The 72089-nt window shown below is 36.9% G+C and overlaps 1 protein-coding gene across 1 annotated transcript; it reads right to left on the bottom strand.

The window, feature by feature from the left end:
• Positions 1-45714: 45714 nt before the first annotated feature.
• On the bottom strand, positions 45715-60090 carry GALR1 (galanin receptor 1). Its single transcript, XM_032991328.2, has 3 exons — positions 59258-60090; positions 52082-52147; positions 45715-48611 (listed from the first exon to the last, which is right to left on the bottom strand). The coding sequence occupies exons 1-3, from the start codon at positions 59957-59959 to the stop codon at positions 48294-48296; spliced, it is 1086 nt and encodes a 361-aa protein (XP_032847219.1). The 5' UTR covers positions 59960-60090; the 3' UTR covers positions 45715-48293.
• Between the last annotated feature and the right edge of the window lie 11999 nt (positions 60091-72089).

Genomic DNA, 72089 nt, shown 5'->3' with positions numbered 1-72089 from the left:
AGTTTCACAGTAACATTACACCAATTAGAATAAAAAGAGGGATTTTTTTTGGTTATTCGAATATGCAGCCACGAAGCTCTTACTTTAAATGTTGGTATTGTGATTAGTTTTATTTAAAACTGGAGTACTTTGCTTTCAGTTCCAGCTGCTCAATATGATGACCAAATATCTATATCACAAAACAGAAAGAATAATTCAGCTCACCATATTACTTAGAGAAAGTATCTCTGGCTAGCAATAAACAGTATAAATAATCCCCCAAAACTATTGCTAATAAAAATGCTATTAAATTTGTTTATTACAGAGAAAAGACATCTAATTTTTCTTTGTCATATGCTTTCGATGTAGCTTTTTGCTTCATGCTTTATAGTGATAAGACGTAACTTCTTCCAAATGATTAACGTCACAATAGTATCCCCAGGTATTAAATATAAAGTATTTCCTATGTCATGTAGGTAGGTCAGACTATCCAATTACCCATAAACATTGTTTTGGTTTCCATGGTTACTCAGGGGATGCTAGCATTTTTCTTCCACATCACTGGTTGCCAAGGCTACAACAAGTTGTTACAAAATACAGATTGCAGTTACAAATCCAGATTTCAGGGGTGTAGTCCTTCTGCATTTGGCAATTACTTGTAAGGAAATCTCACCTGATATCAGCATTTAAACCCTGAAGGCATTCTCAGCAGTATTATTCTTTGGGTTAACCAAGTGACTAAGTTTGATATAAAAGGAGAAAATGCTCACCAAAGCTATCAAACATACAAAGTATATGAGACTGGCATAGCTACATTGCCTGGAATTAAGCACTTGTATACCTCTGGCAAAAGACGGGAATGTGCTGATCCTAATTACATTATTCTCAAATAGAATCCTAACCCAAATTGATGGAAATTGAATCAGAGCAGAATGTCTTCTACTTTAGAGCCAATATTATCTTGCCAAAAGGAATAATCTCATGCAGTGTACAATAGCTACTTGTTAAAAAAAAAAATTGCAAATATTTCCAAATGTCTCCTGTATTATGTAAACTGACAAAATGAGACAAAACGTCCTGTAAACACAAGAAGGGATAAAAGAGGTTGTGCACTCAGCTAGGTTTATGTTTTCCAACCACATAACTCTAAAGGCAATTTTATGTGAATGTTTATATGTCTAAGTGTCTGAACTGCAGGCAGAAAACATAGCTGAAGTAACTGAACTGTGTACAGAAATGGAACTCAACGTTGTACATCAGATTGCACGTAAAAAACAGATGCTACTATTTTATAATAATTCACTTCAATATATTAAAAAATAAAATACTGTATTTTCATTAGAACAAGTGTTGTCTAAGATTTAAGATTTTCACTTATTTCAAATTGAAAGAATAAAAGAATTGCTGTACTTTTCAGAAACATGCAACCCCATACAAACAAACAACATGATGAAAATAAATAAATTCGTATTGTGTACAAACTAAAGAATTTCTGCAGTGTGTTGTAACACATGATATTGCACTAGTATAATATTTATTTTAGAAAGACAAAGCAAAATGTAATTAAAAACTACCCTCTGAATGGGTAGGAACATAATATACCCTTGTCCGAAATGACAGATCACATTTCTCAGGCATAATATGACTTTAAATAATCAAAAATAACTTGAAAAAATAATTCCTATGAAATAAAAGGTTTTATTTTTTTAATCAATCTTCATTTTTTTATGTTTACAAAAGTTATAGAAATGCTGAATATCAAGTATCTAAAATAAAATCCTGAGTTGTTTCTGTTCTGTCTTGACATTTTTTTGAACTGTGCTTGTCAATGGACGTCTCTTTATCTCCTTTATAAGGTACTTTACTTAAATCTGATCACACAGTCTTTACTTTTTTTTTTTTTTTTTTTTTTTAAACCCATACAGGAAATTACCAGTCATTTCTTCATGTTATTAGCAACGTATTATTGATAATAGCTTTTTTAATTCACAAAATGTACAGAATGATTACAAAGAATAGAAATAGCTTTCTTCATTTCTGAAACACACACTATTCGCCTAACTTCAGATACAGTTAGTTAATGTACAGTCTTACCATTGCTTAGGAATTTAATATGAAAATAATGTCCAGAGACTGAGAATTTGCCTTTTAAAATATTACATTGCAATTTTAAATGTTTGACCATTCTTATGCTAAGATATTATAGAATCTGAGAGGACTCTCATTATCTGCTTAGGGGTTTTAAATATGATTATGTCGAATTGCCTATTTTCTTTTTTTTTTTTTAAACTGATTTAATTGATCCACTACGGAGTTTGAATTTTCAGTTGATTAGCTGATTAAAAATGGCAGTAGCCAGGTGATAAAGCAACTGCATGAAGAAATCTGCAAATTTATAATCGCAATACTTTATTTAGAACTGAATTAAATTTCAATTTAAATTTAAGTAATAGTCATATTCTATTAACTGTAGCTGGGGATTGACTTAGGCTACCAGGGTAGCCTGTAAACCTAAAGCATTAAAATAACATCTGGAATTTGTTAGAAAGTTCAAGCTTTATGTGGGAGTTGGTCCCCAATAGACATTGAGACAATCAAAAAAAGTTCCGGTAACATTGTAGTGTTAATATAAAGTGTAAAGCTACATTTTCACTATCTTTAGGATTGTCCAGAACATGAAAATAGAATCTGGATGTTTAGATGTGTTAGGACTATGTTAGGATGTCTTTAAGTCCAGGATTTTGTTGTGACCCATTATTCAAGAGCTGTCTGAAACCAGCTGTATAGGAGACTTGCACTCTAATTCATGAAACATGTTTCTGTGCATCAGGAAATTGCTGCATAAACAATGCTGCTCATAATGTAACAGAGGCAATATACTGCAAAAATTCAGCAACATGGTAGAAAATTATATAAAGCAGGAAAAGGCTGCACAGCGCATAGTGCGAGTGTTTAGGAAATCAGACATTTCTAACACCTATTTTGAGTCATTTTTTTTGAAAATTCCACCTCTCGGTGCTATCAGCTACCAAGTTCCGTGAGTTTGAAGCTATCACGCTTTGTAGCTTCTTACTGATGGATGGTATGGAAACTAAGAGCTAACAGCTAGTCAAAAGGAACCTGTGTATTCATGGACTATGAATACGTAGACACCACAGTCGCCACATGAACCCTGGGCCAAATATGGCTCAGTGTCGGGTGAATATTAAGGATATAACATACACTTTTCCCTAGCCTGCTGCTTTTGACAGCTATATGGGACAGGATACTGCACCAGCTAAACTTTTATTTTGATTGCACTTACGTAAGAAATATTTGAAATTTAATTTTAGTAAGGAGCTCTCCAACATAAAAAAGGGTAAGAATGAGTTTTACATGAGAGATTCTGCTCAAGATAAAATTACACTGTGAGATATAAAACCACTTGAAGCTCTGCCTTGTTAATTGCAAATAGCTTGGATTTTCTGTTCTGGGCCCCCCATCACTTGCTATAACTATATACAGTACAATGATATGGTTATAAAAATGGATCCTGGTGAGACCGTTTCTTCTTTCAAATATCTCTACCTGCTTTAATATCCTTATTCCACTTGGTTATTTCTTTTTGCAAGGGTGGCCTAGCAAGGCGGTTTCTGGTAGAGTATCCATGCCTGCCTCCTTTAAGCCTGAACCAGAGCTCTCAGAGCCAGCTGAGAAACCAGGAAGGCAGAGGGGGGCTGTCATTTCACTGTAACTGAATACGTGTAAGCTACGACAATCTGTTTTATTCCTCCGTTTCCAGAGCTGACTTGTTTTCCGACTCGTTTTTAAGGAGTTTGCTGTTATTGCGGGCAACAGAGATGAACTTCCACAACGCGAGTGAAAGACCGCTGCAGGGATCAGCAGGGGAAGGAGCCCCCGGCCCAGCCCCAGCCAGCTCCGCATGCTCCCCCTGCCCCCAGCTGCCCTGTGGCCCCAACCCGGAGGGTGCTAGCGCCCTGTCCTGCCCCCCGCGGCAGCCAGCTGGCGGGTCGTGCAGGTCCCCACCACCTCCCCTGCCTTCCCCTGCACCGGCCGTCACGGCCAGGCTGGTGCCACGGTGCTCGGGGGGCCGTGCCGCTGGCGAAGCAACGGGCGCGCACGCCTCCTCTGTGGCATCTCGCCAGACTCGGGGCCCTGGCTGGCCGGGCCTGGCTGAGCAATGCGTTGAGGCCTCTGGGGCGCGGGCAGTCGGGGTGGGGGGCGGCCATCACGCTCATGGGACAGGTCGCCCGAGCCCTACAGGCGTGGGGCTGCGTGCCCCCGCTGGTTGTGAGGGGTGAGTGGAAATGAGGTCGCTAACAACATTCAGGTCTAGGAGAGGGTTAGTCAAAGCGAAGCAACCCTTGCTCTTAGGTCAGAAGCCCTGCTTCCCTCCTGGCCTCCACAAGCAGCTCAGGCATAAAGAAGCGCCACATGCAATCACAGCTTTTCATTATTTTTGGCTTTTTGAAGGGCCGCCATGATATGACAGCAGCTTAAAATATTGCCGTAATATTTTAAAGGAACTATTCTCAGCATGCCCAGAAAGCTCCTCAGAAGTAACACTGGGCTTAGAAACATCAGTGTGAACTCTCATGAAAGCTAAGCCAGAAAAGTTACCACTTGATTTATTCAGTCATGTTCCCAAATAACTGAAAGCTCATAAAATCTTGAGATACATATTGCTTTTTATGGAAAACTCTCAAAACATATCAGCAGGAGAGAGAGCATTTGGGATGGGTGCTTTTTAATTTTAAATTGTTTATATGTTTGCTTAGACTTGTAAGGGAAATAATGATGATAGAGAGAAGTGGAGTTTAACCTCTCTCATAGTTTCCCACTTTGCCATACTGGGTCTTTTTATTTATTTATTTTTTTAAACATGCTGGTATTTTATACAGTGGATCACACAGAGTATTAGTAGAAGTACTCCTTTGAGCTCTGCATGTTTTTACAAGGAGTGACTCTGATGTTAAATTCAATTATTCTCCCCATTTTAAGTGATTTGGAACATTTCAGTCTTGATTGGACTGAACCCTGTGGAAGGAACACTGTCTCCTTTGGTTTAGTTCAGCTGCTAACAAACACTAACTCTGTAAAAAACCTCTTAAAAATAAACTAGATGTGCCAATACTGACCCTATAGCTCCAAGTTTAGGAGTGATAGTGATGGGTTTCAAAACTTTAGCTTGTTGTAAAATTAAGCAGCAATACTTCTGAAATTGGAAATTCACACTTGCATCAACAGAACTCAGGTAAGAGTGTAAGTTCAAAACCTGAAGACAGTTTCCTTTCACTCTTTCTTCCCAAACTGCAGAAATTTCAAAAATGAGAAGACTTGGTTTAGTTTTATCTATATAAAGTAAATGAAGTAGGGGTATGCAGACTCCTATTTCATTTAAAGTAGTGACAAAGGATTGCATTTGTATCTCAATCTAAACATAACACAATTAGGTATTTTTGCTTAAAACAACAGAACTTTTTTTTAAAGTTTTCCCTTTTCCTCCTAATAAAATTATGCTGTAAGCACCTGACTTTCCCCATTATTATGAGCTCTGTACACTTCCAAGGATTAACTAAACAAATGTTTGTTATGTCTCAATCCAGTAATATTTGCAAAGTGCTGCTTCCAGGATAGATAGACAAACAATGATTTAATTGCAAAAATCACCACATTGACATGTCAAACATATAATTAATGAAAAACAAGCAGATAAAACATCAACATTATTCATTAATAACATACTGTTTGTTTAGTCCATTAACATCTTAATCCAGCAGAAGAAAAATGGATATTATGGTAGTAAAAACACAAAGGTAGTACCTACATAATAGCATTGACTTAGCATTGGTGAGAAAAAAGGGTTCTTGCACAGACAGTGAAAGATGGTGGCACTGCCAGGACAACACACTTTCTGGTTCTGACGCTATCTGAGTATTTGTGCAATGCTTTCTCTTACCTGATAAACATACAAACTTTATGTCCTTGCAGCTTTCAGAATAAGGGTATTTGATTCCTGGATTATCAGTTCTATAATATTTCACAGTTTTTAAAATATCTAATACCATTTTCCTCTTTTTCTTTCCACATATATTTATAACTTTGAAATATTTTTTTAAATGTTTGTTTAAGGCTTTCTGTTGCCTAATTTCAAATAGTTGGGCCTTCAGTTGTGAACATCTCAGGAAGATAGGTTTTCCTATAGTCGTATCAGAGGAGTAATGAATTTTGATGGACACTGTTTGATGGGTTTGTCTCTTCAAGGGACAAGCTTCTGAACAGCCAAAACCCTCCCACTTTTTTTCTTTGGGTTCTGTGAACATACAAGTTTCACTTTTTTTTGACATGTATGAGCATTACATGAAGTAAAAAAGGACTGCAACTTGGAATTACTGTGAGTATATAGTATAACAATTACAAGGAATCTTGAGATTTTAGATGGCTTTGCAGACATATAAAGCCAATTTATTATTGATTGTTTATGTGCTACTTTCCTTGTTATATATGCCACAAAACTTTCCAACTATAAATAGGTTATTTGAAAAGTTATTTCCAAATTCTGTAGAAAATATTTTATTTCTGCTTTGTTAAGCAAATCTGCATTCCTGGATGCATTCTGTACCTTTGTCTGATATTTATAACAAGACAAAGTAGCTGAGAATAGATTCCTTCACTGAGAGTTTCATACAACATTGAACAGAAGAAATGGAAAACATATTTACACATCAAAACACCTTTGTACTTTACAAATTAATTATTTTGCAGTCATACTTTCTTTCATAGTCTACTATAAAATAAATCATTTTCTTCTTAGCTACTTCCTTACTGTGTATGTTTCCTAAATTAATTATTTACTCCCAGAACAATTTCAGATCTGGCTTTATATAGCACAATAAACCTACAAGAAAAAAGGGAAATTACATTCTCTTGCACTTTTATTATAGCACATCATCTCTGCATATATAAGTATGTGAGTATTTCTGTATATGGTTAGAAAATATTGAACAATCCAAAATATCCAATGAACTTGTAGCTGTGTTTTCTTTTTAGATTTAGTCAATAAAATTAATCATAATAATGTACGGTACCAAAGGCTGGATCTCATACATTTCACACAGTCACACTTCCATTCACTTTTCACATTTTCATTCACATTTCTCTGTCATTTGCCAGTAATTTACCACTGGCCACTAATGATTGAAAAGTGATCATGTTGTTGTCCCAGATGCTATGACAGAGAAATGCTGATCTGTTTTGGTGTTCCATTAGTGGTTAGCTTTTGTAGTTACATGCAACTTGAATATTTCTTTGCCTGTGGCTCCGGCCACAGTCAGAGACACTACAGCAATTTTCCATGCTCAGAGTTACTGTAGTCACTGTTATAACTACCTGCTTGGGGTCTAAACTAAATTGTGCCTTTCTCATTCTTAATTTCTAAGTAAGTATGCAATGTGTCTATCTGACAAGAAGCCCTAATCTACCCTTATTTAAGTGGTCATATTCATTTGAATGGGAGTAAGATTGGATGGTGACACTTTTAAAATTTATTTGTGTGTTGGTGGCAAATACAGCAAATTACCCGTATGTCCTGTATTTACCTGCAAAATTTATTAATATTCTGTATGTTGAAAAAGACATCTGCTGATTTAGTTTGGCTGTATATATTGATTGCCCTGTAAGAAAAGGCAAGAACTTTCCAGCACACATTAATCTAACATTTGCAGTCTAATCCTATTAACATAAATTAATTACATACAGTTGTCCAGGAAGGCACAGTCAGAGAGTGCTGAATCTAATAAAGCCTTCCAATACTTTACTGCTGTGTACTGTGTTGCATTTCTGCATGAATGTGTCTGGTGTTAAAGAAACTTAGTACTGCAAATATCATTTTAGAAACAATTGTCTTCATGTTTGAGGCTCTAAAATGATCAGGTACGTATTTAGTGGACAAAGAATTTAAGAACCAGTGTGGATTCCTTCTTTCATTTCTCTTTATCTCTTACTCCATTTATATATATTTCTAAGATCTGCCTTACCTTCAATATTGCCTGTCTAAACGTTAATATACTTCTGATTAGATGCAGTATTTGTTTGCAACAGCAGCTAAGCAGCTTAGGTATTTATGTGCATTTAAGAAATACTATATAGAGAATTTTCCAGTATATAACTGGAAGGAGCACCATGGGTAAATCAAAAATGCATATTGCAACATATTTCTTCTTACTCTGGCTGACGTTTAGTTGCCTCAAGTTTTATGCAGTGCCTTTAAAACTATATTTATACCACATGATATATCTTGAATATGAAAACCAAAATTCTAATACTTTACCAGGAGATAACGGAAAGCATGAAGGAAGTTGGTTGGATAGACTGAAAAAGGCCATAAAAAATTAACTGTTTGGAACCCCACATACAAGAAGGTTGCCTCTGGATGAAATAGGGAGTGTTAAAGTCTTACAAGTGCCACATCAGTTTTCTTTCCACCTTTTCTCCGGAGATAGAAACTATAAAATTGGATATCGTAAATACAGTTCTGTCTCAAAGAACAAAAAGCTAAGTTGTAAGCTCAGTTCCTGAGACTTTTCAAAACAACAGTCCTCTGAGTTTTTTTCAGGACAGCTTTCAATTTTGCAACTGAGTCTTACCTCAAGAAAAAATAGCCAAAAAAACATGTGTGAAAGAGTGATGAAAGGGTTTTAAGGGTTTATGGCCATCAACATGAAGAAATAGAGGAATTTCAGGAAGGCTAGGAAGAAAACCACTTGAGTTTGTACAGTGTCCTTAAATTAAATTTGATGACAATTTTATTTTAGAAAACATTCATCTTTAATTCTGGCACTTGTGAGCATTGAAGGTACAATGTACAAGGCACTTCAATGAAGAGTTTACAATATTCAAGAAAGCAAACAGGAACAGCCATCTAATGACTTCCTAAAGCAAAGTCATGTCAATTCATCCCACACAGAAGACCCCAACTCCTAACCATATATCCATAGCCAGGAATTGTCTGTACTTCTACTAGAAGAGTGTTGGAAAATGAAGAAATATTTTCAGTTCTTCTTCTATTATCTGTCTCCAGGTTACACAGACTAAAAGCTGAAGTTTATTGCCACTGGCCATACCATCCTGCCCCAAAGTGGGGACAACATTAGTCCTCAGATAATGTGAACCACAGGCAAAAGGATGCGGCCTCTATCAGCATTCAATACAAAGGAGGCAATTAAGTTTAAAAGACAAGCCTTTACTGAACAAGGATCCACTTCTCTGGGTATTTTCTTTGAAGACAAAGAAATTAACTAAGCCTTTGACTCTCAGATAGGGCATTATAATTAACTTGTAGTCATCTTCTCTAGAGAAAAACTGAGCCGCTCTAAATGAAACAGCATCAAGGCCAAATTATTTAGGGCAAGGAAGAGTAAATTAGGAACCTGGTTTCTTCTTTTTCTCACATCCCACTTTCCCTTTCTGTGATCTTTTTAACCAGTAAAAGAATATAAGTTAAAGAGTATATTTAAATACTACTATTTCAGAAACATAATTTTCTTCTTATCCTAATAATGTTCAATAGAGGCTAAATGTGTAAACTGTCAACAAGAATACTTTAAATTATCAACAAGAATATTTTAAAGGAACCTAGGATAGAAAAACAAGCTACTGGTTCAACAGACCACCAATAATCTCTTTCTGTTTTACTCATCAGTTTTTGGAGATTATAAATGATATACGTCTCCGGTTCATCCGTTCTTCCATTAAAAAAAAATATAGCAAAAATATTCACTATCATCTGTATTTTCTCTAATATTGACTAGGTGTAGAAAATATTATCTAGGTCATTTAACCATTGTTTTTCTTATATTCCTTTAAAAGATTCCATGTATGTCAAATATCCATTCATGTACTGACTATTTTTCATGTGTTATACTTACTTACCACTACTTTGTATTTATTGCTTAAGCCATAGATCATCCTAGACATGTTATTTAACTTATTTTATCTTACCTCTGTAGCAGTATTTCCTTATTCAGTTTTTGTCAGATTTCAGCAAAACAGGATTTTCATGTGTAACAGACTGGCCTGTAGTGAGAGAGACTAATAAAAGTTAAATTGGTGTAGAGCCTCTCTCAGTGTTGGGAAACTTATGTTTGCCCTTGAACTCAAACCCATTTCAGAGACGTTCTAGGTCTAAGACATTCAGTCCCTAATCATACTCCATTTATCAATACTATCTTCTTCGTCAAGAAAATTTTGATTAACTCAAGAAGTTTTCCATATGAAGGGCTTGTAAGATAGACTACTTCGCCAAGCATCAGAAGACCAGGTCTTTCTTCACTTGCAATCTAATAGGTTAACTGATTTCAGAGAGAGAAGGATTCAGGACAATAACTAAACCCAAAGGTTTTTTAGAGGTTCTGCTGCTTCTGTTATCTATACTCTATTCATACTGTAACTGTAAAAATAAACATTTTTTCATCTGTCAGATCCAGACAACATTATTAGAATCATTACTAGTCATTTGCTGAACTTGGAGAGGAGAAACAAATTTGATTAATCCATTTTTCTGAACCACTGACCAGAGAGCTTAAATGTCAACAGATGGAAGCTTGCAATGTTACTTTTAAAAGGACCTTTTCAGGGGAATATCCATAATGAACTAATGAAGGAAGTATTCAGCAAGGCTAATAATCTGGAATATGTTTTCAGAAGCTAGAGTAGAAGTTTAGAATTTCCCCACATTTAGCTGAGTGGTATCAAAAAAGGGTTTCAGTAGAAAGACCTTTTCATAATTGGGTCAATAAGAATAGAATGTATATATTCAGACTTCACTTGAAGCAAGTTTTATTTCCTTCCATTGGAAATCTCCTAAAAAATGTGATGGCAAAACAAATACCACACAAAAATTTAGAAGACAAGACAAAGTGAAGGACAGTTTCTGGTAAACTAATCACACTATGTCTAAGCCTGCTTTTAAAATATTACTTCTGGGACAAATGTAAAATCCGCTGGTGTTGTTTTACCAGCCATTTATACCTCATCAGATAAGAACCACTTTAAATTACATTAAATCCTGGACTAAGACTTACTACATCTTTTTGCATGATAATTAACTTCACCTTGTTTGTTTAGCATAAGTGTAAAACTCACATGGACTTTGTCTTTCATGTTCTTTTATTGGTTTCCATGTGGCTTGTGAAACAAACCATCTACTTAAAATCTTAAGTTTTGCTTTTCAGGTATTTAGATTCTGTGGTGAATTTTAACTTAATAATTAATCTAATAAATTTAATGAATGAAATAATTAGATGAATAGTCCTTTTCATAGCCTTATTTCTGGAAACAGAGAAAGCAAGTTTCACTGGGTTATTTTAATATGCTCTCCCAAAAAGAGTCCAGGACTTTGCTGGCACATCTTTATTGACCCTGGTAGAATTAGATGCAATAGTACAAAGTGTGCAAAACAATGAGCATACTTCCAGTAATTTGGAAGATAAACATAATTTGAGAAGCAAATTACTTAGGTAATCCTGGGACATCGATTTATCTCTGTTGTGGTCTTTTACAGTAGTAAAATTAAACTTATTCCAAAAAGGTAGCAACAGTTATTTTCATAGTAATTTTGCACAAATAATTTTACTTATCACATTGTCACTCAGTTACTCTCCACATTAACTTTACTGATGTAAAAGTACTGCAAATATTCCCTTATATTGGCATAAAGGTGCAAAAATGTTTCAGTGATAGTTCTTTAGGAAATGCCTGATTGCAGTAGTGAGCACAACACTTAATTGAAACGTCTCAGCTTGAGCATATGAGAATAGAGGCATCAAAATCATGGCAATTTTACAAAAATTTAGACTACATATAAGGCAGTGTAAACAAAGTCATCAGACTTTTACATGGATTTTATTCAGTTCCTATTCAAGTAGAAGTAACAGTGTAGTAAAAAAGATTAGTTCATTTCTATTTTAAAAAAACTCCTTTTGAAACCAATGAATTAAAAATCATCGATACAGCCTCTGACTTTAGGTCCAAGATTTCAATCTGTGCATGAAATAGTTTATTTTAAAAAATTGCTGTGTAAGATATTTAAAAGTGATAAAAACCCCCTGTGATCAAATGCAAGACATTCTTTCAGTAAATAGTCGAACAAGGTATGAAATATACATCAGCAGTATGATGCCAACATTATAAGCAAGGATGCACCAGGATTTTTCTTCAGGTTATACTGGATCAGTTGATTTGTCAAAAAATATAGCTTCAGCAAAATATTTAAAGCAGAACAGCTTATAGCAGTTTGTGCTGTAATGATGACACTTGAAATGTATAAATTCCTTATATTTTGCAAATATTTAAGTAGTTGTGCCCTTTTTCAAATGTGTTCCTATCATGGACTATTAAATTTCTTCTATACCTATTGAAATGATTCATGGTGGGCTAGGAAAGAAATACAAAATTTCTTAGAAAATTCTGGAAGAGTCTACCACTGTTTTTAATTCTAATTTACTAGGGAAAAATATGAACAGTGATCATGTGACAATTACAGCAAAGAGAGCAGAATATATTTGTACAGGACTGGTACTTGCAATTACTCTAGGCTTCTGTGTAATTTGGGGGAAGGAAAATTTAAGCCATATCTTAAATTGTTGTTCAGAAAAAACTAATAGATTTTTTCAGCCTGAATAAATTGGTTTTAGTAAATATTTTATAACACTGTCTTGAAAAGCCATGAAATAAACAAAATTAATAAACTCTCTCAGTTAGCATGAACATTTTTTTTTGTGAAATCAAACCATAAATCTGAGTAGCCTCTTTCTTAACTGCACCCATTATTCTGAGAATAATTTGCATTATTTCATGTTTGAAAATTATCACGCTATTGATTGAATTAGTATTTAACAATCGTAACACCACTAACATTAAAAGTTTTCAATTCTTGGGGATAAAAAGGAAAAGAGATTTGGGCTAGATTCTTCTTGTTGTTAGCTTGCAGTATTTTTCCCCATGTCCAATGAAAGACAAAATATCTGGGAACAAAATCTTAGTTCCAGTTAAATACAATTTCCATCAATGTCTCGAAATGTCACTATATCATGAATTTATACAGAGGGGATAGTAAATAATAAATTTTATAATGCTTATTTATATGTGATACAGACACTATCTTATGAACAACAAAGACTCCAACTAAGTAGAATTTTTTAGAACTAAAACTTTTTAAATTAAAAAGGTGATTATTATTAAGAAAATAAATACTTAGGATGTTAGATTTAACAGACACATGCCAGGACTAATCCTCAGGTCACTATGGATTAAATAATAAGGAGCTTGTTCTGTCAAGTGCTATCCCATCAAACTTTGGGAAAGACCAGAGGTATAGTGATGTAGTTCATATTCTGAATAAGTCCTTGATGTGTTAAGACATATGTCTTACTGTGTGGATAATTAATCACACCAAAGCAAACTTATTTCCACTTGGTGTGAATTTAAGGATAGCTTTGAATAAAATGTCACTTGTGATCATCTGAACATTCAGATCTAATACAATGAAATCATGCAATAAAAATTTATCTAAATCTTGAAATGCCAAAAATTTAAATAAACTTAATATTTTTCTGTACAAAGTAGCCATAAAATTTATTAACATAAACATTTTTTTTTGAATTTTTATAAAAAGCTCACAATTAATTTAATTGAAAATTAAATCAAATACTTCTTTGCTGGAAGAAATTTTTTTTATAACTGCAGTAGGTACTTGTGGCCAGATTCTGCTTCCAGTTTCATGAATGACTACTATAAGTCTTAAGTAAGTGGGAGCAAAAGGGTAGTTCACAAATCATAGTGTCTTCTTTCACACAGATTTGTATTGTGTCTTGTATTTGGGAATCCATAAAAGGATGTAAAGCTTTAAAAATAAGTAGATGTGAAGCACAATTCTATCTTAGTCACTTGAAAGATTTTTGGTTTTGCACTAAACATATTGAACCAAAGTAGGAAGGAAGGTAGAAAAGTGAATAGAAAATGATATTTAATTAAATATTAACAAAAGCTGAAAAAGTGAACTAATGTGAAAACAAAAGACTGAAACAGAATAATAGATAAAGTGGGAAAGGATAATCAGGTAACAGAGTAAAACACTTTAAAACACTTTAGTGCATTTTCATATCGAAAAGGTTCCATTCAAATTAGTTTCTTAAACTACCTGGCAAGGGAACATATATTGGCCAATAGGATATTCACACTGTACAATAAAGGTAATACATCTTACTAATAACTTAGACTTTTAATACGGCGAAATTTAAATTTTCAAATACTTGCATATTTCTGATGTTAGAGGATAATTATAGGAGATCTTTGATCTACATTACAGTACACATGAAAGCTCTGTGCTTGCTGACAAGAATGTCCTTTTTTTTCAGTACAGAGGAGAGCATCTTGGTAATAGGTCATTCCAGTAATCTAACTTTTAACATTGCTCATAAAAATCAGAACACTAATATATCTTAATTGTGCCAACAGTTCAGTTCAGTTAAGAATAAGTTTATCTATGTAGTTAATTAGAACAATGTTTTACAGATTTAAAAAGGTATTTATATTGAGGTCTGCAAAAGTTATGTACTTACAAAATAGAATTTAAGGTAGCCACTAGTACTCCAGGTACTGGCACTTGTAATAATGTTCATCTAAGATAGGATATAATTCAGTGTATTCCAGTGTTCAAAATTCATAATAGCGTACAGGGGTCTGTAATTATACTGGTATTGCTTTGCCTTTGTTGCAGTTTTAAAGTATCAAGTCATATACCATTGTTTCCAGCAGGGCAATGTCATACATTTCAAATACGTCATTTTCCCTGCAGTCAATTATCACATTTAGTCTTCTTAAGATTCTTTCTAGAAACTCACAGTCCTGTTTTTGATACATGAAATTCTTCGGGGATTTTGTTTCTGAACAAATAACACTGGTAATCTGCATAATCTTTCGTATTATTTACCTTCACCTCTGCTATCTGCTGGTTCACAGCTAGTTTAATACTATTGTAGGGCTTAAAGGCTTTAAATGAAACCAGAACTTTATTATGGTAGTCACTATATACACTCAGAGAGGGAGACAGCTCCAGGCCTAGATAACTTGTATTTCTTGAGTAAGACAAAGAATGGAAAAATCGTTTTCATGTAAGAAGGGAAAATGTTATCTACCTTCACAATAAATGTCTATTTTTCAGCCAAAAATAACCTAGTTTCTTGTCCATCACCTGAACATAGGTTCAGAAACAAGCTATTTATTTTTTTAGACTGAATTTAAATTATTTTTATTTGCAAAAAGTGAGATCAAGCAGAAGAATAACTAAGGAGATCTCCAGGAAACCCAAGAGCTGAATAAAATAATGCTTGCAGTTCAAAACAACAAGTGCTGTTTGCTGAATCATTCCTCTATTAGACATCTAACACGTTGCAAGTAAACAGTTTTGGGGAAATAACATCATTTGAATGAGATGAAGAAATAAAAGTCCATTTTTTTCCCTATTCAAAAGTCAACAGTCTGAAGTAAGTTTATAAATGATATTTAAATACTTTTAAATATTGACACGATTTTGAAAAGTGAAGACTATCCGCATTTCAATGAAAGGATATTGCTCAGTGGTGATTCTGAGGTGGAAAATAACTTTTAATGAGTTAGCACAAAGAAAAATTCTCATAAAGTTAAAAGTAAAATGTGTTAAAGAATAACCCATAAAGAATTTGCCCAGTTTTCTAGTTAATTTAAAGCAATTGGGATTGCAATATATATATATAATCTATCCACTCAATGTTCAAAAAAATCAATGTTTCTATTAAACAAGTTTGGCCTTACTAGTCACTTCTAATTTGCTGTCAGCCTTCTTATTTTTTTTTTAAGAAAGTAGACTCCCTTTTCACTTTTTTTCACACTTGCTAATATTTTTAATACTTGTCAGAACTTTGAATTTACAGTTTGATTATTAATTTTCCTTATATCATTATCTAAGGTACATTTTTAAGGCTTTTCAGAAAAAGCAACAATCAAATGTAGAATATTAAAGAAAATTTATTAGTTAACGCACTGCACTATCAGAAGTTAGTTAAGACGTCTTTTATAGAGCAAAGCTTTCTTGACTTCATCTGTGAAGATGTTATTTAACTACCTGCCTAATACATAAGCAATTCAGGCCTTTCACTAATCTCAGTGTTAAAATTCTGTTAAAATTCTCACATCTTGTCTACCTCCAGCAACACTTGTTATTTTGCATATCAGAAAGTGACAAAAAAAAAAGAGATCAGTAAAATCCTGACCGATATAACTAATAATTTACACAATTAATCTATATATGCCAATCAGGTCAGCTTAGCAACAGCAACTAATAATCAAGAGGATACACTGCCAGCATGTTTTACAGCATCCTGACCCAATTTTTTGAGGATACCAATCACCTATCACATAACCATTAAACGTTGCAACATCACTATTAATCAGGTGCATTAAGGATTTCCCAAGCACTGTTCCCAGGATAGAGTTTGTCTGATCCCCAAGACCAACTCTTCAATGTCTATTCCCGCCTGGATACATGAAATGCTTGCTGCACATTTGCCTTGGGAGTCACCAGTCTGGGTCAAAAGAGCAATCCTGAGCTGCTCTGGGAAATGAGCTTTCCTCAGTTACACTGATTTAACTGAAATTGTACAACTTTGTGAATCAAAAATTCAATATTGTTTAAAACTTAACATGTGAGCTAAATCAAAAATACCAGCATAAAAACTGTCTAAGTTCAAAATGTCAGTGTTTACACCAGTCATTGTGCAGATAGAAGAAAAAACTTTTCACCAGTACTTAATAAGATAAAGAAACACTTTGATAAACCCATTAGTAAGAGAAGCCCACGTAGTCAGGTGCCTAGAGGGAAATTTCAAGGTCTCCAGGGTTAGGAAAAAACAGAAGATACAGTTCATATAATTCTTTTCACAATATGAGTGGTTTCCAAGTGTTGATTTGTTTGTTCTTTTATTTGCTCCCAGAGATGGTAGAAGTTAAGGTGTTGAGTAAAGTAAAAAAAAAATATGACAGCTTGGCTGTGAAGAAAAGCAAAATGTTACCAGCGCAATTTTCCAGTCTGTGCAGGCGTACCAGTCTTATGGGCTAGCTTTCATTAGAAACTCAATTTTCCTACCTACAGTGCACTCAAATAAATACACAAGTTTAAACAGAAATGTAAAGGAAACATAATAGAAAACAAAACTTTAATGCGTAGTCCCATAAAACCCCCACTGGCTGGAAAAAATGGAAATATTTGAAGGTAAATGCCACATTTCCAATGAGATTCTTGTGTTCTTGTCATTCAAATAATATTGCAAAGGTCACTTTATTGAAATTTCATGACTGAAAAATCTATATGTATTTTTTCTTGCTAAATTTTAGAAATGGCCTTCCAGTCACCAAAATCAAGTTATCTTAAGGTCCAATGCTATCTAAGCAGTACAACAAATCAAACTAACCCGAAATATATTTTGTACTATTGTAAAATACAATAAATATACAATAAATACTTAGTATTGATACCAAATTCAAGACTTTTGAGTGAATACACCAGAAGAGATTGGTACTTACAGATAGAAAAATTATTCTCATCAAATGCATTCTCCTTCTGAAGAGAAATATATCAATAAATAAGTAGGAGACTATAGAGATAGTGTTTAAACTGAGATCTTAAAATCCAGCTTGAATTCAGTAGGTTGGAGGGGGAATATGATCTTAATTCTATTCCTTTTTCAGAGTGAGGGTCATTAACCCTGATCCCTCCAGGCCTACTTTCACTGTACAGTAGAAGAGGGGGAACATCATGCATCCCAGAGAGTAAAATGCTTTTAGTGATAAAAATACATTTTTCATATTTTCTAGTGATGCAGCTCAGACAGCAACCAAATGGCAAAGCTAAAAGATTTTGAAGTCCTTAGTGTGAACAGTATCTTTCACTCACATGGAAAAATTAGATAAATGCAACATACTACTCATCCAGGATCAACAGAAGAGTAAATGCACCAAGATATTCATTGAGTATTTTCTCACTTGTGTAATATTGTAGCCTAGGCATTGAACCAGAGAACTGTGTGTTGAAATGTTGTACTTGCTGCAAGACATTTGTACACAGTAGGGCTTTCATAAGACTAGCAGTTTTAAACAGATGCCATGCACACTCTCTGAGAAGCACTGAAGAATGGGTGACTACCTAACAAATGTGCTCCTAAAGAGGCTGAATAAATAACTTCAATGGAGGCTGAATGCTTACTGACCGCAACAGCAATGTTAATGGAGAAGAAGATATTGCCTCAAATATTCTCATACCTTACTTAGGAGTAAAGGAGCCATTTGTATTACATCTGATGATAGAAACCTGTCTTCTGGAGTCCTTTTAGACAGACTCTGAAGAGAGCCACCGTTACTCATCTTCAGCAAAGCCATCTGTCTAGACTTAGTATTTTTTTCCAAAAACCCCCATCCATTGTCTAGAAAGAGAGGTAAGGGAGAATACTTCAATGTTGCCATGATTTTTAAAACTAAGTTATGGATCAAAGCCATGTTCTGTTGCTAAATAAACCATGCAGATTAGTCTTCCGAGGAAGCCTGAGTATATCTAAAACATATGAAATCAGTTTAATTTGAAAGTTAAATGTTTAGAGTACACAGTCATTGGCAGAGAAAGTCTCCTAGTCAGTGTCTTATGCCTGTCACAACATTGTTTCAGTATCTTTTGGGATCCTCTGGTGCTTCCATAGCAAAAGTTAAGCATCTGCCAAAGCGCGGTAGTATTCACCAGGGATGGAGACAGTCCTCTAAAAGTCAGTAAAGAGCAAAGCATGTCGCTGAGCTCCAGATCTAAAGTTTCTACTTTCTGTTATGCAGTGATACTCTACTATTCCAGTAGTATTTGTTATTACTACTTCAAAATGTAGTTCCATTCATTAACCTTCAGGTTTCTGAAGGATACTATTTTTACCAGTCTGAGGGTGCAGTATGCTGTCTTCCTTCATACTGGCTTGTATTATCTACTTGTATGACTAGAATAAAAGGGGTTGAAATTCTTTCTGAAAGCTACATGCAGCTTTGATTCCCAAGGTGTTTCTACATTACTGCTGGAGCAAGAAAGGGCTTTCTAAACCAAATATGCAGGAATGAAGAAGGTATACAGTTTTGCTAAAAGGATGTGAATCCCAAAGTTTGTGCTTTTCATCGTTACCAGAAAGTATATCCCAGTGTTCAACCATATAGATTAGACATTGCTATATAAATATAAAGATAAATCAAGTATATAGGTAGCTACAGATATTATATAAAAATATAGATTATGAAGGTTATATAGATAATATTTTTAGGAAGGATGAGGAAGAAATTATCCAGACAAAACCTAAAAAAATATCTAGCGATTTATAGCTGATATTGGTCTTGATCGATTTCTGAAGAAGAAACCAGTGAAAGAGATATATCAACACCTACTAAATCACAAGTGTTAGACAGATGGAATTTTTCCTAAAAACAGAAGTGCTTTGTTGGAGTATTTCTGTAGATTATTGATAGTAGAATTGTTTTTCTTGTGCACTGCAGGGAATCATTCCTAGTTTTACAGAGCAGAAAGGGGCTGTTTAACATGTTCTGTAGATTCTCCACTGGTATCGATGAGCATGCTGAGCTGGAAATGTAACAAATTATTCCCTTTGGAACTAATCGAAGCAACTTCCCCACCCTTTTTCTTCTTTCCTTGTTCCCTTTTTTCCCTTTTGACTTTCAGTTCATGCCTGTAAGAACTGACTGAAAGAATTCATTACCAGCTATTTCAGAAGAAATTGTGATATTGTGCCAAAAAAACAGCTTTTTATACAAAAATGTAGGAATCAGAAATTAATTGTGCCAATATAAGCAAAACCAAGTACTTATGGTGTGATAGAAATGTGCAGGGACAACATCAGGCAGCAATAACCATAATATATTGTTGCAAGCTCTTTGATAACAGCCTCATAGCTTCTCTCCACTGATCCACTACGGCAAATTGTCATCATAATATTGTTATAATTTTATCATTGATTTTTACCTGGTTGTTATCCAAATGGAAGTGTACGTGTGCAGCCCTAAACATTGGATAAGGTTCTGTAATATTTAACCACAGAAAGAAACTGGAAAAAAGTATTCTAGCTCCTGAGAAGTGGTAAGCTTTACTATAATTGACACCTAGAGCTAAAACAGGTAGTGACAATGAATAGAAGGTATCAGACATAGTGTAACTCTTCACTAATAATCTCTACATTAATAGCCCCCCTCAAATAATTACATCAATTAATACACAGTGAAATCCATTCTAATAGACAATGCTTACAATTAGAGTTAATATCTGAACTGAAAGCCACTGAAAAAACCCACCACAATCTGCTGTAGACATACTCTGAGCAGAAAAAAATCGCTTCATTCACTTTGTTTTGAATACAGTTCCATGTTTTATTAAAAAAATAATAAAGAAAGAATAGACTAGGCTAGACTAGATTAGAACAGAACAAAGTAAACTACCACAAGAGCAGTTCCAAAATTCAGTGATGAGGCTTTCAAAGCTTCAAATAATCTTCAGGTTATGGAGAAGCCAAACAGAAGTGTCTTCCAATTTTCACTATTTTAATATTGCATCTTCCTATTACAGATCAATTGCAAAACAGGCCAAAAAAAAAAAAAAAATTGAACCAGTGAAAACTAAACAATAACAACCTAGGTGAAGAAAACTAGTAACTTCTTTATTTTCAGGCTTTATATAACCAGCCTAAGAAATAAAATACAATGTCAGAACGTACAGCAATATAAAAACAGACAAGAAGTCTGTTTCCCTGATAAAATACCTTATTGTCTAATTTATAAGGAAATATATTTACAGCTGAGGAAATACATCCATAAATACCCAAGGTAATAGTATCCTTTGGTCATTTGCCATAGCAAAGATCAGTTTCAGGAAAGCAAGCATTCCATTAAATTGATAGCTGAGTTTTCCTTTTCAAAATCTGATTAGAAAAAGAAGCAGAAATAAAACTGTGGTTGCCCATCCTTTGAAATACTGCTTTTAAATAGATCCTGAAAAATGCTTCTGTTTCTGGGTGGAAACCAAATTTTGATAAATCTGACTTACTCCACAGTGAAATTCCCTAAAGAGACAGAGAAGACAGTGTGGAGACCACACGACTGAGAAGGCTCTGTTTTGGAATACTTTTGATTTTACTGTAAGCTCCACTATATACAGCAGTACAGATCTCTGTTTTTCAGTGCCCACTAAGTGCTCCTGTGTCGGTCAGATGTAAGGATCCTATCCAGGGTCCTCTGGAAACCAACAGTACAAAGAGGTTGGGAAAAGGGGGGCTGCTTCACGATTACTGTGAAAAATCATGTCTTTGTCTCCAGACAGCAACTATCTGGTTGTCTCATGGCTGCCCAAAACTGATGACCCCATCCTCTTCTTGTTCTGAGGAGGATGAATGTATGCAAAATTTGACAGACTGACAGCTGATGGATTTATCACTTACTGCGCAGGTTTCTTTTAATCCCATTTCCAGCTTCATCATGATCATTCACCAAGGCAATCTAGTCAGGCCACCAGCTTTCCAAAATAACTAACTTCCATTACTTTTCCATGTACCAGACTCAAATAAAACCTCACTATTGTGGTAATACATTACATCTAAATTAACTGTCTCAGAGTCTGAACAAGTTTTTATTCTACAGAGAAATTAACAACCCACCTTCAGCTCTGCATCTTCTTGTCATTCATACAGTCAAAATTTCTCCTAGCCCACTTCTGTGGCATGATGAAGAGCAACAGATTACTGGACCCCTACATCTGGCAATCCTACTAACTCTCTGTTTGTCAGTTCCTGATTACAGAGGAACTGATATCACAAAAGGATTCAGCATAAAACAGACTTGCGATCTCTATGTACAGAGCTCTCAGTACAGAGGTGGCTTGTCAAAACAAGAGAGAAAAACCCTGAAATCTTTGGTGCCATGGAAACTGAACAATTAAAAATGTACTCATTCTTGCTTCAGCTGGAACTGCACTTGAGCCAATCTTTCAGCAGAAACCTCTTAAAAATTTCCCTGTGACTTAAGTAGTGGTGAGGCGACATGGGTGGAAAATACAGAACAGAGTTATTTGGGAAGCACAGAGCAGTGGTCAGAAGCAGGGCAAATCACTCAGAAAAGGAGGGGGGACTAGGGGAGAATTTCAAGGCTAGAAAAGTCAGCAAGTTGACACATCGGGGGGATTATGTAACAGCAACATTTGTTATGATTCAGGAGGATATAGAAAAGGCAGCAACACAGGGGAAGATGCCAGGGACCATAAACAACCTTGTCTGTAAGGTGTTTTTCAGCAAAGGTCACTGTCTTTTTCTTTGGCACAGTACAATACTTTCAAGTCGCTCCCATTCCACAGACCTCTGAAATAACAAGAACAGGACAGCTTCTTCCCACCAACACTCCTCAGCTCAGGAGTCACTGATGGCAGCTTCTAGGTTTGCCTCTTTGAAGTAAACTATACCAAGGGCTTTCTGCTTGGCTTGTCATCCCCAGTCACACACCCTGTTAGTTGAAGATGAAGAAAGCCTGAAGCAGTACACAGCTCCCTGACACAGGACCCCCTCTGCAGTTTTTCATTACCTCTTGAACTTTATCAGGTCTGCACTGCTATGGCTCATATTGAGGTTTGCGCGTTCCTTAGTGCTTTGGAAAATAAGAGAGCAATGCATCCCTGTTTTACTGTCCCTGTTTCTGGTAATTTGCAAATTAGGGATCTCCAGAGGGCCAAAGACTGAACTGAAGATTCAGTAGCCTCTGCAGCTTGTACAAATACACCAAAGGAAAAATAGCTGTGCATTACAATGTACAGGGAAACCTCATCCAGCTCTCAAGTCTCTGTAGCTGAAAATAGTGCAAGGATGCAAGGCTATCAGAAGGAATTATCATACAACCTGTCCTGATTCTTATATTATTTATTAAGCACTTACTTTTGGCTACTGTTGAAAATGGGATAGTAGGTTAAACTTGCCTTTTGGTCTCATGAAGAACAGTCAATCTTCCAACCTCACCTTAGTTGCTGGTGCTGCTGGGGCATTTGTTTGCTAGGCCAACCCACAGAGACAAAGACCTCTCCAAAGCCAGTGCATTTGTACTGACCAAGATATTACTAAGGGAATCTTTCCACTGTTCTGTCAGGCAACAGTTTGACAATGGCTCTGGCTAATTAAAAAGCTTATGGAAGGTCAGGTTGGTAAGACTCAGGAAATTTTGTAAGTTTCTCTCCAGTACCACAGTCGCTACTAATTCAGACTGCTTTCTGCAGTATACCAGAGTGAAAAATTCTACAATTAATTATTTAATTAAGTGTTAGTTTTTTTAAATCTCATATTCTTCACAGATAAAATTGACCATTGACTAGATCTTTTGCTTTATTTAATCACTAGACAAAATCTAAGTACTTGTATTTCTAAAAGGTAGTTTTTTTCCATAGCTGTGAAATATGAAAGAACTGATAGCATATATTTTTCTTCCTTCTTCTATTTTCTAGGTTTTCATTATCACAGATGTCAGGCAAGATGATAAACTCAATACTTTTTCTGCCCACTGTACTACCATAAAGGCAACTTTTATCTCTGTGGACAAGATCTTCTTCAAATCCATTTTATATAACTTTTTTATAAGAAGACAGGAGATTGACAGATGCCAATTTATCTCTGCACAATAGTACCACTTTATTGCTATTCAGATACTCTAAATCTTTAAATCTATTTGCATGTTCTAACTAATAGCCAATACATACTACTACAAAAATATCTTTCCCATTTTCAGGAAGCATTGGTCTTGCAAACACCTATTGCTAGGTCTTCACTCTTCCGTTTAGTCCTACTGAATTAATGGAAATACCTATTACTTGTGCATTGCTCACTGTGCTAACAGTAAAAAGCAGTGGTTCATACCTGTACTAAACAATAAAGCATTATTTTAGATTCCCAGCTTAGCCAAAATAATTATATACCTAAATAGCACACTGTAGTCCTCAGCCTCAGCCAAGCCATATAAACAGCCCGTATGGCTATGCTGCCTCCATTTTGTAGGACTATCTAATTTGAAACTTATTCTGATGCTATTCCAGACCTTTGCGATTTATAATGTAGACATGCACTGGGTATATTTCAGTATATGTCTGTCACTATGCAACAAACTATTTAAACACACACTGGTTTCCTAATAAATGTTTTATGAGCAGGCACTTAATGTCAGTAAATTTAAAGGATTAAACTTCAGATTTATTTTTTATTACATTCCATAGGAACAAGTTAAAACTGCTGCCTTTACATATATAATCACTAGTGGAACTAGGCAAGATTATGTTATCCTTTTGGCTGCCTGGTAAGAAATTCAGTTACTCATGAGTTAATGATATTTCACTGTCTCATACTAGTAAAACAGCAATGACATCTATATTTTTCACAGCCAAGTTTAATCATACGTACATCTGCCAAGATCTCAAAATACACTGAAGATCTCTTCTGCTTCATGTGTGACTTTTCTCAGTTCCTCTTTCCTATTCTGCTCCTCCCCAAGTGACATTTAAAGATTCACTTTCTCCCCCCAGGTTCTGTGTCTGAAAAGCAATCAGCTGGTCTTCCAAGCATCAGACACATGTTTTTTTGTACTAGTTGTTGATTTCTAAGATGCTGCAGTTTACAATTGCTTTGACATTTACTCTAGCAGATTTGTGCTCCTGAATACATTTATGTAATTTATTTATCCCCAGTTGCTTTTGAAACCTGGATAAAGGTAGAGCTTGATCATTACAAGGTATTGGCCTTGAGTGTTTGTTAACTACTTTGAGTATCCCTTTGCTTCTTGCACCACTTCTGCAACTATTATGGCACCCCAGCCATCTCTGAATGCTTAATAATCTTTAATATGCCTTTGGTGAGGGGAGAGAGAGAGAGAGAGAAATATATCATCTATATGTATAAAATACATCAAGAATATACACGTCTATTTATTTAGTACATCTTTAATATGCTCCAAGATGCCTGCAGCATAATATAATCAAATGAGAATTTAAAAGAAACAGAAAATTCAAGTACTCAAACACAATGTCATCTACAAGAAAATCTTTCAGGCACAAACTTTCAACGGATGAGAAAAAAAACCCTTTCAGATTATGGAAACAAAAAAAAAGAGCATGAGAGCGATCTGGGGGAAGGGAAAGAGGAAAAGAGACCCTGAGTGAGTGCGTGAATGAGTGAGTGAGTGACAAATCAGAACTGGGGAAAAAATATTTCAACTTAAAAGTCTGCAGGCTAGAAGTAGTCAAGAAGGCACTGAACATCTCCTTTTCTAGTAGAAATCAGGCAGACTCAAGCTACCTACAACAGCATGATGATAGTAGCCCATTTTCTCTCTGAAAACCAGGAAAGCATGGCAACCTCAGAAACATCCAGCAATGGTGCAATAATATCTTAGCTTCTAGCAACACAGGATGGAAGACAAATTAAGTACAGAAAATATGCACTTAAGGGTAGATAAATTTAGATGAATATTTAAATCTACAAACAACAAAACTGTTTAAATAATTATTCTTTTGTGATCTTATATTTAGATATAAAAATATCTAAAAAGCACAATATTGGATAATCTAGAATGGTTCTGACTGGAAAGGACCTTTAAACATCATCTAGTTCAACCCTCCCTGCCATGGACAGGGGCATCTTTCACTATGTCAGGTTGCTGAAAGTCCCATCTAGCCTGACTTTGAACACTCCCAGGGAGGGGGCATCCACAGCTTTTATGGGCAACCTGTGCCAGTGTCTCACCATCCTCACAGTAAAGAATTTCTTCTTTACATCTAATCTAAATCTACCCTCTTTTAGTTTAAAACCATTACCTTTCTCCTGTCACTACAGGCCCTGGTAAAAAGTCTCCAGCTTTCTTTTAAGTCCCCATTTAAGTACTGGAAGGCCACTATAAGTTCTCTACGGAGCATTCTCTTCTCAAGGCTGAACAACCCCAACTGTTTCAGCCAGTCTTCACAGGAAAAGTGTTTTATCCCTCTAGTTGTCTTTGTGTCTTCCTCTGGACCTGCCCCAACAGGTCCATGTCTTTCCCATGATGAGGACCCCAGAGCTGCACTCCAGGTGGGGTCTCACCAGAGCAGAAGAGGAGAATCACCTCCCTCGACCTGCTGGTCACTCTTCTTTTGATGCAGCCCAGGAGTTGTTGGCTTTCTGGGCTGCAAGCACACACATTGCCAGCTCAGGCCCAATTTTTCAACCACCGATACGCCTAATTCCTTCTCAACAGGACTGCTCTCAATACATTCATCCCCCAGTCTTTACTGATACTGGGAATTGCCCTGACACATGCGCAGGATCTTGCATTTGGCCTTGCTGAACATCAGGATGTTATATGAAATTATGCTTTGAATAAACTAAGGATAATGCTATACTTCTGCTGAAATATCAGATATTTAAAGGCATGAATTAACAACATAAATTTAAAATAAGTTAAATATTAAAATATTACATTATACAGAGTTGCTGCTATTTTTAAATTAATTTATATAAATGTTGAATCCTTATCGAGATTGGAAGTCCATTAAAATTCATATTAATATTTTTAAATTCTTCATTAGTAATATAGAACTATCCTAAATATATGACACAAACCAGAAAAACATAAAATATCAATAGCATGTACTTTAATCTAATTAGATTCAAATTACATTAGATATAATTAATACACTGAGTTAGGGATATTTACATCTAGTCCTAGTTGCTCCTTAATACTGCAAAAGTCAATACAATTTCTTTTCAGCAATCTACACAGAGACAGGTTCTAGTTCAGCAGTTAGACATTCTTTAAAACTTTTGCATTAAGCATTTTTTGTTAAGAAACACCTTTAAAATTACCAGGAAATTCAGCTTAATTTAATTTAATTTAATTGCAAAACAATTAAAACTTAATAAATTGCAATTTCAATTTTAGCTTTTAATAGGTTCTGAAAACATAGTTAAATTCCAGTGTAAATGAGATTATTTTCTGTATTTAATTGTACGTATATTGCTCAAAATTAAGACTGTGACTGGAAAGGAATGGAGTGGTGAAATGTCCTGGTGCTGTTTCTATGGAAATATGGGCAAGTAAAGATTGTATTTGGGTAGACTTTTTTTTCTAATAAGCTCTGGAAGGTGTCTGAAGTTATGAGACTAATTAGTGTACATGTTGTACCTACATTTTTATTTGGTTTTATAATCTGGATTGTGACAAAATACAATCTGGATTTGGGAGTAACATAAAATTATTTTAGTGAACTTTCCATCATGAGTGGAAAGGTAGTTAAACACTCCCAGTGCACCCTAAGACAAGACTGTGCAGAAGGCAAATTACATTCTCAGCAGGCACCGACCAGCTTTCCCTAACGAGTCTCTTCAACAACTCCAGACACAAAGTGTACTCCGTCTTTACACCTGCCCACATTTTCAGTACATGTTTTTGATGTTTCAGACCTGCCCCTTTGAAGACAACATTAAAAACATTCTGTATCATGGTTTTGTCCATGTTTGTCAAAGTTAGCACTTCCACTATTCAAATAACTCAATAGCAAGATTACTTTGTTGTTCAAAGCCCAAATAAACAGCACGCAGGAAGGAGAGGGAAAATACAGCCTTTTCCAACAGAATAAGAAATAATGGAGAAATACAACATCCCCCTTATCACAAAACATACCTGCAGGAAGCATTCCCCATCAGCTGTGACTAACTTCAAATACCCATATAAGCAGCATGCTAGTTATTGTATTTGCAGTGCGCTTGATGCCAGTAGTTTTTTCTCATCTGATCTAGGAGAACGATATGAGTATTTACAGTCTGTCAGAGTAACCTGACAAACCAAACTATGGACTGTGATCATTGGCATACTGACAGCTTGCCCCTGGGTAAAAAGAAAGGTTGTGTTAGACCCTTACATCCTTTTGCAGACACAGATAAATGGAAACAGGCTGGAGATGCTCTTGATGAATGCTAAGGAAGCGTTGGTCTGAATACAGCAAAAGGCACTGAATTGCCTAGATGGAAATGGATTGGAAACTGATGGAAATTGCTCTTTCTGCAGCACGGAGGACAGGGCAGTGAGATGGCATAGAACTTATTGTTGCTGGAGTTCAAAGGGAATTAGATTGGCTATTTTCTTTTAGAATCTTAAGGTCTGAGGATAGAAGCAAAGCAGTACCTTGGGATGAATAAAGGATAGACATGTTTTGTAAGTAAAGCAGACAAGGAAGGTAAGAAAAAAATCATTATGAGCTAGGAAGATTCAGTGTTAATCATTGCCCTTGCTAGTGGACATTTCTAAGACATCTCCAAAATCTAATGAAAAGCTGTGATTTCGCAACCACTTTACAATGACATAAAGCAGGCACAGCTGTCAAAAAACCCAGACTGTATCTCCTGCCTGCAAGTGCTCATTCCCTGTCTGGTATCACCCCATGTTTCTACCGGCACTAGCCGCATTCAGGTAGCTATATGCTAAAGCTCATGAAGAATCTGATTAAGGATATGCCATTTTAAGGTAGCCATGAAACTCCCATTACAGTTTTGACAGAGTGAGAGAGAACCCAGCCATCATATACTAAAATGAAATGTATACACATCTATAATGAGTTGTGTAAAGTAAATCCTCTTGCTCTGTCTTGTATTGGTGATTATAAAATTGCATATTTATATATTTTTTTTGTATGGTTGTAAATCCATCTGTTCCTCTCTGAAAGGCTCATTTTTAATTTTCTTGTGCAGTTCGGTATATCTATGTATTCACTTATCACACACTTTTCTGTAATTGTGAACACTTGCTATTCTAAAAATGAAGAAAAGATCTGAGAAAGGCTTATTCAAAAAGGTTTGGCCTTTATAGGAAGTATAAGACATTCTCTCTGCTGCACATCCTTTTCTTCTACTTCATATACGTTCCTGGTAAAGGCTATTTACATTTTTTTTCTTTCCTAGTTTCTCACTGACTTTGTTCAAACAAATAATCCCTAGAGATTTACAAGAGGCATGAACTGGGGAGGTGTTATCAACATCAATGGTAACAGGCAGATTTACAGCAGCTGTGAGCCTATTGCATTATCACTGCATATATTTGAAGTAGAATCTGATATAGAAAATGCTTCTATTTTAAATTTTCTGAAACAATTTGCTAAACAGCAGCAGTTACTTTTACCTACGATCTGAGATTCCAAGATCACTTGATCACAGTCAAGTGTCCTCATACTTGCTTCAGAACAAGAGTCACTGGCATTTTCTCAGAAGTTCTTCAACTGGAAGAGAAAGGCAAAAAGGAGTCAAAAGTAGAGAGGGCAGCCAAACACATCTAAACTAGAATTACACAAACTACAAGGAGGAGGTGGATGGTATATCCTTTGATTTCTTCAGACAAAGGTTGGTCTTTTGATTTGATTTCTTCAGATCAGGGTTGGATGCCCTTTCTCAAAGATTGATTTCACTCAAATACAAAGTTATTGACCTCAACAAAAGAACATGTGGATGCAATCCCAGTTCAGACCATCAGGGTACAGCTAAAACCACCTCACATCAGCCTAGAGCATAAATACACCCATCACTGCTAACGTGTGAACTTTCTGCTCTTCTCCCATTCCTGCTCTTTCCTTGAGAAACCTGTAGCTGAGGTGGATGAAAGTCTACTACTGGTGTCATAAAGGAGATCTGTCAAAATAAAATGGTAGTTCCCCCCCATCTTTAAATTTATTCATCTGTGATTAGCTTTTCTAGCTGTATGCAGTAACAAATACCATATTCAATCAAAATGATATTATATGCTGTATATAATATTGAATGCACAACTTTAGTCATTATTAAAATGCTAGTACACTCCTTCTACCTATTAATAACTGTAGATTTATATTAACAGTCTAGTAGTAAACAAAGCTGTTCATTTCTTTGCAAGAACCTCTCACTTTCGCACAATAGAATAATAAAGAATGTTTGGTTCTAATGGCATCCTGGCAAGGAAAGTGAGAAAACAAGGAGCTTTGTCAAAACAAACACAGTTTCAGATATCAAAACTTCATCATCAACAGCTTGAGAATGAACCACATACTCAGATTTTTCAGAAAATAGATTTAAAAACCTGACTTGTCTAGTTAGAATTTACTATTATTTATTTTTAAAATTAGTTCTGTAATGGTGTTTTTTTCCTTTTCTTAAGTGTTAACGGTTGTTTTGCAAGGTAATATCTGTAATCATGGATACAGGCATGCAAACATGCAATGCAAAAAAGCACAGCATGGAAGCCAGCTACCTAATTGAGGATGCACCATTTTGTCCCTTCATAGATTACCCACACAGCATTTGAACTCACTATAATTGGCATTAATATTAAGCAAATATAAAATACGATACGAGCTTAGGGCATCATCAGGCCTTAAGTATGGAATTTATAGATTTGACTCTCATATCATTTGTGTTCTTTTTTGTGAATTGCTGTGTTGTTGGATCAACCAGGAGGAAAAAGTTTTAATAGTTTTGATGTGCAAAGCATGTGAGTTTTAGCCAGTGTTTTACCTAGTTAATTTTTTCTTAATTAGATCATGTTGTCTCAAGTTGCCATTGCTGTCAGTAGATTTTGCAAATGTCTTCTTTGCTGTGAGCTCTCCTGGTTTGAAGAGGCAATAGTTGTGTTTTATATCTCCTATTATGATACTCCCCAGTTGCTTGGCTGTTATCATTTACCTCTGAGCACTATTTGGTCACTCAGCACCACAAGTTTGATCCCTGTTAGATGTGAATGTACAATTAGGTATCTGTTGAAATGCTAGAGTACATAATACAGAGGTTATGTCACCTTATACTCTTCTATGTGTTCTACACAGTTTACAGAACCTTATCCAGCACAAAGCTTTCTAGTAACAACTTAACTGTCAACTTTTTCAGAAGCAGGGCCAACAAAATGCGATTATATCAGATCAGTGCTTTGTATCATGAGGCTGTGGACTTCCTGATCTTGGACTATGAGCCTAACACCAGATTTTGTCATCAGATCCCATGGCTACCTCATCAGATGGCCTCGTTTATATCTATTTGATGCTTACAATAGCATGCAATATTCCAAATACTTCATTCCAGTTACAACCAAAAATCATGAGATTAAAAGTATGTACAGAGCAATAGAAATTCAGTCTGCTGCTGTTAGAAAAACACAGCTGATGTGTAAGTCGCCACTGTGGATAAACATAACACATTATGAAACCCAAATTAGTATTATCTGCACCATAGTAGAAAAAATGGATGCATAGCAACCTATTAGCTCTCCAGAGCTCTAGGTCTACTAATAATCTTATTATTTCTCACCCAAACTGATAAAAGTTGAATAATCCATAATCCTCTCATATTAACCTTATTTAACCTTCATTATTTCCTATGTTCCTGCTAGGAAACAAACAAAAACATTGCAAAGATGATTAGACAAATACTTTCCTCAGAAACACGCCCTAAGGCTGATCTAATGAATAGTGATATAGTCTGGTACGTTTTGCAAAAACAGACATAATTTTACGGTATCCCTATATTTATTGACTACACTGGAAAAACTTACTACCTTGTACAATATATCATATTTTATGTCTACTGTACACTACAGTTATGAAAATACAGTCTTGTCTTATATAGTCAACTCCCTAAAAATTATTTCTCAGCTCCTGATAGACAGTGAATAATTGGAAATTTCGTATGGAATAAATATACGTAATATCTAACTGTTTGGGTACACCAGACTTAACTGATCTGTCACCATTGCACAGAGTTTATATGACATTCCTCCGAAGCTGTCAGGTCAGGTCTGTATCAATAGTACACATTAATTACAGACTCCATCGTATAGCTAAAGTGTTGACTGTAAATAAAATTACCAATGATTTATCTCAGGGCCCCAAAAGCATCCACAGCCCTACCCATCCCTGCCCACCCCCTGGGTCACCCCGACCCTGCCCAAGGCCCACGACCCCACGTCAGCCCCCCGAGGCCACCAGCCCCTGCCCCAGTGACGCCGCAGCCGGGCCCGTCTCCGGCTCCCCCCAGCCTGACCCTGCCAGGCCTTGGGCCCCTGAGCCACGGCCACCCAGAGGCCCACAGCATGGCCCGGCCTTGGCCTGGCCTTGTCCCTACGGCCCTGCCTGGCCCTGCCTGGCCGCTGAAGCTGCCGCAGTTGCCCGCCCCAGGCGCACAGGAGGGGTCTTTGCCTAGCAGGTGACATGAAGCATATTTCCCTAAGGCCTCCCACACTGCTGTGCTGTTATGAACAGCCTCTCGCCCAAGGACCTTGGCGAAGAAGCACTTTCCAGCATGGGAGAAAGAAGGTGTTTTTGCAGGTGCCCCAAGGCAAGGCTTCAGTGGTGGCCTGGCAGGAGGAAAATGCCTTCTTCTGCACCCCTGTGATTTTGAGTGTGTCCAACGTGACAGACCTGAAGCAAACTCACAACTGAAGAAGAAACTCTCCATGCTAATGTAGACACATCTACAGTGAGGTGTATGGGGAATCCAAATGTGTCAAGGAGGAGCTGTAAGGAATAGCTGCTCTCTGCCATTCCCACCACCTACAAGGCACTCTCAGCCTTAACACTATGTTTCACATCTTTACTCACTAATTCACTTCAGAAGATGGCTTAGTCTCATATCAAAACCTACCCCTCATTGAACCAAATGGAGAATCTCAAACCTGTAAAGACTAAAGTCCAGAACAAGGAGTGTGAGCAGAAATTTCTACTGAGTCCCTTAAGGTTATGACTTTGGCATATTAATTAAAAGTATGGGCTCGCCAATACTCACTTGATGAAAGCTTTGTGTCAGCTGTTCATGGCTTTAGCACAAGGCGTTGCACAGCTTTCTCTTTTCTCCCTTTTTTAGACTTTTCTGTATGACAATTTATTCTCCAGCCAACAAAAAAACTAAGTATTCATGATCATAACACAGCACTCTCATCTTTTAGGTTTTAATTGTACTCCAGTGCTAGTGAGAGAGCTAGCAGCTCTCTCATGTCATTCGCCTGAAGGAAAAGGTCCAATTTAAAGGAAAAGGTGAATAAAATGACATTTTGAAATACATCTGACCCCAGCATTGTTTAGTACTGCTCTAATATTTATTTTCCTTGATTACAAGGTTGTCATTTTAGTTATCTTCTCTGATTTTAGAGCTACTGCAATTAGGATCATAGGAAACAGTGGATGTCTGTATTTGGCAGAGGAAAGGAGGAGTGAATTAAAATTAAATACACAATATTTGGGAAAGCAAAACATATATGTGAATTAGATTTAAGAAGTAAAGGGTCTGTTTAATTTAACTGTTCAAGGTTTTCACACAAAATCTCAGGAAATACAATTTTGTGCCACAGAATTCTTAGAAAGCCATGGACAGTTTTTCCACACTGAGCTGATACTTTCATCACAGGGATACTTTATTCTTCAAACACTCTCCTTTCTACTCTAATCTAATCAATCCAGAGCTGAGGATGCAGATACTAATTTGAACAGGTTTCAAATAAATACGTGTGGAAGAACATGTAAATTTCCTATCATCTACTCACTGGAGAGAGGAAGAAAAATGTAATGATTGAAATAGGAATCATCTGAATCCTGGAGAACATACCTTATTAAAATTAATTTATGTAGATGGAGGAAATGGGCAACTTACTCCTCCAAGTCATTATTTCAGGCTTCAGCTGAATGTGGAGTATCTCGAATACCCCCTAGATATCTGAATCTCAGGAAGGACATTGAGCCAGTAAATCTTTCAGCTGAAATTCCTTTGAGTAATGGCTCAAAGGAAGATAATGACTTTCAAAAAAAGTAACCTTCATCTGTTGCCCATAGGGCCAATTTTGGCATTTCATAGCAGCTAATTAGGGGTGAGAGCCCTCCATAATATACCATTGTGTGTTTCTGGCTTAAACTACTGGCAAAGTTTCGATGGTTCAACTATCAAGGCTTATTTCTTCGAAATAAGACTAAAATTCTGTAGAGTATTTCATCAGACAAATAAAAGGTCCAATAAATAATTGTTTCCACTTTTCACTTCTGTCTTTGTACAGAACAGATGCAGAGGTCCTTTGTATGTAGGTCCTTGGTATGCAATTAAAGTGGGTAGCTGGACGTAGAGGGAAAATAGAAAATGATTGAGAAAAAACTTAAGCATATAGTTTTTCCAGAGTGCGGACACTAGCAGGGGTCAGGAAAATGAGGAGGAATGTTGAGCAGAGGGTAAATGGGAAAAGAACCGAACCAAAATATTTTTTGCTTAGAATTTGATTACTAGAGAAAAGATATGCTAGTAAACGATGACTACTTGATCCTCTCATCTACAGCACAGGTAAATCATCATCTGCCATTACTTGTAAGCTACCATGAAAGTTTCTTATTGCCTCCAGTGTACTTGCTTGTCTCAGAAGGAGATTAATTTGCCACCTTTATAAATTGTTTGGCATGTATGTGCATTCACCAAGTCTATGCCTCTTAGCTCACAACCCTCACATTACAAACCATGTATTTTTTTTTAAAATACACCATGGCATGTTGAAATAGTCTGTATTTTTAGTAAGAGAACTCTGTGAAAAGAACATACTATTTTGCTCTATCACACTTTTATTTAAATGTCAGAAATCTGACCTCTATCCTCATTCTTATCTCGAGCTTTCTCTTTAGCACTTCTCAAAGTATTTGCTTCCAGAACATATTTTTAGTCATCTTCTCTGACTTTGTCACATAACTGCTGAACTCGTTGTATTTGTGTGTGTGGCAGGGTTTTGGTAGTGGGGGAGGGCATTACAGTGGTGGCCCCTGTAAGAAGCTTCTTGAAGCTCTCCTGGCTTCAAGTCAGACCCGCCTCTGGCCAAGGCTGAGCCAATTAGCGATGGTGGCTGCCTCTGTGATAATGTATTTAAGAAGGGGAACCTGAGCGGAAGCGGAGTTGTGAGCGAGATACCTCTGTAAACATAGAGGTCAGTGGAAGAAAGGAGGAAGCAAGAGGAGGTGATCTAGAGCAGAGACTCCCCTGCAGCCTGTGGAGAGAGGGCAGGCCACGTCCCTGCAGCCCATGGAGGTCCATGGTGAGCAGATGCTGACCTGCAGCCTGTGGAGGACCCCACACCACAGCATGTGGCTACACCTGAATAAGACCGGGACTCTGTGGGAAGCCTGCTCTGGAGCAATCGGACACTGAGAGGATTGCAACCTCCAGAGGGACCTACACCAAAGCAGTTCATGAAGAGCTGCAACCCATGGAAAGGACTCATATCGGAGAAAGTTCAGGGAGGACCTCTGTCTTCTGTGAGAGGGACCCCACACTGGAGGAAGGAAAGTGTGCAAGGAGTCCTCCCCCTGAGGAGGAAGGAGCAGCAGAAACAATGGGTGATGAACTGACCAAAACGCTCATCCCCCTGCACCGCTGTGGGGGAGGAGGTAGAGAAATCGGGATCAAAGCTGAACTTAGGAAGAAGGGAGGGGTGGGAGGAAGGTGCTTTTAAGATGTGGTTGTATTTCTCACTGTCCTACTCTGTTTGACTGATAAATTAAGTGGTGGTGGTGGTGGTGTTCAAGTCAAATTGATGGGGTTTTTCTTCCCGTAAGAACAATGTCTTTTGCCCATGACCATGACCAGTGAGTCATCCCTCCCTGTCCTTGTTTCAATCCCTGAGCATTTTGTTGTATTTTCTCCACCTCATCCCAGAGGGGGAAGGAGTGAGTGAGTGATTTCATGGTGCTCAGTTGCCCTCTGGGCTCAAACCATGACACTCATAAATGTAAACAGCCTAGCAAACCAATAAATAACTGTGCATTTGCCAAAAACATGAAATGACTTGCTGAAGTATGAAATAACAGTTGTGCTATTAATCCTTTCCATTATTTCTTACCCCACCTTTCTTAGCTTTTCTGGTGCTGATTAGGAGAAGTTTGGGAGAATATGTTTTTTCCTCTGAAAGGACAGCATTAAGGACTGTGGAAACCTGCTTCTCGATTTCAGGAGCACTACTCCAATAAAAATAACAAAATGTATCAGACACACTGTTTAGAATGTGCTATAAGAGAAACTTGTACAGAAAAAAAATTCAAGACACTGAAAAATTTTTAAGACATGTCAAAAAATAATGGGAGTGTCAAAGTACTGGCCTGCATCAGGTAGCTGTGATAGATCAGTCACTAACAGAAGTCCCCCAGAGCTGCTGCATTAGAAGATGCCATTCCAGCACTCTGTTCATGAGATTGCTTAGGACTTCAATAACAATCGGTACTGCCAAGGCTCTGTCACCAGGAGCCTGGGGAGAAGGCAGTGAGACACATCTCATGTGTCTTTTAGATGACAGCAACACTGTCTCTCAGTTAAAACAAGTGAGGGATGATGTCAGGGGACACATCGTGTCCAAGGATATCCAGGTCCTAGTCCAATAGTCCTGGTCCATTGCATTAGTTACACCACTATTTTCTTGCCATTTTTCTCTACTGGAAGCAATAGGAATCATTGAATGGTTTGGGTTGGAAGGGATCTTTAAAGGCCATCTAGTCCAATCCCACTGCAATATGCAGAGACATCTTCAACTAGATCAGCTTGCTCACAGCCCTGTCCAACCTGGCCTTGAATGTTTCCAGGGATGGGGCACGTACAAGTACAAAGAATACCATCTTTAACATCAATAAAAGCAGATTTTGATGAACAACAGACGGTTAAGATACAAAACAGTAAAAGAAGAAACTCTGAAGAAAGCTATACAAAAATAAACTTTTAGAAGGCAGCGGACATCTCTCAGTGATTTAACCAAAGCAGTCTTGCAACTGTAGTCACAGAGCTCTTAGAGGCAAAACCTTATAACACAATTAACTTCACTAAAAACCTCATTAGAAGCAGTGAGGATTAAGCTTGACCAAATACAGTAAACAAACGCACAGAGCAACATAATGCTTTACACACCTACTCCAGCCTGCCTGTTCCTGGTTTAATGGAACAGAATGTCTCAGAGCTCCTAATGAGATGATAATTCTTGCAAAATGAGATGCTCTGGTGACATCTGTTTGATGTCTCTGTGGAAACTTTATTTGACTTCGGCTAGCCACTAACATTTGGATAAACTGATAGTTTCCCTTGCTTAAGCAGTGTTAGAGCTGGTAACCACTTCAGCAGTATTTAAGGATAGACGCAATCAAATGTGGCTGATTTGTTACTAATACTACCTATAAAAGCATACTTCTAACACAATATAAATATATCAGACACGTAAATGACTAGTTCTGTAGAACTGTGATCTGGATTTTTTCAACAAAAATATGACTCATACAAGGAAAGGAAAGCAAGCAGAAAGTACAAAGTAAAACCTGAAGCAATACTAAGATAAAATATAGAAAACAGGGAGAACAAATGTCCTCCACTTTCTGCAGCTAGACCAAAAAGTCTGATTAATATGTGTTGGCTGTCACTCTAAAAGGCTATTGTCCAATTTCTTAACTGAATTACCAATGGTAAAATGCAATGGGGTTTATTTTGAACAATCATTTTACCTGTTCTTTAGAATTAACTATACTATATACAGTGTGCATTCAAGAATGTAACGGAATGTTTATGCATCATTTAGATACTCCTGAATGTATCATCATTTCACAAATCCATAACCTATAATAAATGAGATTATCCTTTTCTTTTTCTTTTTTCAGCAGTAAGAATTCCAGGAAGTTTCAGGGATGAATTTAAGCCCTCAGTTTTGTATTGTTCAAGAGATAGCAAATGGGGTCAAGTCTCATACTGATAGACATTGCAGCTTTCCTGATATAAAGGTCAGATTTCATGACACCAAAATCTTATCAGATTTTTCTCTTCCTTAGCACATATTTCATTTTCTGTCTTCACAACAATGCTGTTCTGTAGCATGGAGAGAAACTGCAGAAGCAGCAATTTGAACACTTTTGCAGCAGGAAAGGGAGTCAGATCTGATTTCCACTGAAATAATTGGAAAGACTAGTTTCCTGAGAAGCTAGATCAGATTAAAAAAAAAAAAAAAAATCAAATTAAGACCATAACAGAACTGTGGCTAGTAGGAAAGTTTACTGACTTGCTAAATCACATAGTGATCCATTCCAAAAAATTGCGTGCTGGCGAACTTTCCAACTGCCCAGTGATAGTTGTCATCTCCAGTATTCCACTTACTTCTTTTAATATCTTTTACTATTACATATTCATGGTTTTGTGTTTTGCTTTCCTTCAGTAAAGTCCAGATGATAATTTAACAATAACTCTGATTTTTCTCAGGCGAAGTACATTAGAAGTTATGATACAACTAGAATGATAATAGAATAGAATTTTGTTGACAGGAACAGTTTTCATTGTTTTTTCTAATGAAAAAAAGGGATGCACTTGACTTAGTTATCTACATAAATATGCAGCAGTAGTAGATCAGTTTCACCCATATTTGTACTTCTCTAATTTGCTCTCTTGCCCCTTAAAATGATGTGTAATGCAGTCCTTGGTTTTAGAAATATAGTCTTAAAAATATTCTCCCTCTTCTTTCTCTCTCATGTGCACTAACTGTTGGAAGGATAAAAGTAATTTAAAAGCAGCGTACTTTTCAGTAACGGTGGGATTTTTTTTGCACATTAGAAAAGCAGAACATGAACAGGCATTCAGTGCTGAGCTTTAATTTGATTAATACACAGTTTGTTAGAAATCTGAGTCACCAAGCAAATAATATGTTCCGACTGCAGCTTTTTAGCCAGGCAGAACTAAATATAACAAATATCATTCAAACATGAGAAGAAAAGGATTACAAGTTTTAAGTCAAACTTTAAAAACAAAATAAAGTGCACAGCATAGTTCCTCCTATAATTATTTCCCTTTTATCAGTCATGAAGCAGCCATTTTATTACCATGTTCTTTTACACTGATGGAAGTGATTTTACTTAAAATCACATGAAAATCAGTATTTCACAATGAAAAGTGGGGAAGGTCTCTGAATAGTATATTTAAGAGTGTGTAAATACTGTAAGATTCAGATTGGAAGTAGGAAAGTCCATTTACTTCAATTTGTACTCAAATAAACCATTGATAATATTGCTGGCATAAAAAGAGGAACAAATTCTTGCATTTGTATATTAATGAAAACCATTGAATAAATAATTTAAAATATTCTATTTCATCTGACATTATAGAAAGATTCTGGATGTGGCAAAATTAACAAAACACAAAAAATATTTTAATGAGGTTTCTGTGATTACAAAGCATCCTAAACATCCTCATATTATTTCATCCATAGCAAAATGGTCATGAGCCCTTTAACTGGACACTATTTTCTATCCATATTCATGGTATAGTTCTGCATTGCTTTTAGCCTAAGAACTTTTCCAACACGAGATCACAGTATAAGTATTCTTTCTAAACAAGTTTCACACTTGAAAATCAGCTGTAATACTGTAGGTGAAAATGAAGTCTGTATTAGAACCTACTTGCCGAGTCTCATTTCCCCTGTGAGAATCATTTCAAGTGTTACTGGGTTATTTCCCTGGATGTGTAATAGTGATTTATACATAAACTGTGCCTTGTAGTCAGGTGTCTTCAGAACTGGAGGTGAAATAAACTGGCTTGTTTTAAGATCATCACAAGAGTTAAAAACAATATTTAAATCTTCATCCATATGAATGCAGGAACGGCTGAAAACACATCTTAGGACAAATCTGTAGAGTAGGAAGGGACAACATAACAGAAATATGATTTGGCAAGGTTTATTATAAACATGGAGAGATAAATACACGTAAAAAAGTAATGACCCAAGTCCAGAAGATTCTGCTCTTTCCTTATAATGACAAATTGCCTACGAAGTATTGCTTAGGTGGAGGTTGAAAGTTGGAGCTTTAAATATAATCCATTTACAGACACTGATGGTTTTCTACTTTTTATTCCCTCTCCTCCTACCCTTCCTTCTCCTCCTCTGACGTTAATAATTAAGTACTACTTTTCATCTAGTGCATCAGGCCATATTATCAGGATACCCTTGAATCTATAGCAAGGCATTTTGTCTTTACAGACATAGAAGTATAGGATTAATTTACTTGAATAGGTAGAGCATGATGAATTTCACCTACGGTGGTAGATGGCGGAAGATGGGGAGGAGGAATAAAAGACGTTCCCTGTGACCGCTGTGATATTGCAGGATCACAGACCTCAGGGTTGAAAGTACAGAATTGGTTTCCTCGATGCTCAAGATCCCAGTTAGGCTGCTTACTTATGAAGGACAAAACAGTCTCTTTGCTCTTCTCTTGTAGCACTGAGGGAGAGTGGAAAACAAAACAAAACAAAACACAAACCCCTGCTCTGTGTACACTTCAGTAGGGAGTACTCAGAAGTCTTGAAAACAGCAGAGCCCACTTTCACATCAGCCTTCCCACCTTACAACCCCACACGAAGCCTTGCACAGCAGGTAGGTGAGCTGGGAAGCAGCCTGTCAGTGGCATGAGGTGCTGGCCTGACCGTGTACCACGCTCAGCAAAGCCTAGCTGCTGACAGCAGGTTAAGGGGACACCCAAGTGACAGGGTGCCATGATCGGAGCACTGTACAACTATGGCAGGTGAGCAGGATTCAGGACAGGAGCAAGTTTGAAGCTGTTTTTTTCTTAAAACTCACACAGGTTACACTGAATTAGTCAGGCTTATCTACCACCCAACCTGTATAAGTCACCCCAAAATGTTGACTGCTCTATCAGAAACACCATGGCAGATCACGCGTGTTCAGTACAGAATTACTTTTTACAAGGTTTCATTTAAGCTGAGCTGAAATGAAAACATTATTGTGAGAGCCTCTAGCTTGTAAAGATCTCCAATACAGATTCACAACAGGGTGGAAAAAAGCGTTGACTTTGACTTATGGAGTGAAATGCAATAACCACCAGGTGTTTCAAAAGTGCCAGCAACTGTCAGCTCATAGTGCTCATGAAAACAAAAAGTTGCTATGCAAAAGTAATGCAGAGTGATTACATTTAGAATAATTATGGCAAAAAGTAATTAAGCAAAATGAGAAGAGCATACAGCATCATTTTACTTCTTCCTCTGACAATGGAAATCCATATGCCAGAGATTTAAATCAAATTTCTTAATCGTTGTAAGATCTTTTCAGGATGTAGCCCACTTGCGGAGTTATTCCATATACATCTTCAGACAATCACTTATAGACTGAATAATAGCTTGGTTTTGCGATGTTTTTTCTTCATATCTGCATAGCTGTCATACTATTAATTACAAAAATAAGAGTAAGAATACTAACAGACTAAGGCTGGAAGGGACCACTATTTAGATCAGCAGGTCTGTAACATAAGCCGCATTTTTTTTTTCATAGCAGTGCTACCATCTAGTCCATATTTTGAGATTTAAATCCATAAAATCTTTTGAGAAATTCCAAAATGTATTTTGAAGCAAGATGAATATATCATATTTGTTCGTTAAGCATTCTAGGATTATTTATACCCCATGGCTTAATGAAAAGACTTCCACTTCATATACAGATTGAACTGTTAAAGCTTAATTTCACTGTATTGCATCTTGTTAACTCAACCACTCATTTAAGAGTGGCACAGCATCAGGCATTTCTCTGTCTGCATGGCTACAGAGCTATGTTGTAATTAAGCCACTTCTTAACCAGGTGCTGAGTTCACAATTCCACGGGTTGTGTAAGTCCTTTCAGTTACACAGAGTTGGAGGTTATGTTTACTTAAACTGACAATTTCAGAATCATCATTTTCTAGTATAATTCTTGAAGTATCCTTCATGTTCTTCTTAAATGTATGACTTTTCATCTTAATGTATTAAAACTACCAATTCTCTTGTGCTAAATTGTGAAATTCAATGTAAAGCGATACTGTCGTGTCATCACCTCATTTATAAATGTCACATCTACAAGCCATCAGCAAGAATTTTGTATTTTCTTTCAGGATCTCAATATTAAACTTAACAAAGTTGATAAATTCTCTACAGGTATTCATAAGAATTTCTATGTAGCTCAGATGTTTTATTACTATAGGAGAGATTTTATTTTTCTCAGTAAATTTTAAATATGATTAGATGTTTATGAGGGAATGGAATAACCATACAATTGTAATGGCACAGTTTTCCAAGGGAAGAATGCTGCAGTTAAGAAAATATTTCTATAAAATGAGATTTCAGTCTGCATCCAGTAAATATATCTAGCCAAGGTACACCAATGTATCTACAAATGTTAAAGACATATGCATATACAAATGACAGCTTAAGAACTGCACAGCAAAATCAATAGATTAAAGTGTACATAATTTTCAACCCATGCTGTAGCATTTACTTCTGTTTTTAAAAGTACTTTTCATCAGATGTAGAACTGATCATACTCTGGTTTCATGCTCATCTATTTTTACTATATTGAAATGGCCATTGCTCAATGTTAATGCAAATCTACACACAAATATGCACCAATTTGACTGCCTCCTTCCAAAAGTGGAACTACATACAGACTTTCATAAAATAGGTTTGGATTTCACATCATTGGAGAACTTAGATTCTTATCATATTCAAATACATGGATCTGGCTCTGTTTGTGTGTCTCTTAAGCAACACATAAATTACAGAGATTTAAATTGCACTTGAATAAAAAATATCAATGAATTTCATCAATTTCAATGGACTTTCACCAGCCTGGATGAAAGGAGGATCATGACTCCTGCACTTAGAGTACTTGAAAATGAGTATGGTTTTTATCTCAATTACATTTTCAAAAAGGTATTTTCAACCCACAGTGACATCTAGCCAACAAACTCTATTGAGTTTTGTGTACACTATTTTTTCTGGAAGTTTTCCTGAGGGCATTGCTTGTTTTTAAGCATTATGTAAACATTTTGTAAGAAAAGCAGTTTGTATTTCACATTATAGAGACAAGCAGAGACGGTACAGACCTATTGAAAAAATCACTTGAAAATTCATGCAAAGTACAGTACATCTTAAAACAACTGCATGCTACTTTACATTCATTATACATTGAAACAAACACAGAATTTTAATTTTCTGATCTTCAACATTTGGACGTGTACTGAATAGATAACACTAACACAAGCTCTGTAAGCTAGAAGCTGCTTTTTTCTCTGCTTTTATCCTTTCCCAAAATACCACAAATATCATTAGGTTCAATGTTACATATTGTACTGTGGAAAAAACATGAAGATAACAATGTCTGAAATAATACATTCACGTTATTTATAAAAAGTTTCCTCACTTTCCCTGCAATGTGAGATTTAGAGTAAAGTTTACTTCACTGCAACATTAAATATAGAAAGCTTAATGTTTATCTCTTGGAGATAGCGACATTGTTTTTTAAAAATGAAGATATAATTGATTATGAAGATAATAAAGTTAAGGTTTTAGGAAAGAGGTGCATGCATACGAAGTAAAAGTGAATACAAAGCTTAAACGACCGTAACTTAAAACACGTAATTAAAATGTCCTGTCTTGCCAAAAAAGAAATGGTTTTCAAAATATGCTTTTTTCAGTGTTTGAATTTAGAAAAGGACTTCAGAAGAATTTGTAAATACTCAAAGATCCAATTAAATTCATCATTCAAAATACTGAAAGAATACTAAGATTGCAGACAGGAACACTCAATTACAAAATTGAAGTTTGCTCCTTATACAGCCATAATAATTTTTTACATATAATTTCACCAGTTTGTTCATATCTTCATAATCTATTATAGCATATGATTTTGTTACCTACCTTACACATATGAAAAATATTAGGAAATTCTACATGTTTTGATATGAGAGAAAAATTCTAGGAAGTTCTGAATGTTTACATTATTACATATCATAAATGTTTAGTACACATTTCTGACTGAAAACTGAGTAGTTTAATGTCTCACTTAGAAGCAGCCATCAAGCATTAACTCCACTTTCAATTAAAATGATTACCTTCTTCAAAATTATACATACAAAATGATATAATTACCTGTGAAGTTAGCCCATCGGAACATATAGGCAAGCAAGTCCCATCATTTTTCCCATTGCATTTCAGTTTGCACATGAACTGTATGTTGATTAATTACTATTTTTTTGTTTTTTTCCATTTTGGCTATGAATCCCAAATCTGATTTATGTATAGCAGTGCACAGTGTGCATCTCGGTCCACACATATCTTGGAAATGTATTTTAGGCTTTATTAGTTGAAGAAGAGTACTGCTGCAATCTTTTATATCACACCTCAAAACCCTACCCACAAGCAGGCAGGGCCAACGTGGCACAAAGAACCATGATGGAATAACTCCTTGAGCTCTTTAAACATCAGTCTTTACAATTTCAAAGTTCCACTGGTGCAGTGTTTTAATGAGATTTCTGCATCTTTTTTTAAGGCAAAAGTGGTAAACCCCAGAAAATCTAACATAAAAAAATGCAAAATTGGCTAGCAATCTGCTCCAGTGTCTTAGTACAACCTCAGAGGATGGATAGAGCTAAGCTACTTTCCAGAGCTTGCAAGAAAGAAGACCCTCTCATTTTAGCATGAGGTGCTGAAGAGATGCTACCTCTCCATGGGTCTTTCATCCACTCTGCAGAGAAAACTATGAAAAGGAAAGACTTCTACGTTTCTCCACTAAGACACATTTTTAAGATGGACTGAATAACTCCTCCTACTTGATCTGATGGGATACACTACTTCTGTCATCAAAATTGAAACTGCATTGTACGTTTTAAAATTCATGAGACACTTGCAAAGCAGCACAAAGACGTAGCATTTTGGCAGTATATATAAAACAAAAATTTAGGGAATTTATTAAAAAATATGTGAGTAGCAGTTTCTGTTGAGGTTCTCAAATTCTCTCCATTTATGAGAAATGTAATTTAAAGTATTTGCTTAATTACACACACATCTCTTGTTTTAGTTTGAGAGGAATTTAAGTAATCATTCCTGTTGCCTATTTTGTTTTGTACAGAATAGCATTTTCAAATTCACACAATAGAGTGGAACTCAGTAGGATTATTTATTTTTCTATGAGTGGAAAATTCAGCCCTAGTCAGAGAATTTTTTTTTTTTTTTTTTTTTTTTTACTTCATGTACACTGAAATTAACCTTTCTGGTTAAAAAGATGTAAAAAAGCGTATTAGGCAAGTAAGTAAGTTGAAACTTCTGCTTTGCCCTTGACCAGAAATAATCCCTGCCAACAAGCTCAGAATGTGAAAGTAGACAGTCAGTTGTAAGGGATCATTAGTGCCCATTCCCTGATTTTCTGCCCAAACTAGCCATTTTTGTGGCATGACAACTTCCTGCCCAACTGTCCGGCTTCTCAAGGGTTAGACACAGCTCACAGCATACATTAACTCTGCTTTTACATTCACAGTCTCCATGTCACAGCTGAGTATGTCAAAGTCACGCTAGAGACATCAATCAACAAAAGCGTGTTTTAGGCAAGAAATTGAGACTTGGAGTGTCAGATGCTTCTTAAAGTTTCTCTGATAAGTGAAGTGGAAATTTTACTGATACTCACCAGGAACCAGGTGGGGCCTTTCTAACTAGTTGTTACTGCAGTCTCTCCCCACCCCCTCATTCTTAAAACTTCAGATATAGCTCCATTATTATCAAGCACCTGGATTTAAAATTATGTACAATTAAGAAAAAAAAAAAAAAGCCTTTTCCAGATGAAACATTAAACTCAACATGTTCACTTTATATAATTACATATTTACATCGCACTTTTTTATTCAAAGTAATAAAATCACAAGAAATCTTTCAAAAGGAAAAAAAAAAGTTTCAAAGCTGTAGAATCATCCAATATGTTATAAATTCAGCTGAAGTCTGATAGTACTGTAATAATTTGAGTGATTAGTAGGGGATGAGGATCTGAAAACTCAAAGGAACTTCAACATTGTTCTCATTGTTTTAGGCTGTGTTTCCTAACCCCAGTCCTAACCCAGAAAATGGTTTGCCAAAAGGATAAACCCTTTTTCTCTAACTGAGGGGTTTTTTTCATGTATTTTGCATTTCTAACAATATCATAAAACTGTCTCTTCGTATGAAATAATGGACACAAACACCATTCATGCAATAGCATGTCTTCAGTGTTATTTTACTGATTCCAGGCAGACAATACTAACACATAAACGTAGACATTTTCATGTAAGCTAACTCTCCATAGTTGATGCGGTTCCACTACCCTGAATTTTTTTTTTTTTTTTTAAAGCAAGTTTGTGGAGAAAAAGGAATCTGACAGAGCATCTGGCCAACACTATTTAGCATCTTCAGAGACCCAGACAAGGGTGAAGGACTTTCTCAGCAAGTTTGCACATGATACCGAACCCTGGGGAGTGGTGGATATGCTGGCGAGCAGGGCTACCTCTCAGAGGGCCCTTGATAAGCTGGAAAAATGGAAGTAACAGCTATCAAATATATGAAGTTCAACAAAGCCAAAAGCAAGATGCTGAAACTTGCACAGGGACGCAAGGCAATTCTGCAGAAAAGAACACGAGAGTGCTTGTAAAGCATAAATTAAATATGAGTCAGCAGTGTACCCTTGCAGCAATAAATTACTGTAATACTGGGCTGTATTAGCAAGAATCAGCCAACAAGTCAAGGGAAGCCATTAGTCTACTCAGTGCTCGTGAGGCCACAACTGGAACACATTGTTCAGTTTTTAGCACCCCAGTTCACAAGAGGGAAAGTTACACTGGAGGAAGGCCAGTAATCCAGCCACGGAGCTGGGGCACAACAGATGAAGAGAGACTGAGAGTGATGCATTGTTTCAGAAAAGAAGGATGGGGGAAAATTTAATTGCCATCTTAAATTACGTGTTAGTTAGAGAGAAGAAAAGTACACAGATAAAAGACAGAAGGCAATGGTCATGAGCTACATCAGGGGAAATCCCAACTAGGGATAAGAAAATATAATTTAGTGAGGGTTATTAGGCACTGGCACAGGTTGCCCCAAGAAAATTGTTGAATTGCCATCCTTAGAAATTTTAAAAACTCTCCTAGACAAGGAAGCGATCCAGCTCTGAGGGTAGCCCTGCCTTGAGAGGATGTCCAGAGGTTCCTTCAACTTAATTTACTTTATGAGTCTATGGGTCAATAATAAAAAAGTTAAAAGCATATCTTACCAGAGCTAACAATGATGTTCTCAAAGGACTGAGTGCCTTTCTGCTATTTCTTTAGTGGTTTACCATTTAAAGACATATTAAGTACTTTTCTAAAATTGATGAAACTACTCATTTTATATAAGAATTTTCAGAATTGGACAATTTAACTTATATACTTTGTATCGATTTAAATGCATCCTTCTGAATTCTTCCAATTTAGAGCTACATGGTATCAAGCCCCTCCTACAGCTTTTCAGGGAATGTTGTTTTTAAATGCTTAAGTATTGCCCAGAGTTGCTTTATGGAACATATGCATATATTACACATTTAAAATTGTATCTCCATCTCAAAGTCTACAAAGTTAAGAAAACATACACACACACATGCAACATATGAAGAAAAGCTTCCCTCAACTAGACACAAATCCTCATTTTGGTACAACTACATACAGGCCATAAACAAAACCTTATATAGCGTACACAAAAGTTCTGTGTATACATTAAGGCAGGCATATGAAGTGGAAAAAAGTCCATCATTACTCAGTATGTTACATTAAAAAGACAGCTAAACAGATGAAATTAGCATTTCCTCTCTAATGCAATGGCCTCAAGTTGTACACGGGTTATTTAAACTCAGAATCAGAGCCCATCTTTCCTTTAAAAAGAGAAAAGGCATTGTCAAAACAATCTGAAGAGAAAACAGAAGTTTTTCTCTCTGAAATCCTAGGGCTATGGTATTTATTATCTGTAAGACAGAAAATTTAGCCATCTTTTCACTTTGATGGAGTAAGATGTCAGAAAGTTCCTTGTCCATATCAACATATCCTCCTTGTATATTTCAATGTTTACACATGGTATGCTTAGTGAGTAAGAATACAAACATATCATCTCCAACCTTTTTTTTCTCAAGCATCTGTTAAAGGTCCAAGAGCTTCATTTGTCAAAGTTATATAAGATGCAGAGGATCAGCCCAGTTTTCTTTCATACCAGTTTCACAATCTTTTGCTACAAATGCAACATCAGTAGAATAAATACCAATTAGCTTTATTGAGATAAACCCAGGATAAAGCTCATTGTGCTTTGTTTTCTACGTGTTTAGTTCACACAAATGAAGAGCTGACATAGAGGACTTTTCACAGTTCACACGTGTGTACAGTTGGTAGACGGTGGTGTATCTATCCGACTTTTATTTTCCTTAGCATCATTCAGAGGTGACTCGTTACCTATTTGGCATTTGAAGACTTGTTTGTAGGCCTTCCTAAAATTTTCAGAGAGAAAAGCATATATAATTGGGTTCACAGAAGAATTGCTGTAAGCCAGGCAGTGTGCAGTTACTCTGAAGAGAAAGGAGGCTTGAGTCAGTGGGAAAACTCCAAATTCAGCCCAGAGGTGAATCACATGATGCGGCAGCCAGGAGATGCCAAAAACCACTACCACCACCAACACAGTCTGTGCTGTCTGAGACAGGGAAAGGAAAACACAGATGTCTGATGAGCATGTAAAGAATCAGCTTTAGACCTGCTTCAAAACCATTATTTGGGGGGAAAAAAGGTATACTGAGAGAGAACACCCTTAGAATATTTATTACAGATTTTCCTCCATTACCTATATGGGTTTTATTTTGCATAAAGAACTACTGCAAGGAGAACCTTTGCCTTGAAAATGACACAGTAAAAGGCAAATGTATACCTTTCTTCAAAGGTAAAGAATGATGTTCCTGATTCCCTACACAAAAACCTAACCTTTTCTGAGGTGGACCTAAGCCTGATGTAAAATAATAATAACATGGGTCTTTGGGAAATCTCATTCAGACCTAATGATCTGTATTTTAGTATGGTGCACAAGGATTTCTGACCAAAATTTCAAGAGATCTATTATACATGAAGGCAGCTAGTGGAAGAGCTTAGAGGAATCAGATGAACACTTTGCTCAAGTGTCTACAAAAGGAGCAGGGGCTTTTTCTAAAGTCTCTCCTTTAAACATAAAATTTCCACAGAGTGAGTTATACAACAATATTCTGGGATATAACTAGGGCAAAAAAGATAAAAGTAAGGAGCTTGAAATTTCTAGTGACTGCACACTGTCAAAAGAAATCTGGAAATTAAAGCTCACCACCAAACACTCAAGTCAGAAAATGGAACACAAAATATCCTCAGTGCAGTCCCCTGACTCCACCTGTGTTATTTATGAGGGGAAGGGCCATCAAGTTCATTAGATCCATCCATCCAGCTACAGTATCAGCCAGAACACACCTTTCAGGTACTGAAGGTATTCTGCCAGGGCACAGTGTGGTTTGCCTGTCAATGTTTTCTTTAGCTTTCTGCTAAACTGAATATCTAAACTTTTTGCTAATTTACTGAACTTGGCCTATACTTCTTGGGTTGATTAATGCTCAGTAATAATTCAGACTGACCCACCTAATCACAACACGACTTAACTTATAGAAACTTATGGAAATAAAAGATTGATTTCTGTGGCAACAGGAGGCCAACATAACTTATGACAGATACTCTTGTTGGGTAGCAAAATCTCAAAACAGAAACCAAAGGACATTATATCTGTAGTAAATATAATTTGTTTAGTCTCAAGGATTCATCTGTTTTCACAAGCGGTTCCTCTACTTAGCCTTACGGAGTTTAAGTCAGTTGCCACTAACGAACCGCCACACAAATATTTTCTCTTTCAGGTCTCATCAGGAGAATATGTGCTAACAAGAAAGTATAAATTAAGAGCACTTTTTTTCTCTGTTTCCTTCAATATTCCATCTGAAAACAGATTGTCTGGAATCCATATGCACAATTACTTCAAAAGAGGCATACTACTTCAGTTTGTTCAAAATTCTAAAATTACACCAAGAAAATCACTGACTTTCGATAGGCTGTAGAGAAACATTTGAAAGCAGAGGTTAACCATATGTCTCTTGTAACTATTTTACTTAAGGTATTTCTTATCTGAATAATAAGTAATTTTGCATTAGGAAACCTCACAACATCTGTTTTATTCCGTCATTCCTCCTAAGACTAACTTCAGAGCTTACCTTTCCAAAATCATCACTATGCCTTGCAGGCAAGGTAACACTAAAGGGCTGCTCTTGTTTACCTAACTGGAGCTTGCTTAGGGTTTCTCATTAGCAAATAAAAACCACCTGAAATACATGATGTTAGCATTGATGCTTTGTTACTAAAAAGCATGAAAAATAGCATTTAGGCACATTCACATCTTTAATTAACTTTTTTCCACTCATATAGCAAATTAATTTTAAGATTCTACTACTGAAATTTTCATAAAGGTTTGAATGAAGCCAGAAATCATAGAATGGTTTGGATTGGAAAGCACCTTAAAGATCCTCTAGTTCCACCCCCCCTGCCCCGGGCAGGGCCCCCTTCCCCCAGCCCAGGGGGCTCCCAGCCCCGTCCAACCTGGCCTTGAACCCTTCCAGGGAGGGGGCAGCCACAGCTGCTCTGGGCAACCTCTGCCAGGGTCTCACCACCCGCACAGGGAAGAATTTCTTCCTTAGTAAAGAATTTCTTCTTTATGTATAAATAAGCCTGAAATGTATAATTAAGCCTGAAATGCATTCTTAACAACACAGTAGGAGGAAAAGAAGATACAGTAACCAGAAAGAGACAGCACAGTAGTGAAAATAGAGTTGCTTTGAAAGACATGAGTTAAGCCTTGGGATCAGAAACTTATTTTCTAAGGCAAAAAAAGTTTTGGGCTGCCTTTTTTTTTTTGGTCTTTGGTTACTGAACCCCGATACATCCAAACAGTCTTGGGCATATCTGTAATGCTCTTCCCTGCAGCTGTGAAAGCTAGTTCCTAGCCAGATCTGATTTTTACTTGCAATTTTTAAGCATTAATGTTTAGAGAAAATGCACAGATACTTCCAGTTTGAGAATAATTTACATAAGTGTAGAGATGGAAATGTAGAGAACACCTTTGAAAACTACATCTTTGGCCTTGATGACACTAAGATCAAAAGTATATATGTTAAGTATTTTACGGAATCAGGGCCATAATGGTTTTAATTCTAGGAATTTAAATCTATTGAGTAGGATATTTTTCAAAAAATTGAGAATGCATAAATAATAGATTACTTATTCCCTGTTGAGCCCATGTATATCTCATTTACATTACAGACAGTCTGCATGCCCATATGGTAATAGTGATCAGATCAAATGAAGAACTATAGCCTGAGGGGTTTATCTGACTCCACACTCATAAACTGAGAAGTTAGTCAAATGATTACTGTGGTCAAATAAGCTCAAAAATCAGAACCATATTATATTAACTGACAAATTCAATATATAAACACATCTTTCAAATATTGCTCTAAATTGCAAAGTTCATATTCTGCTTTAAAGACCTTTCACAATTCTACTTATAACCAGTTTGTAACTTAAGTCTTGAAGATAAGAGAAAAAAATGTTTTGGGGAAAATCAATCGAAGAATTGCAGAATAATTAAAAGTCTCTTATTAGACTCATATCAGGAAGAACAATAAATCTAATTTTAAAGTTGTACTATATAACCTAGGAATTCTTCATAAAACTTTAGGAAATTCAGCTAGTTAAAAAATAAATAAATCAATAAAAGATCTACAAGTTAGAGAAAAATACCAGTGAGACAACAACAAAAAAAAAAAAATTATTAAAGACAGGTTGTATCTCCAGGTCTAAATTTCAGATGCTATGAAGTTCAAAATACGGGGATCTCAAGTAGTGGCTTGACGCACTGCGATGGAAAATTTGGATCAGAAAAGATTCCAACCCTGCTAAGTTCAGAGAGACACTAAATACGTCATTAAATACTTCATTTCAACTCCTTCTCTCCATTACATCTTTGGGAACAAGCAATATAATACCAAATTAGCTTAGCCATAGAACAAAAATATAAACAAGTAGATAATGGTAATGAAAGCAATCTACCTTTTTCTTGGACGCTTCTGACTTCCTTGACATGTTTCTCAACTTCTTATGCAGATGATTAAGAACCTGAAAAGATTAATTTGCATCTTGTGTTTCACCATTTTCTAGAATTCAAACTCATATATTTTAGGGTATGCTCTCCAGTACTTCATGAGTCGCTTACAAACACTGCTGATCCAATTTACACCTTTCAAAAGTGCACAGCATAAAATCCAAAGGAATTACATATCTGCATTTCTGTGAATCAACAAATATGAAGCAGACCACAATTGATTTCTTATATAAAAATTCAGATGTATTATATAAAAAATACATATTAGAAATGAACAAGGCAATAAATGGAAACCTATCATGCACCTAGAATTAGCAATTATTCTTCTTCCATAAAAATGTCAATGCTTGTTAATTTAGAATGACCTTTACTGCATGTAACATAAAGAGTGTATGTTTTGAGTCAGAGCTTTTCTGAGTCACCTGCATAATATGCTTTCTTCAGATGGATGTTGGTTAATATAATCAGGATGTTGGTGCTATCTGATCTTCAAAAGAAGCTTAGGCTTTCAAAAATAATTCATACTAAAATGTATCTCACATGAGGCACGACCTTTATCAACAATTTGATGATACTTGTCATGTACCTTTCACAAGTAATTTTTTAAAATACGTCTCAAAAAGGCTCATCATCCAAAAGCAGAGTCCAAATTTTAACGTACTGATTTACATATGAAATTTTGAACAGTGGATGCATAGAGGTACATGCCCTGCTTTATCTGCAGTCGTTATTAACTGAATCTAACACATTCATATGGCATGATTTGCAGGCATGAGGAGCAGGGAATATGCTCTTCAGCTGAATGTGTTTAACAGGTTGTAAACCATGCAGAATTACAAAGAGGAGATGCTTAATTAAACTCCAGGGTTTAATTAAAATACAGTAAGAGGAATTTTTTAGAGAGAGTGTCAGAGTGTATAGCTCAGTTAGATGATGACGATGATGCTGCTGCTGATGGTAGGTTGCACTTTACATAGCTCTAAGATGAACCAAGAATAATTTAATAGGTAAGATCATCCAGCATTAAAAGATTTTTTTTAAGGAATATAACACTAAATTTTAAGGCTTATAAGGAGACTTCTTGAGATGGGGAAAAGGGTGTAAGTTCAAATTCTCTTACATCATATGGGGACGTTTTCTCTGTTTTCTTTGGGATGCATGGCTAACCACTACCAGGACAGACACCAGACAAGTTGACCTATAGACTTGATCCCACTCTGGCATTTGAGTCTTAGAAACATGCATAATGAATTAAAAGAAGTAAGATGGTGTTTGTGAACAACCGTAGCTCACTGGTGGATTCCACTTTTTAGATGTCTACTCTTAGCTACCAGTGGATCACAAAACCCCTCCAATAAAAATAAAATTTTCTTGCAACCATTTAACATTAGAAGTGCAGTTCATTTGTGCTTATCTGTGCACTAACATTTTTGTGCGTGAAAGGCTCAGCCCTGCATGCACTCCCTACTCTGAAACACTAGCCAGGCTGCTGCCAGGGCTAACCTGAGCTCAGGAAAGGCAGGAGAAAAATAAATGGGTTTTCTCTGAGAAGGTCCTGTTTTGGCTTCAGCCCTTCTTTCTTCTCCAGGATGAAGCAGACCAGAAGGAAAGGATAAAAGAGCCCTTGGGGTCCAGTAGAGGACCAAGAAGGTGACTCTCTGGCTCACACATTATTCAATGGCTGTCACCATGTACAAAACAGCTGAATTGCTTAGTCCATGGGTAAAAAAAAAAAAAAAAAAAAAAAAAGAGCATGAGAGAAATACAGTGAAATTCACTTCCCATCACTGCTGCTTCACCTATGGTGCCCCCTTCACATAACTTACAATGATGGACTGTTTCTACTGGACCTTTGCAAATCCCATCACCTGCCACCCAGAGACTGTACGGTACTGTGATTTTCCTCTCACAGCCCAAAACTAAAGTCAGATAAACTCTTCCCAGAAATCAGAACTGCAAAATCTTCTTTTAAAATGATGATATTTTTTTTTCTTTTGTTCTGAAACTTTCAGCACAGATTTTTGCATTGCATCTCTCTCCAGTCCAAAGAAAGGTGCAGTACACAAAACTGTTAAATTGGATATTGGAAGGGAGAAGGTTGTGGAGGGGTTTGTTGAAGATTTAGATTGCAGCCTTCTAATGAATCCTTCTCAACTATCCCTCTTTCATATTATACACATATTTCGTAAAATAAGTCTGCAGTGAAAACATGCTGGCTCTACGTGGCAGTGTACCAGATGGTATGCAAACCAGCAGCAAGAGAAATAGACAGAATTTAATTACCTATTAACAGCAGTGGAACAGCACTCAGACCTCCACAGAATGCTGTAGAAGGATATTAAGAGCCATGTTTATGCACAAACACTGCAAGGCAAATCAAAGACATCTCTCCTCACTTCTCTGTTCAAATTATCTCTTCTCTGAGCCAATGAATAACCAATTGCTCCTGTAACAGCCACTGTCACCTCACTTGAATGAATAATAATTCTATATGTGTCTCTTAATTTGTCTCAGATTATTTCTCTAAATTCTTTCAAAATATCCACTAATACATTTGCACATACATTTCTAACTCATGGAATGAAATACCCACCTTACCAAAAATTAGGTCACAACGTGTTCTCATAAGGTGTTACATTTTTAAAAAATTCAGCTCTGTGGAAAAATGAACTCTTTACATGAAGCTCTTCTAACTCCAGCTTTCATGTACCTGTTGATCAGAGATCTTATCTGTCTCTCTGGGAAGGAATAGCTTTCCTGCTTTCTGGAGATGAGAGTGGGGTGCTGTGGGAAGAAAATGATGCTGTTCTGAAAGAGGGTGTAAGAATATTTGTAGGATCATAGAAATATAAGAAATTCCAGTCCGGTACAGACTGTAGTACCCCAACTACCAATGATTGCATTTGGGAGGCCCTGGGGTTTGCCTACAGACAATCCATTTTCTTTTCCCCTCCCTCACCCCTCCCCAAGTTGTTTCAGGAACAACATTCAAGACAGTTTGAGGGACTATTACCAATTCAAGTTGAGAAGGGATTTTTTCCAAAAAGGGAGAGAGAAAAAAATAGTTTAAACTATCTGTGTGAATTAACGTAGGTCTACCAAACACTGTAAAAGTTTGAAGTCTCCACTGTCTGGCTGTATATAAACATTCCACTGACTACACCTTCATTATCAGCCATTGAAAATCACACAGCAAGGAAGCCTGTCCAAGATCATTATTTGATAAGAATGAACTGCTTGTTTAGCAGAACAATAATACAAGGATTACATGCTGAACCATATTTTATAGTATGAACATGATTTAAATTCAAGTGCCACTGCCTGCAATCTATTTTTTAAAGTAATGCTGCTACTTCTATTGTCAAAACAGATCCTTCATCCTTTTGTTTAATAGTCTGTCACTAATGTGTCACACCTTTTATTTTTTCTTTTCAGTGTCATTTAATAAAGCTTTCCCTCACTGCTAAGCAAAATTTAAGTTATAACATCCTAAGTCAAGAACCCTATAAGCTTATATTTCATGTTGAAGCTCCTACTTTTTACAGCTTACTTAAACCAAGTCTATAAATCATACATGACTTCCATGAATTCAGAATGTTCAGAATGATAGATAATAATGGAAAAATTCTTAAGGGAGGAAATAATTTTTTTTAAAAAAAGCTTTTAACATTGTACATCTATAAAAGGAAAAGTTTGTTAGATTTTAGGTGTCCAGCCTAAAGGTTTGATTGAAGGATGTCTGACTTTTAAAGACTGAATCCTCATAATTTGGTACTCAAAAGCAGAGGCACCCAAAATCAGTTGTCACATTGCACAACCCTGGCAGATGTCAATTGTTGGAAGTTCACTGGGAATCATTTATCACTTTGCTCTTTAAGAACACATTAGCGAGCAAACGCTGTAGGAGTGTTACAAAACACATACAAAAAGTCAATATTAAAAAAATACAGCAAGTAATATGAGAAGCAATAAAAAAAAAAAAAATAAGAATACCGGCTGTCTAAAAGTATGCAGAGCTGTAACTCAACTAATAGCTACGTAATCACTGCTCCTCTGGCTGGAGGAATAAGATCTGTTCAAGAGTAGTTCTGTGAGCCAACAAAAGCTGGTTTCTTAGGGATTTGTGATTTCTTGACTGTGTGTTCCCAAAAACATGTGTCTCCTCCACGAGTAGGTGCTACGTAAGACCTCTTTCCCCTATGGCTTGTCTGATGTTTAACAGCTGAGTGCAAACTGACCCTCCTTAAAGGAGAGAGCATGACGTAGACTCACCACCTTCTTCATTGACTCCTGTTTTCACAAAACTAGGGAAGTATCATTCCTTCTGTTATTTTCACTCCTCTATCATATTTGGTTGAAACTGAACCAAGTTCTTTGTGGGAGAGAGGAAATGGGTAGCTGTACATACAGGACACAGAGCACGATCTCATAAATCCCTGCCTTAAGTGCACATCACGTGAGATTTCCAGTTCTGATTTTCTGGGAGGACTCTGTTTCCAAATACCTAGCACAATTTCATCACTTCTGCAGGTTGTAACAGTATTGCTATCCACTGAGAAAAATACAAATCTCTCCTAACACAATTTAAGAGAGAGTGAGAGAGAGAAAGAACTCGGCTCCCTATTAGAGTGCCTAAAAAATGAGACTCTCAAAACTGAAAGTTCATTTGCAATTTGCTTATAAAAGCAACAGAACTGCCTTAAAGGAGTCTAGAAAAATCAATATATTAAAATAGATAAATGAATCTCCTTTGTCTTAATCTACTGTATCAGAAGATTGTGTTATATAGCTGATCCACCATTCATGAAAACCAGCAAAGTCCATAAGAAACTAATGCATTTATTTTTATAATACTTGTGAGACTATTACACAGTAATGATCCTCTAACCCTGTGTGCATTCAGAAATCAAAATACTTGTACTTCATGATGATCTACTGACATCAATAAAAGCTCTCAGTGACCACTTTGCTTGAGACCTGTGAGAGTAGCAACAGCTTTGTTAAATTTAAAACTTCAGTGCTGATCTTCAACTACTATCATCCTTAATTTCTCCTTCAACCTGCCCCACGTGCCAAAATGCTGCAGTTGGAGATTTTCCAGTGGCTTCTAATGAGGGCAGAAATGAGCCTTTACACTGCAGGGTACAAATACCTCCAATAGCCTTGTACAAGTCACGGCATTTTTCAGCTTCATTGACACTGATGGGAATACCAGGTATCTCTTAGGTATCTCTTAAAACTCATTTCTTCAGGTTGGATCTTCCAGCCTGACTCCATGGCAAGCAGTATCATACATACAGGCTCAAAACACTTCACCAAGCAAGGGTGATATCCTAGCCTGACAATAATTTAAGCACAAGATTTTAGTTGTATCTTTGAGTGGCCTTGACTTTATGAAGTTGCTCTGGTCATGTATTTTACATAGGGTTGCTTTGTTGTTGTTGGTTGGGTTTTTTTTGTGTGTGTGTGTGTTTGGTTTGTTGTCTTTTTTGTTTGTTTGTTTTAACTATATATTCATACTAATATTGACAGACTACAGACTTACTTATTTCTGTAACGGTGTTTTGTAACAACATTGTGTGTTATATTTATTATGCTTATATTTTGTTTCAGACTATGTCCTTTTTGCCCCCCCTATACTATGCAGAACTGTTGTAATTTTGAAAGACTTGTTTTCAGTCTTCTGTCATATAACTAGACTCTGAAGGCTAGTACTTTATGCTGAAACTGAAGATGCTTTGGCTTTGAAAAACATAACAACTCTTAAGAGCTGAAAAGCTCCCTCTGCACACATTCTATAATGTTGTCCCTGAAATATGTAATATTTCCTTAAAACTCTGATGATCTATGGCTACAGCAAGTTTCATTCCTCTCACAGATCAGACACATTCACCACTGTAGATACAATACCCATATATTCACCCAGGGAAAAGAAAATTCAATTTATGCATTCAAACATGTATTTACTCTCCATTTGCCAGGTTGGATTTGTTTCATTACAAACATTGATTAGAAATGTTGTCCTTTGAGTTCTGCATAACTTGCTTTCAGCAGAATTGGATGACATTCTACCCTTAATTTGCGCACCACAATTAAGCTGATGTAATACATATAAAACTGAACAGAACATAATATTATTTGTTCAGATTACTTTAATTACACCTATTGAACTTGCCAATTAACAAACTGACTTCTCAACTTTTATGCAGTCCTTCTTTGCAAGAGCAGACCTATTCTCTCGAATGCCTAAGGAGAAATCTTGCTACTGAAGGTTGCTGGCACAGAAGCAGGAGGATCTCTGCCGAACTCAGCAGCCAATGCTCCAGACCCTGTCCAGCAACAAGCAGTGGGCCCTGCACTGAAGCCTACAATTAATATTCACAGAAAAATGTAACAGTTTGCCTGAGCAGAAAAGTCCTTCAATACCCATATTCCCGCACCCTTACTTACTGCTTTTTCCTGCCCAGGTTCTCACGCACCGCTCCCTAGCACCACCCGCCCTTGTTGAAGTCAGAGGTAAATCTCCCATCCCCTTCAACTGGGGCAAGCCAGGGCTCACAGGGACCAGGCAGCATGATGCACCTTTTGCTCTTAACGTGTTAACTGGGTCAGAGCAAACTCGTGGATCTGTGTCTTTTCTAAGTGCACTGCATTTTAAAGAACTGCAAATATTCGTCTGAAGCCTGAACAACTTGTTGCTTTGATGCACTTTATTTGAGTTAGAACTCCTCATCCAGCACTGCAGGAAAACAGGAGAGTTGTGTTGACAGAGAAAGCAGCAGAGCACTGGGGCTTCTTACCACTTTACAACAAGGAAACCTGGTAGAGGGACCCCAGTAATTGCCAGAACACACCCCCCACCCCATGCAATCCCTGTCCTGACCTGTCTGTGCCACACACACACACACACAAACACACACGTGTCCACCTCAGTCATCCCTCAGCTATAAAATCTGCCCTCTCCCTCTGAGCCACAAACTCACCCCTGCCCCGTTGCCCCCCAACAGTGCCGTGTCCCTCCACGTGCCCAGAGATGGCCCCACAGCTCACGGACACCCGCCACAGTTGTGTCCCCCCCCCCCATCCCTTTTCCATACCCTTCACCACAACCCGTTTCGCCCCACCTTGGCGTAGCAGAAGGAGATGAGCAGCAGCGGGAGCAGATAGCCAAAGACGAACGTGCAAACCACGTAGACCTTCTTGTGGCGTGGGTTGGGCCAGTGCTCCCAGCAGAAGGTCTGGTTGCTGGCCTCGCGGTGGAAGAGGCGCTGGTGGTGAGCCACGGGCGAGGCCATGGCGAAGGAGAGCGCCCAGATGAGCCCCACGCCCAGCAGCGCGTTGCGGGAAACGCGCAAGGCCGAGGAGCGTCGGGAGTGCACGATGGCCACGTAGCGGTCCACGGACATGGCCGAGAGCGTGAAGATGCTCACCAGCATGGAGACGGTGAAGAAGTAGTGGATGAACTTGCAGATGAAGGCGCCCAGCACCCAGGTGGGGAGCACGTAGACTGTGGACTGGAAGGGGATGCAGAAGAGCAGGTAGGCCAGGTCGGCGATGCTCAGGTTGAGGATGAAGATGTTGGTGGTGCTGCGGCGCTTGCCTGGCTTGCTCCTCGCCAGCACCGTGATGACCAGCGAGTTGCCCAGCACCCCCATGGTGAAGATCAAGCCGAAGACGATCAAAGTGATGAAGTTCTCGATGCCGATGCCGAAGAGGGGCTTCCCCTCCGCCTCCGGCAGCCCGGAGAGGTTGAACCCCCCGCGGGGTGGCTCTGCCCCAGCCCGGGACCGGTTGAGGGGCGACGCCGCGGGCTCCCCCGCTTCCATCCTTCCCTTTACGCGCCGGCGAAAGTTTCCGCGGGCTAAAAGCGGAGCCGCCGCTTCCCGGCACCGCGGATCGCGGTGAGCCAGGGGCGGCCTCCCCCCCCCCCCCAGCGCCGGGCGGCGGCGGGGAGGGCGGGCGGAGGGAGGGAGGGAGGAGGGATGCCCCTCCGCACCGCCCGCGGGGGCGCAGCCTGCGCCTCGGGGCGCGGAGGCGGCGCGGCAGCCCCGGCCAAGCACCGCGCTCCGCGCCCGGCTGGCCGCGGGGCCTGGAGCCCCCGCCGCCGGGGGGAGGCGCTCCGGCCGCGCCCGCGCAACCCCGCGCTGCGCCCAGGCCCGCCCCGCGGAGCGGCGGAGCCTCCGCGCTTCTCCGCGCTTCCCCGCGCCAGCCGCCGCCTGGTGCTCCGGGAGGCTGAGCTCTCCGGGGATGTCTCCTTGGGGAAAGGAGGGGGTGGGGATTTCCCCCTTTTTTTTTTACTCCCTTCCCTCCCCCCTCCTTTTTTTTTTTTTTTTTTTTTTTTTTCCGCCCCCCCCTCTGGTTTAGCTTCCAGTTGCCTCCGCGGGGCTGCCCCGAGAGCGGCAGCCGGAACGCGGAGCGGAGCGGAGATGACCGGTCCCGGTCCCGGTCCTGGTCCCTGTCCCCACCTCAGAAAACTTCTGCTTTTTGCCTTCACTCCTAGGGAGGCTCAGAGGTCGCGTCTTCCAGCGCGGCAGGTCCGGAGTGGCTTAAATGAACTCTTTTAAAAAGACAAAAATAGTTAAGCACCTGCGTAAACCCACCTCAACAGGTAGCCGGCAGCAAGAGAGTCCGGACTACACGCCGCCTATGCTCACTATTTTCACCTCGCTCACAGGTTTTCATCAATCGTTCTGCATTATGCATTAGCTCACAGGGCAAAAGGTGGCAGGCGTTACTGCTTCCATCCCCCCCCCCCAAAAAAAAAAGAAAAAAAAGTGTGGCTGCATTTCAAGCTGAAATCTGAAATCACGAATCACGGAGCCCGCGCACACGCACGAGTCCATCCCCGCTGGGGGCCGCAACGAGAGCTTCTGAAAAATCACCCTTTTCAGAACAGGATGAAATATAAAACTTCCTCCAGAATACGGACGCGAGTCCATGTAAACATTCACACAGGCGCACGTACCCTGTGATTGCAACAGGTTGGCCCGAGGGCTCTTAAACACTGGTTTTCAACCTGCCAGCCAGTGAGCTACAGCCGATCAGGTTGTATTTCTTCTCCAGGGATCTTGACTGCTGATGGTTTAAAGTCCCCCTGTGCCCCCAAACGCAACCAGTGGGGCACCGGGGGGGGTGGGATTTAGGGTGGGGGAGGATGGGGGGGTGGGCAATGAGTTTTTGCTTGCTTCTTTTCAGGCCACAATATGACAGGGTTTTTTCTGCCGTTCCTTTCGCTGCTTATGTGGAGGCATCTCGGCGGCTGCCCATCAGCCTACTGCGGAGCTAGTGGCTTCTGCACATCTAGATTTTAATTGCACTTTTAATTACACTTATGTCCATTATGTCCAAAGGAACACATAATAGGAGAGCACAGTTCAGTTTCTAGAGCTCTGAGAAACTTTCATTTGGATTGAACTGCTTTCTATGTCTGTTTTAACTCAGTTTAGAAGTTACAAACCAATTAAGGAAAAAAAAAAAACAAAAAACTTAATGAAGATTCCTAAAAGATTTATGGGAGTTTCTTATCATTTTGTTGATGTGCTTGATTACCATGTAAACCTATTAGTCTCTACTTCTGTAAGGGATTTGGGAATGAGCACTGTTAAACATTTTCTAGAATGTATCAGATATTACAGACTTTTTGGAAATGCTGAGTATACTGTGAAAATGAATAGAAATCTCTATAGATTTCCATAGTGTTGCTGGTGCCTGTGTTTGCCACTGTGAATTCCTTCATATGGTGAGATGCAAAAAATGTTTTTGGATACCACCAATGTTTTGCTTTTGAATCGTGTCTCGTTGCTTAGACATCACTTTTCTAGGGTGTCAGGAGCACAGCCCTAGCCTTGCCAAAGTTAACGCGAACATTGCATGGATCGCAATTCTCCATCCAAAATGCTGTGTTAGGCCTCATCGCTCACACCTCTGTTTTCTGAAGAAATATTATCTTTAGAACAGTATAGACTGAGAGGTGACCAAATAATACTAGACTCCTTTACAGACAAGTAAGCAGGGAAGGTGGGTACAGAAACAAAATCAGTTTTAAGAGAAAAGAACCTGAAAATTACATTGGCAATGGATGGGAGCATTGACCCTATTATTTTCCTTTAAACATTTAATAAACAGTTTTGCAGTTCAGGCCTTGCTTTTCTATTATGTATATATACTGTAAAGTATATAGCTCTTAGAAGACTGCCCTGAGCATTAGGAAAAAAAAAAAAATGGGAACACAACTATATTGTAGCTTTTCTGTCAGATCTACAGGCTTCAGTGTTTACATCAGTGAAGGAAAGTTCCCACATTGACAGCATTCGTGATTCCTGTTGAGATTGCTGTCAGCAAACAGGTGTTGACATTTCAATGCACTGTTCTTATCTAGACTGAGTAAAATTTTCATGCAATAGAAAGTTCCACCAGAAAAGTTGTTATCAATTCAGTACAAATATTTTCATAATTAAATACGTGAATAACTTGAAAAAGGAGGAAACAAAAATCGACAAAAAAATTTACATCACACTTTAGGAAAACAAATTTCATATCTTTGCAAAAGAGATCTCTTAAACGTGTCTCATGCATTTCCTTGAATCTAGTCCCTAGCACCTTTGGACATTAAAAGATCTACTTTTTGTCAAAACTAAAATAGCCTATGAATGTCAGAAAGAGCGGGAAATTAAAGTCAATCTTCTTCTGTCTGTGGCCAGGACCCATGGTTGTCTGTATCAGATGTTATTACTCACCTCCAACAAAGTATTTTGGTTCCATAATTTTCCATAGCAATCAATGGGAAAAATAGTAGAAGAAATCTATAAAGGAGCTGAAAACCTAGGTACCCTGTTAAGTCTAGACCTACATGTTTATTCCTCAGTGGCTTAAGCTGGAAGATATTACTGAGAAAAACCATCACAAGAATGTCCTTCCTTTTGCTCACGCCGGTGGTTGGGTACTTTATTTTTATATGGATCCAGTAATAAAAATATTTGACTTACACTGGTACATTTTTCTTTCACAAATGATAAATGATTTGAAAATCCAACAAATTGATTCAAAATATTAATTACTACTAAAGTCTTTGTTCCTATGTGATGTGTACATAATGAACATATAATCAAAATAATGTCAGTAAAATGCATTTATATTTAAAAGTGAACGTTTACTTAGCACCTTAGAAACAATAAACAATGCACGTGTTAATACAAATTTCCTACACTTTCTAGCTACAGTCCCACTTTTCATTCTTGGGATACACTGAATAAGTGAGGCACAAAAATCACAGGCTGATTATACAAATATATACATAGATATGTGTCTTACACATTGTAACATTCTACATGAATAAAATGTATATAATATGACTTACAACTTCTTCAGAGAAGTGTTTAAGTAAAATCCTGTATAAATTCTTCTGGGGGTTTTCCTTTTCTCCTGTAGTGAAGATGAAGCTGAAGTTGAGGTTCAAACCTCTAAACTGTACCCCAGTGTCACTACAGAGAAACAATTTAAATTGTACTTATATTAAGGAATATGAATAGTCCTGAAAATATTAGAAATCTTTTGACAACTTGGCCCTTAGCTGATTGACCAGTTTTCTTTGCTGCAAAAATATTCTCCAGTTTTGGTCATGTTTTGTTTATAAAGCACAATGATGAAAATAGGTTTATTTTGAAGACTGACTCTTCTTATTTATTTGTGAAACAAAATCAGGCACAATAGTCACAACAACAATACCCCATTATTTTTCTTTACAACGAGTTCCTGGAGTAGAAATTTACATTTTAAAGGCAGATGTGAACTTTAAATATCATTCAAAAGCTAAATAGAAAAGTTCATGATTCATAACCCACCTTTAATTCACCTTCTATAAAGTTATTTGTATGGAACAATCAAGTATCTGTAAGCATTAACTTTCCTTCCATCTATATTATTGGGAATAATGTAACCCTGAGGTCACAGTTGTCACTATACCCAGGTTTCCACAGTGGAAAGGTGTCACTAATAAACTGAAAATTATTGCTCCGTGCTGACATTTAGAAAGAAGTAAACATCTGCTCCTATTCTAGTTCTGTATTCCAGTTCTTAAAAAACAGTTCTAAAGTAGCCTTTAAAATGCAGGTGATCAAAAGCAGAGAAATAAATTTGAAGCTATAGTTTCAAAAATCCCGTCTGTATATTGCATTACAATTTAGTGCTTTAAATTAATATTCTAAACATATGACTTGAAAATTATATATGGAAACATGTACCCATACTTTATTCAATGCCCAGCAATTTTCTCTGTAAAAATGACAAAAGCCAATCACCATGGTCCAGCACTATGTTCTTGCTTTATAGTTGTTGAAAAGGGTTGTTTTTTTCACTGTTCCTTGATTTGTGACACGTACCCCATGGGATGCTTTTTCATATTGTCTGCAGAATCAATTTGCCTGTGCATAAAAACACAACTGTGTTTTATTTAAACAGAGACCATCAACACATGATATTCCTTGATGTAAAAGAAACAAGAGCATTTTGATGAGTGCTTGTAATCCAATATAGCACAATAAAGCAAGTTTTATAAAACTCAGAGGAGTGCAGCAGGCATCCAGGTCTGCAGAAGTCATTTAAAGGGCCACTTAGTCTACCTTCCAGCAGCTTCGTCAAATGGGCATCTGACAGATTCGGGGCAGTAGGGCAAGAATAGAAGATATTTTTTCTTTATGAGAACATGCTGATGATGTTCATTATACTGTTTCAGTTGTGAAAGGATGACTTCATTAATGAAATATGCTCTTTTGCTAGTCTTACCAAAAATATCATGTAGTAGTTGAGATCAGTTGTATCTGCCAGCTGATTTTGGGGGATAGAATTAACTCTTATGATTCTTTCAATGTAGAAAAACTAAACAATAGATAAAACATATTTCTTCTGAGATGCAGAGAACCCAGAGTAGTGTTGTTTAAATACTCAGCAGAGCTTATCCAAATTGATATTAATGAAACTAAAATACTTCAGGGATTTGATTTCACTAGATTACTTCATTTTTCCTTTTATTTCATATTGTGATCTTTTCTAAAAGCAAGATGTCTGCAATTATACAAGTTCTTTGCAGCACTGTAGAAAATGTATGGCTCGAGGAGCAGCAAAATGTCACATAGAAGTGATTGAAGAGAATGGTTTTGTACTTCCACTGTCAAGATAAAACTGTGCTAGGTTCTTATAATATTAATTTATTTGTAACAAATAATGAATTTTTTGCTATTTTAGGTTATTGAGAAGAAATCAGCAAATTTACATTTCTCTCAGCTGCTTAACAATCATCAATCGAATTAAAAAACTGTGGACAAACTAATATAGACTTACTTGAATCAACCAATACCAAGCTAACTCGTGGCTGCTTACATTGACTTAACAGTCATATAAATAGTTTATTTTTGTATTTATTAATCATCTCTAAACCAGAAATATCTAACGTCAAAATTTGTGTAATACATTACATAATATCTGCAACAGTTTGGCTATATTTATGGAAACTAAAGAATAATGTACTATTGTTAAGGACTTAAAATGAAGCAGAAATTATCTGAGCACATTTTGTACAGTAATTAGGTCAGAGAAATCACATTCATAATTTTCTTTCAGTAAAACACAGTTTTGTGCCCATACAGACAACCTTGACTGACCATCACAAATATCAGAAAGAGAGACTGTACATTGTATGCCCACACAGTGATTCATCATTAGCAGTAATGTATTGATCTTCTCACAGGTGTTCCACAGGTTTGTTCTAATGAAGTCATAATTTACCTGACACCATTGTGTTTTTTCTGGATAATTCAGAGAGCAGGTAGCTTCTTAGTGTTGAAGACAAACTACTGTGAAATGTGTGAGGATGGCTTAAAAAGAATGTGGATACTTGAAGAGCTCTCTTGAGTTACAGTCTATGGAGAACTTTGATCATTTTAATAATACCTACTTTTTTTGATCCGCTGTCACCAGCAGCCACACTTCAAGACCAACTATAGCCTCAAGAACGCTTTTCCAAAAATTACACCCATGTTTGAATCTAGAAAAACATCATGTTCCCAGCATTTGATCAACTCAGACATGTTGGCATTTCCTATAAACAGTCATCAGCAGGTATTCTGCATCCCAGCCTTCTCAGACAGCAACTGCCATGAAGTAGGTACCAAATATACACATGTACATGTGTGCATGAATCTATTTACTCATCCTAGCTAGCTATGTGTCTATCCATCTATGCATAAAAATAATTTAAGAAAAAGATTTTATATATGCAGCCAGGCACATGGTTATGAGACTCTCCAGAGGCTTTTTTGCTAGAGTAATGAGCTGAAGAAAGAGTATCTTAAGAATATGAATCAATAAAACCATTAATATTAAATAAAAAGTCTTGGAAGATATGAGAGTTGCAGAGCAGATAGAAGAGAATAGTCTTGAACATTTTCTTGTGCCCTAACTGTGCTCAGATCCATAAGAATGAAAGTTTTTTTTCTTCTTACACATTTCTGGCTATGATGTAAGTCCTTCTGATAATCCATACACAATATAAGTGTAGACATAAGAAGAATAAAAAGTTTATACATTATTGCATTCATAAGTATTTATCACTTAGAATCATCACAAAGAAATATATACATATGACTCAATTTTCATTTTTCATTATCTCTGTATGTAGCTGTTTCTTGAAAGCAAAATACAGGTATTTTAACCATAATAAGTTCTGAAGAGGAAAGAAGCGTCAGAAGTTTGACCTCAGTAAGAAATTATTTAGTCTTAATTCTGTTCATCTGCAAAGGTGATGCAGATGAAATAGACTTGTCAAACACATGACCTGTGATCTGGGGCTGCCTTGTGCAAAATTTCATGTGAAAATATGTTTTCATATTTTAAATAATTCTGTTTTAATAAAAAGAATTACAATATTAAAATTACCAATACTGGTACTCTAATTAAAAAAAAAATACATAGCTTTTTTTCTTGTGCCTTTAGAGGTGACTTTTCATGATATTGATTATGGAAAGATTTAAAAAAATCTTTTAAAAATAAATAGTAATGTTCAAATTGGTTGGCTGTCAGCTCAGAAGAGATTTCAGCCAGAAATTCTCCTGTGCTAGTTTGAAATATCCCTGGGATCATGTGAAAATCCGCATCCACACTTGAGGCAGGAGAAGAGATTGTCAACTGAGAGAGTATGACACATCCGATGTATCAGGGAATTTTGCCTGAGTAAAGAGATATACTAAAAGTCACTTATCTGAAATTATGGATTAAGATGTTATATTTGGATCATTAACACGGATATTATGAGATATTAACCTATTGGCTAGTTGTGTCATCTATTTCTCACTTTCCAAACTCCAAAATAATTTGAGAAAAAAAAAAAATCCTAATGGATTTTTTCAAATATTTTTACCTCAGATAGATTATTATGATATAGATTACACAACAGTAGGCTACACAAAGCCTTATGCTTTAATAAATGTATAGTTTGTTAATTATTATTAAAGCAATGAATGCTAATGAAATCAGTCCTTAATTTGCAGTTTTGTATATGCAGCCTTAAGCGGAGCAACATTTTTGTTCAGTAACCACCAGAGGGAGCCTGGTAATTCTGCAGAGGGAAAAGGATGTAGAAAAGTGGTAAGGCAAAAATTGTGTTTAAAAAAAATAAATAAAAAAGGAAAGCTAATCTTGCTTTTTTTTTGTTCCTGTGCAAGAAGCTTTTACACAAACTGATGTCTTCATTGATTTTAGTAATGAAAACTGTATGGCTGAACAGTTTCCTGACTGAAATCTGGCAAAAGGGCAATGAAGATTGAATGATGCATCCTCATTTCTTTAAACCACATTTATAGATTTTTTTTTTTTTAATGAAAGAAGTAATGGTGCTTTGTGTACACAGTACCTAAAGTGCTTCCTTTTAAAATTGTTAAACTGCCCGCACTTCTCATAAGGGCTGTCTTTAATTCAACATATACAACAAAATAAAGGCATTAGATTTGAAAACTCAGAAATGTGTTTTCTTCTTTTGGTACTGGTAATACCCCTTCGATATCACAATGGTAACTGGAGAAACTAAGGTAGCATAGCTGTAGAAATTAAATTACAAGATACATAGGTGAAAAATTCTTTCTGAAAGTAGTTTTCCAGTTTAACAATGGTTCAATGTCAAAATTAGCTGATGTATTGAATGGGATAACTGCAAGAAGTTTTAGTTCAGCCATATCCTTCTCAGTAATTTCAGCAGTTATCTGGATTATAGAATAAAGACTACATTCAGTAAATTTGCAAACACTGCTATTATCAACACATTCAAGAGTAGAAACAGAAAAAATAAATAGAAATAGATAAATTAGAAACAAAAGGGATCTGAGAAAAACTGAGCAACAATGCCACTTCCTTTGTGACAAGATAGCATCTGTACACATCCAGGCGAGGAACAACAGGCGAGGTAGTGGTGATGTAGAAAAAGATCTTGGGATCATAGTGGATTTTAGGCTGGACCATGACTAAACAATATGATGTTAATACAAAAATGGCAAATAAATAATGGAATGTATTAATAAAACTGTCTCTTAATATTCTTGGCTAAAACAAAACAAGATGTGATTTGATTTTATTGTGTCCTTTGTGAACTGCTGAAAATACATTAATAGATGTTAAGTACTGAAAGGCCACTAGTTTATAAACTTCTTTAGCTGAAATGGGAAACAGAGGCTGCTTTATTTTGTTTGGGTCAGATGCATTTAAAATAAAGTTTGGTGTAACCAATTTTAAATGACTGATCATATTGAAATGCTTACCAGAACAAAGAGGAAAATACTTTGGCTTTTGGAAACACTTAAACCACACACCTGTACTAAATTTGGAAGCTGAAGTCGTAAGTTTTCATCAGTGTGTGTGGGCATCTGTGTTTTGAAAACAATTAGGATCTGCATGTGTAAAATAGGATTTACATTTCTAAATGTAAATGGTAGTGATTCATCATAGTATTCACCTTAGTATTTTGCTCATAGTAATAGATGAAATATGGGGTTATAACTGGAATGAATGTTCCTTTTAGGAGACAATTGCTTAGATGATGGTCTGAAGAATTCCGCAGTGTCACTGGCAGCATAGCCAGATTCTCCTGTGTAAGGGCATGGATTCACCTTCCAGTGAGTTGACAGATAACACTGCCTCATACAGTTAATGCTGCCCTTTTCTGTATTCTTATAGAGTATAAAGTGATTCGAGTATTTCTACTTTATCAACTTCAAATACATCTAAGAAAAATGAGAATTATTTAACTTCCTTACTGTGTTATCATTAATTGTAGAAGTTCTACAAAAACATGTTTGTTTTTCTTTTTGCAATCACTTAGGATTGCAGTCTGGATGTGGTATTAATCTTTTAATTGCATGCTAGCTCATGCAATAAAATTGGTATTTGAGATAATTGATTTAAGAATTTGAATATAATCTGATTTAACATCAGGTCAAGTACTATTTTGATTGTAGCTGTAGATAATGCAGTGAAAATACCCCACAAGAGCATTCAGTGATTTATGAGTGAATGTGTTGGCATTTTGACTGGTACTCAATAGACAGACTCCATGAAACTCACAATTACTGCATGGTATGAGAAATATGACTGCAGTTTATCAGCAGAGTTGTATTTGTTACCTCTCAGAGGAAAAAACTGTCTTTTTATGTGATCTCATATCCTCAGTTCCCAACTTCTGATTGAATGTTCATACCTTATCATCTGAAAACTACAGTAAAGGCACAATATACACTATTACCTATATGATAGTGTCTCTTTGGCAATTTGTCTGATAGTAGGTACTGAATAAAGAGTAGCAGGCTGAAACAAGCCTCGAAAATTGCAGGAAAGAAGCAGAGCTTCTCTTTGCTAAACCTCCTGCTCTCTGTGTTATGGTACAACCTCTCTGATTCACAAGTTGTTTCACCATATGACAAGATGCAGTCCCGGAGAATGGCAGATTGGCATGGGAGCAGAAGGGAATGTTTCTCTTCAGTTAGAGTTTGATCACTTCTGGTAGAAAATAGGGAGAAACAGTATGAATTCCCTCTGCACCCGACTAGAACTTCAAACTGTAGGACAGAAGGAAAAAAAAACAGACTATTTTGCATATTAACACTAACCCGTATAAGACTTTCATATCATATATCATATTGTCTTCTTAAACAGGGCAGGGTGGATTGATTCTTCAGCTTCTTGTATTAGGTATACTTGTAAGTTGGAAAAATAAACTAGCTACCCCTGGGAAAAAGCTTACAGCTGCAAGAGTAAGTCAGAGAGATGCAGACTCAGTTCTTTCCGTGGCAGTCTTTAATGCTATACCGAGAAAGTAATCAGAATTTTTTTCCCCTCACTTACCATTAGTGAATTCCCACTGAGTTTTTCAAATACCCAGATAAATTGCTGACCAGAGACGTATGAATACCTAATGCAGATAACAGTCACAATAAAATTTTCCTTTCTGGACCTGATGGCAACAGGTGAAGAGAACTGTGTATCAGTTTCCTGTTCATGCTTGTGAGCTATAAATTCTCTAAAAGCAAGTGAGTACAAACAATAGTTTCTTCATCTGTTCCCACAGAGTGAAAGTAAGTCAATTAGAAAAGAACAGAATCCCTAAGCTCCAACTCAAACATTTTATCTTCCCAAACAATTGCTTCTATTCAGCAATCCTAAAAACTCTTCTGGATTTTATTTGTGTTAAACCAGAAAAAATCCTTCAACTTTAAATTACTGTTAATATTACTAATATTTTTACAAGTGTCCTTGATCTAACAATATCTAATTACTTCATATGTTTAAAGGAAATGAAAATACTCAGTTGCTACTCAGATAGTCATGCAGAAAATGCATATATACGTAGGTAGCTATATAGCTCCTATAAATAGCAGTATAATAGGATATCTTACTGATTTCTGCAGAACTAACATAATAGCTAATCATATGCTTAAGTGTTAATAACACCAAAACCTTGGAAGTAATTTTGTTAAAACATTCCCAGGTCTAAACCAGTGTCAAAGATTTTAATTCTCCTTTCCTTCCAGACAATTTACTATAAACAGCATGCTATTGCTACCAAAAAAAAAAAAAAAAAAAAAAATTCCTTTCATTTCCTTTCAATTAGTATACTTTTATCACTAATGACAGTTAAAGCATGGGAACTGGTTCTTGCTTGCTTGGGAATATTTATAAAAGAGCACTTGTTGCCTTTCATGATTGGAAGAGCAGGAGCATTATGGCTCAATTCATAGATGAAGTTTGGACTGACGTCAGTTCCTACAGCAGTGAGCATCAGTTGTCTGCATTGCATATGACAGAATGACCTGCCAGAAAACCAAAAAAAAAAAGAAAAGAAAATTTAAAAAGCAGAACTTAGAAGTGTGACTAGAAGCAGATGAGACCAGGGAACAACTCACTGATTATGGTTGTGTACCCACTGCCTGAAAGTCTTTCAACATAGGGAAACTTTAGGGTTGATTTACAAATTCAGTCCAATGCAAACCCCTTCAATAAGGCAGTCTTGCAACAGTCCATTAAGATCTTCAAACAGCAAAATTGAAATGGCAATAGAATAAACTTCAGTTAAATTTTAACTCAAGGACCATACAAAAAATATAAAATGCATCTGTAAACACCCCAAAAGTAATTCTCAGGGAAAATGAACAGAACTTCATTTAGTGGAGCAATCTCAGGTTTATCAGTTACCCTGAACCTTTTTTGTAAGGTTTACACAGGAGATACTGACTGTATAAATAAGCCATCAGTATAGCAAAAAATAAATTTGATTCTGCAGTACTGAAGTCAAAGGGAAAATTTTCCATCAAGCTGCTTGAAAAGAGAAACAAATGCCAAATTTGGTTTGTCATGGTTTCCACATTTTCTGCAAATAAGCCTAAATAATAATAGTCAGGGGTGATGTTTTGTAGGGCTGGTAAA

Source organism: Tyto alba, unplaced genomic scaffold (assembly GCF_018691265.1).
Source record: "Tyto alba isolate M040663 unplaced genomic scaffold, T.alba_DEE_v4.0 Super-Scaffold_27, whole genome shotgun sequence".
NCBI lineage: Eukaryota > Metazoa > Chordata > Aves > Strigiformes > Tytonidae > Tyto > Tyto alba.
Note: the sequence above shows the minus strand (reverse complement) of the source record. Positions and strands in the feature narration are given on the sequence as shown.

Bases quoted from the DNA above. Each gene is read 5' to 3' on its own strand.
- GALR1 (XM_032991328.2), bottom strand. From the start codon at position 59,959: ATGGAAGCGGGGGAGCCCGCGGCGTCGCCCCTCAACCGGTCCCGGGCT. The intron at 52,148-59,257 runs GTGGGGCGAAAC...TAATCTTTTCAG, and splicing joins TCTCCTTCTGCTACGCCAAG to GTTCTTAATCATCTGCATAA. The intron at 48,612-52,081 runs GTAGATTGCTTT...TCCCTGTCTCAG, and splicing joins CAGAAGCGTCCAAGAAAAAG to ACAGCACAGACTGTGTTGGT.